Source organism: Micropterus salmoides, unplaced genomic scaffold, assembly GCF_014851395.1.
Source record: "Micropterus salmoides isolate LMB-PRFRI ecotype aquatic unplaced genomic scaffold, ASM1485139v1 Ms_hic_scaffold_10, whole genome shotgun sequence".
Taxonomy (NCBI): domain Eukaryota; kingdom Metazoa; phylum Chordata; class Actinopteri; order Centrarchiformes; family Centrarchidae; genus Micropterus; species Micropterus salmoides.
In genome coordinates this window covers 11,728,272-11,787,741 of record NW_024040041.1, presented here as the reverse complement: position 1 = coordinate 11,787,741, position 59,470 = coordinate 11,728,272, and the positions used below count along the sequence as shown (strand labels likewise).

General features: G+C 40.1%; 3 protein-coding genes across 9 annotated transcripts; all 3 read right to left on the bottom strand.

The window, feature by feature from the left end:
* Positions 1-19,415: 19,415 nt before the first annotated feature.
* On the bottom strand, positions 19,416-32,723 carry LOC119885989 (NLR family CARD domain-containing protein 3-like). 3 transcript variants are annotated; one of them, XM_038696411.1, is made up of 12 exons: positions 30,216-32,723; positions 29,334-29,544; positions 29,130-29,182; positions 28,710-28,946; positions 26,503-28,384; positions 26,138-26,308; positions 25,051-25,218; positions 24,472-24,645; positions 23,489-23,662; positions 21,062-21,235; positions 20,874-20,923; positions 19,416-20,425 (listed from the first exon to the last, which is right to left on the bottom strand). In XM_038696411.1, exons 2-12 carry the CDS (start codon positions 29,516-29,518, stop codon positions 19,908-19,910), a joined length of 3,786 nt encoding a protein of 1,261 aa, XP_038552339.1. In that variant the 5' UTR covers positions 29,519-29,544; positions 30,216-32,723; the 3' UTR covers positions 19,416-19,907. The 3 variants fall into 3 exon arrangements, with proteins under 3 accessions (XP_038552339.1, XP_038552355.1, XP_038552347.1); XM_038696427.1 differs by lacking the exon at positions 24,472-24,645; XM_038696419.1 differs by lacking the exon at positions 30,216-32,723 and having other exon boundaries at positions 29,334-30,193.
* Positions 32,724-35,464: 2,741 nt separating this feature from the next.
* atf7ip2 (activating transcription factor 7 interacting protein 2) lies at positions 35,465-44,071 on the bottom strand. 5 transcript variants are annotated; one of them, XM_038696361.1, is made up of 14 exons: positions 43,983-44,045; positions 42,247-42,332; positions 41,405-41,662; positions 40,251-40,323; positions 39,951-40,082; positions 39,155-39,223; positions 38,893-38,930; positions 38,731-38,771; positions 38,594-38,640; positions 38,227-38,272; positions 37,967-38,046; positions 37,256-37,399; positions 36,972-37,159; positions 35,465-36,224 (listed from the first exon to the last, which is right to left on the bottom strand). In XM_038696361.1, exons 3-14 carry the CDS (start codon positions 41,638-41,640, stop codon positions 36,014-36,016), a joined length of 1,305 nt encoding a protein of 434 aa, XP_038552289.1. In that variant the 5' UTR covers positions 41,641-41,662; positions 42,247-42,332; positions 43,983-44,045; the 3' UTR covers positions 35,465-36,013. The 5 variants fall into 5 exon arrangements, with proteins under 5 accessions (XP_038552289.1, XP_038552304.1, XP_038552315.1 ...); XM_038696376.1 differs by lacking the exons at positions 41,405-41,662; positions 43,983-44,045 and adding exons at positions 42,859-42,930; positions 43,410-43,774; XM_038696387.1 differs by lacking the exon at positions 41,405-41,662 and having other exon boundaries at positions 43,983-44,071.
* Positions 44,072-44,650: 579 nt separating this feature from the next.
* emp2 (epithelial membrane protein 2) lies at positions 44,651-58,769 on the bottom strand. The gene is made up of 5 exons (XM_038696349.1): positions 58,594-58,769; positions 49,371-49,668; positions 49,166-49,271; positions 48,930-49,070; positions 44,651-47,733 (listed from the first exon to the last, which is right to left on the bottom strand). The coding sequence occupies exons 2-5, from the start codon at positions 49,446-49,448 to the stop codon at positions 47,564-47,566; spliced, it is 495 nt and encodes a 164-aa protein (XP_038552277.1). The 5' UTR covers positions 49,449-49,668; positions 58,594-58,769; the 3' UTR covers positions 44,651-47,563.
* Between the last annotated feature and the right edge of the window lie 701 nt (positions 58,770-59,470).

The window sequence follows — 59,470 nt, the reverse complement described above, 5'->3', positions numbered from 1 at the left end:
CTCCTAATGACTATCTTGCACCCTTGCTTACCATCTTCCTTTCATCTTTTATGTCATTATCCAGCCTGTGCTCTCATACTTCTTTTACCTCACTTTTCCTCCATTTCCTGAGTGTGTGTGTTTACATGATGCTCATCTGGATCAAGATGCAATGTGTTCATGTTACATTTTTTTTCATGTTTCCGGATAAGCTTTCTTCCAACTATTATGCACATTTTCCTCCTCTCTCTCATGCTATGTAGGGTGAGTGAAAAGGGACACGTCCTTACATATATCACCATTGTCAGGATATAGCTGACTGGCTGCATGTTCGCACAGGAGCTGCTGCTGTTGCTGCTGTTGTACTTGTTGTTGAAGACGTTATTTTAGCTTTCATTTGGATAGAACCTTCTGGGGATGGTGAGCTGAATCAATTATTCATGATAGCAAAGAAAGGAAACATCAAACTCCACGAGCCTACTTCCAGCACACACACACACACACACACACTGTGTGGTAGGGAATAGAGAAAGAGAGAAATAAAATGAACATATACAGTATCATTGTATGTAACCCCTGTATGTGAGCTGATTAGTCTTAGACATTATAGTAATTCTGTGACTGTAGTTTCTGTCTGAAATGGGAGTATGCAGGATATTGTTTTGGTTCCTTCTTTTTTCTGTATACATAATAAACTGGTGTCACGGAATGTTTTCTTTGAGAAACTACAGACCTCAATCATCAGTTTCTCCTCTGTGTGTACTCTGTCAAGAAACCCAGCTTGACCTTTGGATTTCCATGTCTCTTTGCTCAGAGAAGCTGAAAAAATAAGGCTTTTAGATTTAACGTTTCACTTTTGAAAGCTCGCTCCCTGAAATATTCATGCTAAATCTTGTCAAACAAGGATGTTGCATTAACACTCTTAACAGAGTCATCTCCGTACCCTGCTGCTGCCCAGTACCTCTCTTTTTTCCCATGCTGTTTTATTTTTTTCGAAGCAGGTGGGCTATGGCAGGATGAAAATGGACCACTAAGTTATTCCCTGTGGCATCTGAAGAGCTCCATGTCAAAAACAAGATACAGAGATAACAACTCACTAACTAGTGATTCAAGGAGTCAGGGGGAAACAATCAATAAATTAGATTGGTTTTTAATGTGTGACATTTGAGCCATTTTTAGAGACAATTACTAAAAAAGTTAAATAAAATTGTATTAGATATCCAACTCCTTTGCATTCTAATAAATATGCAATAACACTGTAGGTTTGTCAGTTGGTAGTATTATTAGTGTCAGTATTGCATGCTTTAAACGCCATAGGCTGTGGTTTTGTATTATCACTTGACCCATGCTTGTGGAGAGATAAATAAATACCTAAGCTTTGATATTACATGAGACAAAATATTAACATCCATTTTACTTATTGTTACCAGTACTGAACCAGCTTGTAGCTATAGCTGTATTGATTTCATCCAAAAACTTGGTGGGGCTTTCTCTCTCTACACTTTTCTGGCCCGCAGCTCAGATTGGCTCAGTTGCAGCTGTCAGGAAGCCTTGAATAGCTGAAAGTGAAATGTGAGCAAAAATTCAGAGATCTGGAGCCAGGCTACGACTCTGAAGTTGCAGATAATGGTTGACATATAATACCATGTCAAACCTACAGTCATGCTTGTATGACATCAGAGTTTGGGGCAAAAGTATGAACTTTTATTTCTTTTCTTTTTGCAGTACAAATTGGTAGCAATGTCTGCAGTCCACGAAATCCTCCCAAATGACCCTGTGATCCACTCCTATTGCAGCTAATGAGACTCCTGACTTTCTCCTATCCCTCTCTGCATGTGTGAAGTATAAATATGTGTGAGTGACCTCTTCACATTCTCAACAATGAATTTGGTTTATATTGCAGCCTACTGCAAAAGCAGCAATGGTTTAACTGCAGAGAATCAATTGTGTAGTACCAGTGGCTCAAACGGCTCACTGGGTGTCTGTAAAAAATGTACTGGAGTCTGAAGCCTGCCTGAATGCATGCTTAGAAGAATTACCATTTCCTGCACCCCCCACACACAACCCTCTATACATTAAAATGATCACATGTGTACAACCTCTGTGCTCTCCGTTAATGTTTTACAAAACACATATATAATTCCCTCAAAATAATTACATCTGCCTGTGGTAAATTGTTCCAGTGGCTAAATAGATGGGTGCAAGAATAACAGAACTAAAATAAATTTAAAGGAGACCTATTAAACTGCTTTGCATGATTCAAGTTCAAAAAAATAATTTCTGTCTTATACTGGCACTTCATGTAGGCCTTCATTTCAGCATGTCTGAAACAAGCTGTAGATGCTCCTGTCTCTTTAAGGCCCCCCCTCTCAAAGCCCACTGTCTTCTGATTGGCCAAGACCTGAAGTATGTTACCAGGCTGTTGTTGCCGCTGAGTAGTACAGAAAGATTGAGCGTAGCTGTGTGGAGCAAATGATCATATATGGAACACCGGCTCCATCTAGCTCTGTATGTCCTAGCATGGAGCTTTTGGTAGAAAAAGCTGTTGAAAACAGAGCGTTCAGAACAGGAGGAAATCTAAGGTTTTTGCTCACAGGGATTTCTTTTAAATACTTTAACCTCATTATCTGAAGCTTTGGCCATGTTTAACATGAACATCCAACATTGTGACATTGTAGATAAGTCATAAAACATAGAAAAGCATAATAGGTCTCCTTTAAATGAAAATTAGTTGGACGTGACTTACTCAGCAGCTAAATGATGTATGGTGGCTTAAATGTGAAAGATGTGTTGGAAAAAGTTCAAAAAATCAAAAGGGTTTGTGAAAAATACCTCTCTGTGAGCAGAAGCAGGAGTGACCTTGCACCCACTTCATGTTCTCAATGCTGGTCTCATGGTCATTCCTTTGTTTCACAAAATATCAGCTGGCTATAGAGCTTTTGCATACTGTGCTGACTGAAAACCTACCAGTACTCACGTCACTACAGCCTTCCCTGGAATTTGTGTTGGGTCCAGCACCTTTTAACATCCTCTTAATTTGATGTTTTTGAAATGTAGCTATTTATCTTCTTTATCATTTATTTTCTTGCTGTTTATACCCTTGTGAATTTTATCTTGTGTCTTCTGTATTTTATCCTGTGTATTCTTTGGAAAGTATATAGGGACCATGCTGCATGGTGATTTTGCACTGTAAATAAAAATTGATTTTGATTTGATTTGATTTGTATGCATGTCAGCATACAGTATATGTGTGCATGTGCGAATAAAACAAAGATCAAATGTGTGCATGTGCAGGTCAAAAGTGAAATGAGACATGTAATTCAGAATTTCAGATATTTGGAGTTGTTTATCCAATTACTGTAAATACTGTGTTCTCGATGGGCAGCCTACCACTCCAAATCACTCGCTTTTTAACACATTTAAAAACACACACACACCTCCCTCACACATTTCCTCTACTGTCACTACAGTGTACACGAGATTTACAAGCCATATACACAAGAATAAGAAGCAATATATGCCCCAATTAAAAATTTTGAAATAGTTCCAGTTATAGCCGTGCACAAATATAGTGCACACACACACAGCCCCCTTTTTGAACCAGAGATTGAATGCAGTCTAGAGGCTGTTTAAAGTTAGTTACACATCCAAGCCAGAGCACTTGAATGTGAAAAGAGAAGAAGAGATAATGACAGAGGGAGGAAGAGGACTATGTATGTAAGTGTGCATGCGTGCCATGCCAGCTAATTTAAAACAACAACCATAAAAGATTGATATGGTGCTAATGCTCTGGCCTTCAAACCCCTCTGAAACCATGTTTGACTGCACACTAAACCCCAGATTAAAAAGAGAATAAAGATAATTTACCACCTAAAGTTCATTTGCTCTGGTCTCAATCAGTTGATGAGTTTGTAAACTTGGAGCATTTTCCCTTTGGCTCGGTTTCTTTTCAGTCCCTCCTAGCTGCCCCTCCAGTACCCAGATTTTGGAGGAGGTTGGTGGCGCGACTGAGTTCAGACATCACCATGACTGCACCCGTATGACTGTGCTCGATTTACTTGTACTTTTTTGTACTTTTGCTGGACATGTTACAATATGACCGAGATGCACTTTTTCGCATCAGAATGCTGCAAACAAGCAGTTTTACTGACCTTTTATCCGACTCTCCGCCGTGGCCTGTGGAAATACTGAGGGATGAAGACAACAACAACGGCAACCCAAAAATAATAGCGGCAAGACCCGATGGAGGCGTAAAAGGAAGCACAGAGGTCGTTGCAGAACAGGCTACGGTCTCAGGCCCATCGACCACCTTTGCCCATCTTTTGTCTATCGGAAACATGGCTGACTTCCCTCGTACCGTTACTCCAGCCGAGCACTTCTCTGTCTTTCGCATGGACAGAACAGAAGAGTCCAGTAAAACAAGAGGTGGAGGAGTCTGTTTGATGATAAACAAGAGCTGGTGTAGCCCCCAGGGGACCAAAATCCTCTCGAGTTCCTCTTCGCCCCACTCGGAACATCTGACGATTATGTGTTGCCCTTTTATCCTTCCTGGCGAGTTCACCTCAGTTATTTCCACGGCTGTATATATCCCACCACAAGGATATATATGTCATGTAACACCGACAAAGAACGACTTGAAGAGAACAAAAAATATCTACAAGGATATATTTGTCGTGTTACCGACAAGGCCTTGTCGGTGTTACACATGATAATTGGACTAGAGACCAGACACCCGGAAGCTGCCCTCATAGTGGCAGGGGACTTTCTTAAATCTTAAAAAAGTTCTGCCTAACTTTTTCCAACACATCAAGTTTTCCACCAGGAATGACAAGACACTAGATCACTGCTATACACCCTTTAAAAAAGGGTACAAATTCATTACTATTCCAAATTTCGGGAAATCTGATCATAACGTCATTTTCTTATTCATTCTGTGAATATAAACACAGAATGATGCGAGAGCCGGTAGTGACGAGAGAGGACAGACGCTAGACAGCCGAATCAGAGGAGACGCTACGCGACGCACTGAGTGACGTGGACTGGGAGATGTTTCAGGAGAGTGCAGACAACGACGTCAGTGTGTTTACGGATGCGGTTACGAGCTTTGTGGCCACACTGATAGACGATGTTGTACCCACGGCGATGGTGAAGTCTTTTCCGATCAAAAAAACGTGGGTCGAAAGATCCATCCGCGCTGCACTGAACCACTGCACCACTTACAACGCTGGACTGCTGTCGGGTGACATGATGGAATACAAGGCTGCATGCTACAAAATGAGGCGAGACATAGTCTCTGATCTGAGGTCTGATTCGGAGGAGCTGCTCCTTCCCAAGTGGGATGGATGCCGTCTCTCCGAATCTAACACACTTCTCTGCTCCTCCATTTCAGGAGTTACTTAGTGAAAATCCTATAGTGACGGTGTCTGCCCCCCGACCATCGAAATTATTTAAATCAAAGGTAAACAGAAGAGGAGCTGTACATAAAAACCTAAAAAAAAATTAAAACCACAAGAGCAATAGTGCAAACGAATAGGAGAGTTAAATGTGGACTCTTAAACATCAGATCTCTCTCCTCTAAAGGTGTACTAGTAAATGAACTAATATCACATTATGATATTGATTTATTTTGTCTTACTGAAACCTGGCTGGGTGATGAACAATATGTTAGCCTAAATGAATCCACCCCTCCCAGTCATATTAATACTCACATTCCTCGAGGCACAGGCCGAGGAGGTGGAGTTGCAGCTATCTTCGACTCTAGCCTACTAATCAGCTCTAAACCTAAACTAAACTATAGCTCATTTGACAGCCTTGTTCTTGGTCTTTCGCACCCAAGTTGGAAATCACTGCAACCAATTCTCTTCGTTATAGTGTACCGAGCACCTGGCCCGTACTCTGAATTCTTATCTGAATTTGCAGAGTTTTTGTCAACTTTAGTCCTTAAAACGGACAAAGTTATTATTGTAGGGGATTTTAATATTCATGTGGATGTTGAGAATGACAGCTTCAGTACTGCGTTTATCTCTCTGTTAGATTCCATTGGCTTCTCTCAGAGTGTTCATGAACCGACTCACTGTTATAACCACCCCGTCGACCTTGTTTTGGTGGATGGTATTGAAATTGAACATTTAGTGGTATTCCCACAGAATCCCTCTTTGTCCGACCACAGTTTGATAACTTTTGAGTTTGTATTGCTGAACTACATGCCATTGGGCAAAAATTTCTATACAAGATGTCTGTCTGATAGCGCTGTAGCTAAATTTAAGGATGCGATTCCATCAGCTCTAAATTCATTATCAAGTCACAAAGTTAAAAAGAGGACTCCTATGCTAATTTCAGTCCCTCCCAAATCGATCACTATCTTGTTGATAGTGCAGCAGGCTCGCTGCAAATGACACTCGACTCTGTAACCCCTCTAAAAAATAAAATAATAAAACGACGGTTAGCTCCATGGTATAACACTGAAACTCGCAAATTAAAGCAAATATCGCAGAAACTTGAGAGGAATTGGCGTTCCACCAAACTGGAAAAATCTCGTTTAATTTGGCAAGATAGTCTTAAAACTTATAGGAAGGCCCTCCGTAATGCCAGAGCAGCGTACTACTCATCATTAATAGAGGAAAATAGGAACAACCCAGGTTTCTTTTCAGCACTGTAGCCAGGCTGACAGAGAGTCACAGCTCTATTGAGCCAAGTATTCCCATAGCTCTCAGTAGTTACGACTTCATGAGCTTCTTTAATGATAAAATTCTAACTATTAGAAACAAAATTCACCAAGACCTGCCCTCAACTGGCACCAACTTATCTCTAAACTCAGGAACCTTAGAAGCAGCTGTAGAACCAGATATATGTTTAGACTGCTTTGCTTCCCTCAATCTTTACCAACTAACTTCAATAATTTCTTCATCGAAACCATCAACCCGCCTCTTAGACCCCATCCCGACTAGGCTGCTTAAAGAAGTTTTTTCCTTAGTCAGCACTTCTATACTAGATATGATCAATCTATCTTTATCAACAGGCTATGTACCACAGTACTTTAAAGAAGCGGTAATTAAACCTCTTCTGAAAAAGCCCAAACTTGATCCGGATGTTTTAGCCAACTATAGACCTATATCTAACCTTTCATTTCTCTCTAAGATCCTGGAGAAAGCAGTTGCTAAACAGTTGTGTGACTTTCTACAGAGCAATAGTTTATTTGAGGATTTTCAGTCAGGATTTAGAGCTCATCATAGCACAGAGACAGCACTGGTGAAAATTACTAACGACCTCCTCATTGTATCAGACAAAGGACTTGTCTCTGTACTGGTTTTATTAGATATTAGTGCTGCATTTGATACCATTGACCATCAGATCCTATTGCAGAGACTGGAATATTTCATTGGCATTAAAGGAACCGCTCTAAGCTGGTTTAAGTCCTATTTATCAGATCGATTTCAGTTTGTACATGTTAACGATGAGTCCTCCATGCACGCCAAAGTTAGTCATGTTCCACAAGGATCTGTCCTCGGACCAATCCTCTTCACTTTATATATGCTTCCTTTATCAGGAAATATTGCATAAGCTTTCATTGTTATGCAGATGATACTCAGTTATATCTATCGATCAAACCAGATGAAACTCATCAGTTAGCTAAACTTCAAATGTGCCTTCAGGATGTTAAAACCTGGATGACCTGTAATTTACTAATGTTAACCTCAGATAAAACTGAAGTTATTGTTCTGGGGCCTAAGCACCTCTGTGATGCATTATCTAAAGATATAGTTTCCCTTGATGGGATCGCCCTGGCCTCCATCACCACTGTGAGGAATCTTGGAGTTATCTTTGATCAGGACATGTCGTTTAAGCAAATTTCAAGGACCGCCTTTTTTCATCTACGTAATATTGTGAAAATCAGGAACATCCTGTCTAAAAATTATGCAGAAAAACTAGTCCATGCATTTTTTACTAGTAGGCTGGATTACTGCAATTCCTTATTATCAGGCTGCTCGAAAAAGTCCATTAAGACTCTTCAGCTGATTCAGAATGCTGCAGCTCGTGTTCTGACAGGAACCAGGAAAAGAGATCATATTTCTCCTGTTTTAGCTTCTTTGCATTGGCTTCCAGTAAAATTCAGAATAGAATTTAAAATCATTCTTCTTACCTACAAAGCTCTTAATGGTCAGGCACCATCTTATCTTAAAGAGCTCATAGTACCTTACTACCCCACCAGAGCACTGCGCTCCCAGAATGCAGGGTTACTTGTGGTTCCTAGAGTCTCCAAAAGTAGACTAGGAGCCAGAGCGTTCAGCTATCAAGCTCCTCTCCTGTGGAACCAGGTTCCAGTTTGGGTTCAGGAGGCAGACACCATCCCACATTTAAGAGTAGGCTTAAGACTTTCCTCTTTGATAAAGCTTATAGTTAGGGCTGGCTCAGGTGACTCCTGAACCATTCCTTAGTTATGCTGCTATAGGCCTAGACTGCCGGGAGATTTCCTATGATGCACTGGGCTCCTCTCTCCTCTACTTTCTCTCCCTCTGTATGCAACCTCATCCCATTATTGCATGTTACTAACTCAACTTCTCCCCTTTCCGGTAGTCTTGTGCTTTCTCGTTTCTCTCCTCCTATCACTTCCTGCAGGTTTTCTGGCTCTAGAGCTGTGGAGTCTGGATCTGTGGCTGCGGGTCACCTGCTGCCCCCGTGTTCCTGCTCGGCACCCTCTGCTGCAACGACTATTGTTGCTAGTCCTATTATTATTATTGTTATTATAATCATTAACATTACGATTGTTATCATTAACACTACTATAAATTCTGCCTCTTAAAAGGAAGTTTTTCCTTGCCTCTGTCGCCTAGTGCTTGCTCTTGGTGGGAACTGTTGGGCTTCTGTATATAGCATCATAGAGTACGGTCTAGACCTGCTCTCTTATGAAAAGCGCTGTGAGATAAGTGTTGTTGTGATTTGGCGCTATATAAACAAAATTGAATTGAATTGAATTGAATAGCGGATGCTAAGCGGCACTACAGGGACAAGATGGAAGCAAAATTTCAGATAAAGGACACATGAAGTATATGGCAGGGATTATATGACAGGAGGTGTCAGACCTGACAACGTGGAGCAAGGACAACAGCCTACTGCTTAATGGGGAGAAGACCAAGGAGACACCTCTCTCCTGATAGACGGGACACCAGTGGAGAGGGTGAGCAGTTTTAAATACCTCGGAGTGCATATTTCCGAGGATTTATCATGGTCTGTACACACAAACACCGTGGTGACAAAAGGCAAGACAGCGCCGAAGACAGCTCAGAAGATTTAAGGTCTCCCAACGGATCATGATTTCCTTCAACTATGCTGCTGTACAGAGCATACTGACTGGAGCCATATCTGTCTGTACGGTAACAGCTCCTGTGGGGACCAGCGAGCCCTGCAGAGGGTGGTGAGGACTGTGGAGCGGACCATAGGCACCACACTTCCCCCTCTGCATGACTTATACATCACACGCTGTGACAACAGGGCCAGAGGGATTATCAAGGATCCCCATCACCCTTGTAATAAACTGTTTGTAATGCTCAGGTCAGTCAGACTCCTGCACTGTCATAAAACACGCACAGAGAGGATGAGGAACTGTTTTTTCCCTGCGGCAATTAGAGGCCTGAACTCTGCACTCTGAATACTTTAACTTTTAATACACTTTTAACATTTTTATCCCAGCCATTGAACTTTAACATTTGTACATCTGGCTGTCGATCTAGGTTTAACTTATATATATAATAATAATATTCTTCATTCATAACAATTGCACATTTATTTAATTACTATTGCACATGTAAAGTAGCCATAACCATAACTTAATTATAACTTATAATAACTTAATTACAACTTTTGTTAAAATCTTTATTGTTTTGTATTTATTGTATTCTATTGTATTGTTTTTTTTATTCTTTATTTTTTATTTCAGTTGAACACAGAAGTACAGTACATGTCACAAAAACATTTCACTGCACATCTTGTATGAGTATGTGACAAATAAAAACGTTTGAATCCTTTGAATCCTCAACTGTGAAAAATCCCTGTCCCTAGAACCATGAGAACATTCCCTCCACCAGGGTGCGAATTATACCGTGTCAAGTGGGTGGGCCAACTTTTTTTCATAAGGATATATATATACAAATATATAAAAAGTGCAATGAGATGACTATTGTAATGAATTGGTGCTATAGAAATAAAACTGAATACATTTAAAATAACAAACCTGGATTTTAACATTTAGGCCTACCTAGTCAGGTACAACATCTGAAATCCAGAGTGAAAACAAATGCCATGCCCATAAAAAGGTTTCACAAAAGGACTCACAAAAGAATAAAAGTAAAATAACAACCTCTATATTGATGTTAAAATGTATCTCTACAATAACTAATCCTCAATTTAATCGCTCATGCCTAAGCACCAGTGTTAGCTCACAATTACATACAATATGAAATGATACAGTGGTAATGAAATGACAGGATGGGATATCAGCTAGCTAACATCAGATGGCTCATTTAAAGTAAAATAAATAATAATTCCGAAACTCTGAAGGTAGGAAAGTTAAGTGTATTAAAGCAGCTAGATAGTTAACTACTGACATTAGCCAGTGTCTCCATTAGGGTGTGATGCACTCGAGCGGAGCAGCATCAAAGTTGGGATATGGTATGGTCTATTTTAGGGGTGTCAGAAATCGTGAGTATGAGTATGGGAAATATAATGTAATTTTTACAATGACATGTAAGAAAGCCCCCCCTGAACTGTTCTTTCTGCTGCTTTAGGGGGGTCCAAGCCTTAATTAGGGGGGTCAGACCCCCCAATCTCCCCTATAATTCAAACCATGCCCTCCACTCAATGGTCAGATGAGTCAGTTGTCAGTGTTAGGAAACGTCTTGAAAATTATATATATATATATATATATATATTTATACTGCTTCACACTTTGCAAAGAAGACGTGCTGCTGTCAGACAAGTGAGCAAAATATTCAGCATGTACAACTACATGTTAACCATCAACATGCTAAACCGAAGACATGTTCGGCAGTGTTGGGCAAGTTACTCAGAAATAGTAATAAGTTACTAGTTACTTATTAGTCCTTAAAAAATATTATTTCACTTATTACTGGGTGATAAAGTAACTAGTTACGTTACTTGTTATGTAAAGCAGTCTCACCTGACTTTTTAAATAATATCAAATTCATAACAGCAGCAAGGAGTATGGTTTTTACAAAACATCGCGTCTCTTAACACCATATATAAAAAATATTTAAAAAAATAAAGCAAGTAAATCCCAACTTTCGAAGATTATTTCCTGTGGCGGGAATCCAATGGTCGAGATTGTAGGCATGGGGCAAATTACAGAGGAGCTTGGTTCTTCTTAACAAGACGGTAGACCCACCCATCCGCGGATATAACTCTGCACATCACTAGAACCCACCTATGCAGGCACATCTTACTATCAGAATGATGTGCCCATTAAATAGCAGTGAAAGTAACTCAAAAGTAGTGTAAACCATTACATTTCAGAGACAGCAATATTGTTATATAACTAATTACTCTCAAATGACAGTAACTAGTAATCTATAATATAAAACATTTTGGAAGTAACTTGCCCAACACTGCTGAAGAGGCAACACATATTTCACTTCCTACACTACCTGACATTGTACTCATTTGGAAGAAATGAACTTTAATGTATATACTGGGCAGTAAGCATTAGCTGTTACAGAGGGTTTCTCAAGGACCATGAATCAGGAAATCTAATTACCTAAATAGCATAACCTGACTAGAAATGACTGACTGTGCAGATGTTCAACCTCAGGCAGGCATGCATGACTGTGTGGCACTGAAAGTAACTATCGTCAACAGCCAAATACACAGAAGCTGATGAGTAAAACAGCTGCACCTCAACATTTGGCCACACTGGTGCTGTGGCTCTAGGGATGACAGTGTTCGTTTGTTGGACAGTTTTGTCCAGAGCGATATAGTTCAAGCCAAGCCCAACCGGAAATACTATCGAGGAGGTGCTTATTGTGAACGTTTTTGTTTTTTAAGTAGACTCGTATATTAATTTAATTTCAGTTAGGTATTGATGTGCTCTTTGACTTTGGAAGTAACACTTGGTTGCTACAGTAGGTAGTAAGTTAGTTAGTCTGGTGTGCTATTATGCAGTGACAGCATACAAGCACAGATTGTACGCTGAACAGATTCCTTGCACTTGCAGGCAAGTGGAAAAATCCAAAGCTTGATAGTGGTGCCCTGTCATATTTGATTATATATACATATATATACATATATGATTGGACAAACACATCCTCTAAGGACATACATGGTCCCAGATAATCTTAATGATTTTGGTGATCCCTTAACTTTTTTTAAACTTCTAAAACTGTTGACATGCCCTGACCTCTACAACATATGGGTACTTCAAGATGAGAATATGAATAAATAATATGCATAAATATTCTGAGCCAGAAGGTGACTCATGCGTGAAGGATTTGGTGATGTCTTTTATAAAAGGGTGTTTAGCTCCGTTGCTTCTGTGTTTCTACAGTGTTTGTGTGTGTGCGTGTGTGCGTGGGTGTGTGTGTGTGTGTCCGTGTGCATGTCCATTTCTTTTCACCTGTGCCAAGGTCCCTGTATCGTATTGTTATACTTATATAAAATGGGAAAATTTCCTCTGTAATTGACCGTGCTTTTTGATTCAAACCATTTCATTATATGAGAATTTTAAAAAGCTGAATTCTCTCAGAAAAATCTATAGAAAGCTGCAGAAACACTGTTTTCACCGAAGCAACCCTGAAATGTCATGGGAGAATGGAATTCGGGTTTGTTAGTCCACAGGTTTCTTATAATCAAGGTACAAATATGCAGAGGATAAGCCTTGAAATGTTGTTAATACAAATACACACACAAACAATAAACCGACATGCCTGAACCATCGGTTGGCCTGGTATGTTTTATCCTGTTAAGCATCCCCCTCTAGTGTTGCCCCATTAGAATGCAATGGCAGTTAAACAAAGTGTGAAGTGCAGCATGCCCATTTGAGATCAGACTGTATCCTTTCATTTGCCTGTCTGTCCATTTGTCTATCAGACAAGACATATCACATGTGACCAGTCTTTCTACAGTCTACAGTTGCCTGGTGAAAGTGAAAAAGTGCTTTGTGTCAGTGAGAGTGTGTAACTAAAAACCTCTAATATTTATTTAGGTAGGATTCTGGGTTATAAGGAGGTAATATGATCATATTGGATGATTATGCTAAACCACAGATCAATTTGTAATAAACTGTCTATTCCTTCTAATTGACTAAACTATGGTTCATTGCAGGAAACGTCCCAGGAAAACCTAAGACACGATAGGGACAACAGGCATTTCTAAGAGTTATTCGTTTGATTTTCTGTGTGATCTATTTGCAGTTCATCCATGCACTTGTAAAAATAATTATATTCTAACTATGTCATAATCAAATTCAACTCACTGCAAGTAAGTAACTCGAGAAGAACTTTTGCAACCTGAATTTGCAGAAAACCATGAAAGCAGTGCTTGTATCATTCCTGGGGACAAAGATCTCCATAATGGTTCCTGGACTCTTCTGGAAAGGGTGACAGGAATCAAGGTAGCAAGTCAGTGTAATATACTTACACTTAAAGGAATAGTTAAAAAATATTCTTATTTGCATTCTTGCAGAGAGCAAGATGAGACGATTGATGCCACTAAATATAAAGCTGGGGCCAGTAGCATAGCTTAACTTAGCGCCAGCAGCATCACATGATTATGATTGGCCCTGTTGCAAATACTTCTCTTGTGTCCCCCACCCCAAAAAGCAAGCTTGTGTACACACAGGCGTACAGACACACAACGACTCCACGCAGTTGCAAACCTGCTGCCTTTGATCAGCAACACGGACAGCAACTGAAGTGCCAAATCTATCAACGCAAATCTTACAGCATGCCCTGGACTCCAAGCACCAAAGCCTGCTGTCTTCGACTATCAAACAACCAAAATAGCTTTAGCCAGGCTGCAGTGACAAACAACACGAAGTAGCTTACACAGTATGTCAATAACCACAGAACAAATAGCGATCGATAAAAGCATAGCAAGTCCTTATGCCATCACAGTATGTACGAATTCACATCTGATCACAATCCACGCAAACATATCCATATCTCAAAATAAATCACCTCTAAAGCTAATTTATTAACACGTTATACCTAATTTCTTTAATCCATATAAAAACTGAATTGTTGCGAATTTACAATTGGTTATGTGTTGGACTATATCTTGGTGGGGGCAATAACTTTCTGGAGTTGGTTACCTGGCCTTGTTTCCAGTCTGTAAGCTAAGCTTAGCTGACTAGCTACTGGCAGTGGCGCCCACAGAAAATTTTCCTTGGGGTGACCAGATGGGGCCACTGAAATTCATGGGGTGGCACACTAAACCAACAGCCATAACTGAATTTCAGGAATTCTACTATGCAGTATATAGACTAGTTGAATACTACATAAAAATATGAGTTAAGGAATCTCAGACTGAATTACTTAATGGTTTCTGATTTTACAGTTAAAATTGTCTAATGTCCCTAGACTACAACCAGTTCAGTTAACATTCCATAAAAATCCTTATTAATGTTTTATCTGTATGTGTTAGGCAAATAATTGTTCTTTAAACAGGCTAGTTGACCTTTTCCTTAAAAAGACAAATACAGCCATCACGGGATGGGGCGCGGTCATGGACGGCCACTTCGCGAGAGGCTCCTGGGAGGAGCATCATTTCTCTTGGCACATAAATTGCCTGGAAATGTTGGCGGTTTTCAGAGCTCTGAGGAGTTTTCTGCCCGCCCTCCGCGGTCGCCACATACTTGTCAGAACCAACAATACAGCAGTGGTGGCCTATTTGAATCACCAGGGGGGTCTGCGCCCATTATACAAACTGGCACATCAGATCCTCCTGTGGTCCCAGTGGAGACTGCTGTCCCTCAGAGCGATGTACATCAGGGGGATGGGACCCAGAATCAAGGAGCAGACCTTCTGTCGAGGCAGGGGCTGAGGCCCGGGGAATGGAGACTCCACGACGGCGCACAGGCCCCTGTGGTTCTCCCTCTCTCCCTAGCGGGGCTGGGGACCAAGAGGGCCGAGGCTGCGTCTGTATGCGTTTCCCCCAGTCGCTCTGCTCCCGGGGGTTCTGGAGCGGGTCTGCCAGGAAGGCGTCAGTCTACTACTAGTAGCCCTGTTTTGGCTGGCACGAGGGTTTAATATCGCTCCTCGAGGGCCCGCCATGGCAGGTCCCTCTGAGGAGAGACCTGCTGTCCCAGGCGGAGGGCCGGAGCTTTCACCCTCACCCCGCCCTGTGGCAGCTATGGGTCTGGAGTCGGCTGAGGCCAAGCACCTGACCCTTAAGATGATCTTTCTCCTCGCTTTCACCTCTCTGAGGAGGGTGGGGGATCTCCAGGCACTTTCGGTTTCTCCCCGATGCCTGGAGTTTGCCCCGGGGAGGGTCAGGGCCATCCTGCACCCTTGTCCAGGTTATGTCCCTAAGGTTCCGGCCAGACTGGCAGGGTCCACGGTGCTGCAGGCATTTCATCCCCCACCTCATGTCTGCTCTGCCCTGTCAGAGCACTGAGTATTTACACTCTAAGGTCTTCCCGGTGGAGGAAAGCAGAGCAGTTGCTGGTGTGTTTCGGGTCCCCCAAGACTGGGCTCCCCGCTTCTAAACACACCATCAGCAACTGGACAACTGGTCCTGGGGACAGGCAGGGTTTCGGCGCGGCCTAAGTGGGTATCTCGTTCCCATAGTGTCGTCACCGACGCAGTTCGAGTTCCCTCGAAGGGGAACGTCTCGGGTTACGTACGTAACCCGAGACGTTCTGTACACCTAGGCCTACAGTAGGATTGCAGAACTTGCCCTACGCATGTATGCAAGCTGTGTGTGTGACGAGGCTACACATTTCAGCTTATGTAAGGTGTTTTGTGTTGTAATTGTTTGTTGCACATTTTAATGCCTTGATGATGATTTACTTGATTATTTTAATGTATTTTCAGTTATTTTGAGGTTTGGACTGACAAAATAAGCATTGTGCAGGTGTCACTTAGGGTTCTGGGTAACTAATACAAAATAGTTCAACCTCAACCAACTGCATTAAGGCATGATGAGTAATAATCTAATGATATAACACATAATAGTATACAGTCATATGGGACATTTTTCTTTCTGCTTTGAGTAGGCTACTTTATTTTATTTTATTTTGGCTACTTCTACGTTTTTCAGCTCATAGCCTACTTACATACTTTTACTTAACTTTTTCAATGCAGTAGGCTTACTTGCAGAGTATGTTTACAGTGAGGTATTGGTACTTTCATTTATTTTTTAAAGTATCTGTATAGGCCTAAGTTACTTTGGTCTCTACAGGCTACAAAAGCCAAAGCTTCTGGTTGCAAAGAGGTTGGAGAGTTTTTGACTGCATCAATAATAATTTAGCACTTATTTGGCTATACTCCCCAACATCAGCCGCTCTCTCTATCTTTGATCACAGGCAAGTGTCCAGGAATCATAAAATCAAAATGCTTAAAAAAAAAACTACAGTTACCGCATCCATCAGGTCTTCCAACTTCAACTCCATATGTCCACACCACGCGCATCCATGTCGCCTGGTACCGAACGTGCTTTCAGCGGGATCACAGAGTTTACCCGGAAACAACACATTTTAATTTCTGATCGGCTAAACGGCGCTGGCATTTAGTAGAATACAGAGAAAGCTTTGAACTCGGCACAAAATGATCGTCCACTACTTGAATATAGTGGGACAACTTCGAGGACGTTATCTATTAACTTCTCAGAGTGAGAAATACAAGGTGTGGCGTGTGAGCGTGTGAACTCGCTGAAATGCGTGTCTCACGGTGAATGCGTGACTACTAACTGTCTCTGTACATTAATTAAATTACACTGCTCTTTCTTCTGCAGCTTGTCCCTACCTCCACAGAAAACACACACATTCGACACAACACCGGTGTACTCCAGAGCCCTGTAAAGAGAGAGTAGCGTCAGCGGGGGTCCAGAATGCTTGACCGTCAAGTGGTTCATGGAGACCGCACTTTCCTGGAAGTCTTAGGTGGGCAATTGAAAATGGACAGGTGACTATCATTGATTGTCATGTATTAATTTAATAAATCTCCAATAAACTCAGAAAACAGCATGTTAAGTGGTTTGTGCCTGTGTACTGTCTTACATAAGTCTACAGCATGGTTTATTGTGCTGTGTGGAGATGCTGCTGCAGTCGGTCAGAAAAAGGAGTATGAATATGTGGTTTCCCAGCTGACATGGAGAGGAGGAAAAAATTATTGACTCAAGTCAACAGGAGCAACCTTACAATCACTAAAGAGACTAACAACAAAAAAAATATGTGAGGTACTTTTTCCACGAAGAAAGAACACATAACTGGCTTAATGTTTGGTTTATTAAAAACATTACTGCAGACAATCTTCAGGCTCCACTGAATCCCCTGTGATTCTTGTGCTGAGAGAGGGAGAACAAGATAGAGAGAAAGGGTTAGACAAACAGCTTTTGCTGCTGATGTTGACATCAGTTACTAGATAGTTTGTTAGTTAGTGAATTTTTTAACTTTTTCAAACAGTTCTCACACACAGAAACTTTGATGATGATGTGATATGAATTTGTACAAAGTATGTAGTGCATTCAGCCACCATGATGTATTAATGTGGGTAAATAAACCTGAATTGTTGTGTGGAAAATAAGTTCATAAGTCTACTGCTCTAATACAATTAATGTTTACTATGAAGATTGTTTTTATAATATGCTAGTATACTACTTTTAATGTTAGGGGTAAATCCTCACCAGCCCCCGCCCACCCAAAAAAAATTAATAAATAATGTTTTGAAATATTTTATTCATATATGCACCACTAATATATTTAAATAAAATTAAATACCACCCCCACAAAAAATACGTATTTTGAAATAAATTAATAGGCCCCTGTTTATATTGTGTGCTGCTAACTTTATGCATTGCCAGTCTCATAATTAGTTAACATGTTTTAATGCACATATTAACTTCATTCAGTTGTGCTAATAATATATAATCTCAATTTTTACAGGTCTTTCCTTTCAAACGTGCATCCCAGATAGCATTTTCTATTGCAGCTCCGCTGCTATTCAGGCGCTCCATGATCCACCATTGCTGTGAAAAACTGGGGCGAGTTCAATCTCAAAAAGTATTGCACCGGTTTGCAACATTTTCTGATTGAACGACTTGTTTCCTTGCAACGTTGCGCAACGTTCTGCAACGGTCTTCGAGGTGGTCCCCTGCCTACTGGTTACTTATCTTACTCTTGGCAAGTTAGATCAGAGAATTTCCCACAATTATTCCTTTTTGTCACTGCGTGCACATTCAGTGTGATTGGATGTATGTGTGATAAAGTGTGAATCTCTTTGTGGCAAAAATAAATACCCCCACAGATGAAGTTCAAACACTAGCAACATTAGTGATAAAATCACACTAACCACTAACCAAGACACATAGAATCGATCCGATTTATCTTCAAGTTATTTCCTGCAGTTACATCTGCTGTTTTGCAAATAGTTGCATCTGCTATCCAGCCTGCTCATTCAGCAGGAGTGATATATTTGAGCAATGTCAACAAGCTTTACCAACCGTATTATTATTATTATTTATTATTAACTCTCCAAAGATCAGCTTTTAATTGTTGTTTTTATTCCAGACTCCAGAGCACTTACAATGGTACTGTAGTACTATTATTATCATTTTAATAAGTTTGTTATTATCATTATGGACCAATTTTGCTGCAGGTCATTCTGTAGTAACACATAGGTATGAAGATAATTAGTCTTATTTACAGAAAATATTACTAGTAGGGTATCAAGAGCTGTCAGATGAAGAAGTCTGCTCTCTTCACTTTTACCTGAAAGATGTATCTGGCTACTGAGGCTATTCTAGGATTTTTAAAAATCACCCTGTATTTCTCTTTTACAGCGTTTTGTTCTTGTTTTTACAGAGTTTAGGTTCATTCACTCCATCAACCTTAGCCTGGAGACTTTTTCATCACATGCTTTCTTTTAAGATAGCACATTTAGTTATTCTCAGTGCTTCTCAAATGGTCAAATTCTTTCCCCTGTAACCATTAGTTTATTAGTTTTCATTGGATATCAAACAAAATCGCCTTTTTCTATGCCTGTCATAGTTTCTTATCTATGTTTTTGTCACTATTTGCTGCTATTAAAACTTATTAGACAGCTACTTTCAGTGTCAGTGTGCCCAAGTCTATTTATTTAGGGTGGAATTATTCTTTTTAAGATATTTTGTCTATGCTGGAATCTGTACACACACACACACACACACACACACACACACACACACACACACACACACACACACACAGAGAGAGAGAGAGAGAGAGAGAATAATAATGTTAAACTGTTTTTATTAGGCTTCAAATTAGACAAAATATTTCACTTTCATTTTTCAGAATAGAAAGTCATACATACATACTCACACAGAGATGCCTTTGTGAACATAGCAGCCTTCAGAACTAAGTGTAATGCTTACAAGGTATTTATTCTAAATCAATCCAAGAACATACACGCGCGCACACACACACACCCCACACACAAACACACGTGACTTCATTGTACATTCATCAGTGTGTGCTTTTTACCTTAAAACACACACACACTCACATACTGTACTTATAGGTTTGCCTGTGCATATATCCACAGGGATTCAACCAGATATCAAAGGTGCAATTAAAAATATTAGATTTTAGGAGATAAGAATTGATTTCATATTTGCCTAAATGTGCCACTGTACTATTTTTTCATAATTATTATTACTATTTGACATGCACAGTTTTTGCATGTAACCAGCAGGGATCAGCTCTTTTGGTTTTAGATTTTTGGTTACTTTATTTTACAAAGGTAAACTGATCCAAAATCCACAGCGAAACCAGGATGGAGGGGCTCAGTAAAAGTTGTACAGACGGTGTACAGGTGGCTCAGTGTATCAGGAAAGACCCGAAAAAAGGACAAAATACCTGCTGGCCAGTCCAGATACACTCCAAGCGTACTACTGGATGTAGCACAGTCAATTAACTCCAGACAAGAATTGTTATGATAAAAGTGCCCCTCATGAAACCAGCACCAAGACTTTTCATTTTTTCCCAGAGAAAATTCAGATGAACAGTCTCCCACCCTGTTGATACTTTTATATGCCACTCCAACATCAACTGATTCAATTTCAACCTCCCAGTAATGGCGACTGGTCAGACTTTCTTTACACAGTACTTGAAAGCAGTCAAATCTGTCTGGATTATAAGGATATGGTTGCTTCTCATGAACAAATGTTGCCCTTTTGTTGTCATCTGTCAAAATTAGTTCCACATCTGCTGTGTTGGGGTCCAGCGTCAGATCACAGGCATCTGCAATCCAGACAGAAGAAACAATGAATGAGTGGAGAATGGAGATAATATTGCTGTGTGAGTGTGGTTCTTGATCTCTGATCATTTTAGTACAATGTTGTATCATCAAATTAGAGATATGTTACATCTCGGAATAATATGAACATGTTCTGTCATCAACCTTAAAACAATGATGTTAGTATGCATGTGACCAAACTATTAATTTTGGCATGCTGTTCAAGTGGTTGCATTAGTTCTTTATTTGTGATACTTGTGTAAAGTTAAATGCTGCAACTCCAGTGCAGAAGGAATGTAGATGAGTTTGTAAGGGATGTTTAGTATCTGATTATCTCTGTACAGTCACATTTCTATGGAAGAAGAGTCACTGTGGTATGTGGCCGCTGCCTGAACTTGATAGTACATAGTCCTGAAACAGAAAATAGCTCTCAAAGCAGAGTGGCATTCTTACATTGTCTCAGAAGCTTCAAGTCAAACCAGCATTCATCATTTTGGTCCACACTGAGAGGGATAGCAGGTGAAAACATCAAGTATGTTGTCACATATGCACTTCAAATCAAAACAAATGAAGTGAATCTTGCAAATTAATCTTGTAATAATGATAGAATTGTGTTAGTTAGATAGCCTGTTTGAGCATACTTAAGTTTCTCCAGACTGTAGCGTGAATCCTTCTGTATTTCAGTCAGAAGCTTGACTCCTTGATCACCCAGGTGATTAAAGCTCAGGTCCAGCTCCCAGAGGCTGCAGTGGTCAGACCTCAGAGCCGAGGCCAGGGCAGCACATCCTTCTCCTGTCACTTTACAGAAGGACAGCCTACAGAAATGAAACATCTGACATTTCAGCCGTGTGTTACATACCTTATCAGTAATAATTTTCACTTGTTCTTAAGTTTACTTAGTCATCAGGCTTTCCTTTAGAATTGTTTGATATACATCACCAAACATCACACAAGTTTACACCTTCAGAGTAGAAGGCAGACCGAAAAAAGCAGAAGCAAAAGCAAAGAACTCTTACCCTTAAAGGACAATGCTAGCATCATTATAATGTATCAAATTATGTAATATTATTGTTTTTAAATAATCAAATCAAGTTTTATTGTCACATACACAATTATATACAGTATAATGTATAGAAATTATTATGCCTAGCTCCAGAACACAACCAACGAATAGACATACAGACAGACGGGTTCAATGAAAGTCAATGAATGAAACAATGAACTATATAATCAGAATGAATGAATGCATTTTTCAGAAAAATTAAGCAATATAACCTGGACATAACATTATATGCTATACATATGATTATGACAGTGACATATGGCGGGTGGATGAATTAAAAATTATATGCTTGTGTGAAGTCACTGGTTCAAGACCCAAGTTAGTTACAGCTTTTTGAAGGGAGCCTGATCTCATGGGTCCACTTCAAAAGAATAGCTCATCGTTGTTTTTGTTTCTTTTCTTTGTTAGCGGGCAAGTTTATCTGTGAAATAATCACTAGGATAATGATAGGGTAAGACTTGGATCAGACTGAAGTGTGTGAATTAGGTTTATCAGCGCTAAACTGCTGGTACTAGCAGACCTAATGTCAATAATCTGCATCATAAACATTACACAAGGTGACTTCATATGCCTCTGCTTTGTCAGTGAATTTACTACTTGAATTTACCCTCTGAATGAAATGTGTTATTCTGGATGGAGTTGAGTCCCAGGTCTTCAGTAGTGTTCAACACAGAGTTGCAGTCCACAAAGGGCATTTTTGAACACAATTCCCCCTCGTGATGTCCAGTGGGCCAAGGCATGCTGGATGAGATGGTCCAGGGTCAGAGGTAGTGAGGTGGCGGTGAAGTCTTTGACAAACCTCTCAAAGCAATTCATCACCACGAAGATCAGAGCTACCAGTCAATAGAAATTTGGGCATCTGGGATGAGCTTTCTTTGGAACCACTGTCAACAGTTTAAGCATGTGGGAATAATGGACTGGACCAGGGAGAAGTTGAAGATCTCCATGAACAGAGTCAGAGAACACACCCAGAGATTCTGTCCAGTCCTGACGTCTTCACGTCGTGCACTAAGACAGTGACAAGCTTCTCAACGGTGGGGTCTTCCACCCTAAATACAAACCTTGAGGGCTGCTGGTTGAAGCATGTATAGATTTGAGCTCTTTGGGCAGAGAGAAATCCACACTCACAGTCCTAGAAGAGGTTGTGCTCTGTAGTCCCTGCCACAAATGTGTGAAATCAGTCTGTTTGAATTGTGATTCTAGTTTTGTCCCACATAGCTTGGCCTCCTTCACTGCACTATGAATTTTATGTGATGCAATTTAATCATGTTCCCAGGAGCAACCACTGTGGTATTTGCATCTGTGAGGGCTTTCAAAGCGTCACGGATGATGTGATCCACCCTTAAACTCTGATTTGGAAAGGTCCTGATGATCCTCTTAATGAACAATTTCCAGTAAGTTCCCAATAAATCCCAAAACAGAGTACATAACACATTAATGTAATGTAATGTAATTGTCAAGCTGCATTATGACATGTCCCAATCTGTGTCATTCAGAGCATCCTGCAGAGCGACCTCTGATTGGTTAGTCCAGCACATGACTTTCCTCTGAATTGAAACTTCCTGTCATTTTGGTGTCCATTGTTTGTATTTTGGCAAGAGAAATTTGGCAGCATGGTCTGATGGAGCATGTGATGTGTTGCAGAACATTTGGAAACACAGAGCTGTTGAAATTCCCGACCACGACGATGGCAGCAGTAGCTATTGTTTCCCTCTGTGCCTTCTTCGCGTATGTAGACCAGCATATTATTTGTTGTTGTCCATTCTTAGACAACAAGATGGAACGCAACTAACGCAACTGTCCGTGCGCTTAGATCGTTAACATAGGCCCTATGTTAACCATCTAAGCGCACAGCATTATGTTGCGAATAAACAGGGTTGACAAAACATACAATTCAACAACATCTAAAATGCCCATGATGTTGAATCAACACACTTTGAATCCAACAGCAGTTTCAAAAAGTTGAACCTTGTAAAATCCACAAGTCTCTATAAAACTCACTGACCTTAATGTTTTTAAACCACAGTGTGGATTCATCAGTGCATCACAGAGCGCCCTCACTCCTGAGTCATGCAAGACATTGTAGCTCAGGTCCAGCACAGTCAGGGGTGAAGGTTTGGAGCCAAGTGCTGAGGACACCATCTTACAACTTTTGTCCGTGAGTCTGTTGTGACTGACACTGAAACACAAATTAATAGAATTTAATTGCTTAACGTTATAAAAAACATCTGAAAAATATTTATATATGAAAAAACATTACATTATCATTTAGTAGCATTTAGTTTTTTATTATCTATATACAGTATATATTGTATAATCAGTGTTGGGAAGGTTTCTTTGGAAATGTAATAGGTTACTGACATTACAGAAGTTACCCTATTTAAAATGTAATAGTAGTGTAATTATTTCACTTACTTTATCAAAGTAATGCAACTTACATTACATTTACTTATTTGCTAATTCTTCATTTATAATTAACTATTTTCAAAGACAGCTTGATTGACAATTTAACTGGCAGGTGGCGCTGCAAATTCAAACCAATTAAAAGCATCAGTATAACATCAAACCTTCGTAAAGGGCTGTGGCTGGAAATGGCAAAGGAAGACATTGTGCACATGAAAAACATGCAAAACAACAAAATGAATGTTTTCAACAAATAGCCTAGCTTTTTACAGAAAATATTCAGATGTAACCCCGAATGCAATCATGACCAACTGTTATTTAATTACACATTTTTCCAGTAACTGTAACTGATTACAGTTACATTTATTTGTAATTATATGTAATTAGTTACTCTCCAGCACTGACTGTTCCACTTACATTCTCTGAGTTGATTAAATTAACCTTGTCAAAAATGATCTTGCCTATTTGCATACTTCCAAACATGTATTTTGGTACGTTCTTCTATTTTAAATAAAGTTGCAGCTGTAATTAAGAATTGTAAGATTTTTGTTTTAAATTGCAGTGCAATGTAATGTGGTCTTTTACCTCAATATTTCCAGTGTACAGTTTGTGCTCATCAGCCCTGTACAGAGGATCTCCATTTCGGAGTCTTTCAAATTGGTGTAACTCAGTTGCAACTCTCGCAGGTAACTTGGTTTGGATGTGAGGGCTGTCACCAACTCCTTACATATTTCTGCAGTCCCAGGATTTCGGTTAAGTCTTTTGGTACAATGATGATAAAAAATTACATTAAATTAGAAATGTATTAATAGATCATACTGTTATACTGTCCAGACTTTACCAAACACACTTAAGATCCAAAACACTAAGCTGACAGCAGCTAGAGTCTACACTGAGGTGTGCAAACTATGTCACATTTGATTCGGTGTTAATAAGGTACATGTTGCTTACACTAAAAGAGATTTAACAAAAATAATACATCTATCAAGAAGTTTTCATCCAAAGACAACCGGACTGGCTGTTAGCAGGACAGCTATTTCTATAATGTAGGTGATAGTCTTTTTTGAACACATACATAATTTCTGCTGTATGACATAGCCAACTAATCAGGTGGAGAGCCTTTTATTCACATTTCATACTTCATTGATTTGGGGAATAACTTACCTGAGCTTCTCCAGTTTAGGGCTGCCAAGCCCAGCAGAAACCACAGAGCATATGGAGTCTTCCAGTATGTTGCCACTCAGCTCCAGTTCTCTTAGATTTGAGATGACTGATATGATAGCTGATGCCAATCTTTCACACTCTGGTTGTGAGGGTCCCTTACCTGAGAGACTACAAACACAGAAGACAAAAACAGGTTAAAATTGTTGCATGACTGCATGTATAAAACTGTTGATATATTTCAGTCTGGACAAAAGTGGGGAACTGACCAGCTGACAGATCGACAGACCAACCAACATTGCCATCCCTAATTATCCCTATTCACACCAAATCAGACGTGGCAGCAAAGAGCGAGTATATTTGTACTTTAGTATATAAACACTGTGAAACAATCAAAAAATAATGTTTTATTTCTCTGATTCACCAGCTTTCTCACTACCACCATCTCTTTATTCATTCTCTAGCTCTCTCAATCACTGTAGCTTGCTCTCTCTACACAAACCAAATTAATCTTCTTGGTATCACAATTTTTCAGCACAGACTGCAAGCCAAATGCAGACGTTGAAGTTGGGTGCACAAAATAAACCAAGCGAGGATACAAGTGGGGGAGTATCATCATTTGGTGCGTGAACTCTGCTCGAACAGCGCCCGGTTTCAGCAATATTTCAGGACTGTGCAGCAGTTTGACCAGTCTGATCACCAGCTTATGCGATTGTCGGCTACTGCTTTGTTTCCTGGCATTCCCTGCAGTAACAACCGCTGCAGCCTAAATGCACTGGTATTTTTGCACACCTTATTTGGTGTGAATACATCCTAAGGCCATGCTGCCAGCATGACAAAGAAGTTGGCGAAACTGACTGAAAGCGGATGCAGTGGTTAAAAGATGTCCCTGTTTGTTGGGGCTCATGTTGGCTGGCTGAGGGCAGATTATGCTATTTTTAGTGTATTAAACCTTTAAGATGAGCCCACTTGAAATACATAACTTGAAATATATTTCTCTTTTTATGGATTTCACTTCTTATACAAATGCATAAATAGAAGGTACTAAGAACAGAAAAGAAAAGAAATACAAAATAATAGGTTTACTAACCTCAGAGCTTCTAGTTTACACTGAGAGTTCAGTCCATCCGTCAAGATCTTTGTACCTTTGTCATAAAAAATATTATTTATCAGGTGCAGTTCAGTGAGCACTGAGTTTGGCATTCGAAGAGCTGAGGAGATTGTTTCACAAAGCCACACATCGAGAGACACCCCTGAGATTCTGCATAAATGAAAAAAGACAATCATGCAAGATCAGATTTAGATGCATACATTTCATTTGCCACTATGCTGGCAAATGTGAACTGTGTATTTGTGCAACATTCAAAACATGGCATATCATTTATGTGAAGTAACTGCCAATAAAATGATTGCTATGCAGATATACCGGGTATACAGTTTCAGTAACCAACTCACGTTGCTTTTCTGCTGTTCCTCACAGCTGGGACAAGCCTAAATACACCTTTTGCTGACGGTCTGTATTTCTTCAGGTTGAATTCATCTAGAGGCGTATTTGACATTAGAATGGAGTCGGCCAGAGCTGAGCACTGAACAGGGGTGAGCTGTTTTTCTGGGCTGTGATTTTGTTTCAGATACTGCTGCACAGTATCATGTAGGGAACTGTCTTTCAGCTCAATCAGGCAGTGAACAAGGTTCAGACATCTTTCAGGTGAACAGTCCCCTAAATCAATTTCTATTAGACTAATCCTAATTTCCTTAACAACTGCAGAGTGTTCCTCTGTCTGCTGAATCAGGCCTTGAAGCAGTTCTTGTGTTGATTGTAGAGACATGCCAGTAAGGAACCTGAGGAACATGTCCAGTTCTCCTGTCTTTCTCAGAGTTGAATTAGCTATTGAAATTTCAATCAGCTCATCCAAAGGTAAATCAACTGGATCTGCATCCAATTTAGACTTGAGTTCTTCCTCAGACCCCTTTAGCAGGAAGTCCTTGAGGCTCAGAGAATCTATTTTTTTACTTGCAAAACTGCGGTACACAAAGAGAGCAGCAAAATACTCCTGGACTGTCAAATGCACAAAGCAGTAGAGTTTCTTTGTGTACAACGCACTCTCTTCTTTGAATATCTCTGTGCACAACCCACAGTAAACTCCAGCTTGGCGCAAGTCAATACCATAGTTTTTTAGATCATTGGCAGTAAATATGATGTTGCTTTCTTTCAGTTGTTCAAATGCCATCCTGCCTAATTTAAAAATGAATTCTTCATTTGACTTGAAGATCTCCTCTGTATCTGATCCATTCAGTTTCTCATACTTTTCAGTCGCTACCTGCATTTGAATGCACAAGAAGTGTGTGTACATCTCAGTAAGAGTTGTGGGTATCATTATGTTTTCATCTTGAGTTTTGTCCTTTTTTTGCAGCAAATGTGCAAGAACCTTTGCCGCCATCCAACAGAAGATAGGTATGTGACACATAATGTATAAGCTCCGGGACATCTTAATGTTGTGAATAATTCTGTCAGCAACTGCCTCATTCTCAACTCTCTTCCTGAAGTACTGTATTTTTTGTTCATCATTAAATCCTCTGACCTCAGTCCACTGGTATATAAGGTTGCGAGGGATGCGGTGAACTGCTCCTGGTCTTGAGGTTATCCAGACAAAAGGGGAGCGAAGAAGATGTTTCCGGATGAGGTTGGTCACAATAATGTCCACTGATGATTTCTCAGTCGCATCTGTCAGCAATGTGCATTTGAAATCCAGTTGAAGTTGGCTTTCATCAAGACCATCAAAAATGAACAAAACTTTGCAGTTATCAAATATTCTTGCAACTGCTATGTTTTTAAGTTCCGGGTGGAATTTTTTTACAAGTGTCTCAAGGCTTAACTGATCACCTATAACCAGATTTAGCTCCCTGAATGGCAGCACAAAGATGAAGTCCAAGTCCTGATTGGCTCTATCATATGCCCAGTCAAGGATGAACTTCTTCACAGAGACAGTTTTTCCAATGCCAGCGATTCCCTTTGTCATCACAGTCCTTATAGCTCTCACTTCTCTTCTGTCTTGCCCAGATGACATGCTATTTTCTGGGGTACTTTTGAAGATGTCATTGCAGTTGATTTTGGCGCCCTCAGCTGTTTCACTCCTCGTCCTGTCTTCAATCTCCCAGATCTCATGCTCTTTATTGACACGTTCACTTTCCCCCTGGATAATGTGAAGCTCTGTGTAAATTTTGTCCAATGATTTCAAATCCTTATGATCTTTGTCAGTGCCTTCAAACTCATATTTAAACCTGTCCATCAGATGTTTTTTGTGCTTTGCGCGGACTTCTTTGACAACATCTTCTGCTGCAATGAAAGAGTTTATATGAAAACATAATTAAAAACCAATAAACATGTATTTCCAAAAAACATAATCAAATTATTTGAGGAGCAAAGCCATATTTTAAACTGTGTAGGGCATTTAATCTTGTTAATGTATTAAAATTGCAGCACTGATTTATCACCAATAAATCAATGTTGCAAATACCTGGGGTCAGTGTTTTAAGGCTGTACTACAGTATCTTAAATCTTAACACAAGTGAGTTTTTTACTACAATAGCCATAACAAATTGTATATATTTAGAATGCTTTAGACAAAGTAATCTCAGCTCATCAAAAATACCTCACATACTTTCACTTATCTCTGGCTGAATGTCCTGGAGGATTCTGTAGAAGGCACATTTGGCTTTGGTAGATGTGAGGGCTGTATAGAGCGCCCTCATCTTTTCCTGGCTGGTGCTGGCAGCCATAATGTTGGCGTACATCTCATTATGGATTATTTTCTGCTCAACCATCTCATCTGCTATTGGCATCACTGAAGTAACGCTCTGAATGAGCTTAGCCCTGTTGTTGTCCACCCAGTCAGCGTCTAAAACGATAAACACATATTGGCACGTCATCTTATTTGGGAGAGGGGTGCCCACTATAAGCATGCAGCAGAATGAATGGCCCCCAAAAAACAAGTACAGCTATTTTCTTGCGATTGCCATTTTATGGGCACCAATTGAAATCAAGATCATGTTTGCTCCTCAAACCATTCACTTTATCCCACCTTTCTTCTCTGTGATGGCTGAAGCAGAATCATGTTGTTCAGAGAGGCACACACTGACAAAAGACAAAAACAACTATGCTTTACAGATTAACAGTTGACAGTATTAGTAATCATTATTTATGCACAACCACAGTGTACTCATGTGGCAGAGTGCTGCAAATCTCACTGCAACCCAATTTTTCAGAGGAATTTTCTTATTCTTACCTCCTTAAAATCTCATCCACTGGTGTCTCCTCTACGTTTCCCCCCTCCTCCTGCAGAGATAGCTTTCTTTGGAGGAGAGGAGACTTTTCTCGACTTTTCCCTGTGGTGGACACCTCGTCTATCTTTTGGTCAGGTTCCTTTTCCTCTATTTTACCCCTCCAGAGTGCAGAGCATTGGCTCCCCATGATTATGTCATTGGTATCAGCTCAGTCTGCCATTTGGAAAGAATTTAAATGTCAACAACTTCCCTTTGGTACAAGTGCTACACTTACAAACATTGCTGTCCTCAGATGGATCATAAATGTGATGCAGTATAATTTCTGATTTCTGAACTAGAAATGAAGAGTTCTTAAGGTGTTCTCTATACAAACTACAAACTACAAAATACAAAATACAAAACTGTTCATTTGCAAATAAAAGCAATCCTTGTTTGGTCTCTATTTTTATTCTCTAGATGTCTAGGTTCTCGGTCATCCAGGTCATAGTTATCCAAGGTGGCTACAAAAAAGGGCACCAAGACCGGTTGAAAGTACCCGCTTCTCATCTGAGAAACCAATTTAGGTCTTATGTGAACTAAGAGGTCTCTCAGATGTGAAGTAGAAGTCTTTGAGTACCTTCAACCAGTCCGGTTTAGCTTATACCTGAAACTGGAAACACATCTACCCAGTACAATATTGGAAAAGGCCACTATTTTCATCAAAAAAGCACAGCTCAACACACCGAGAGCAAATCTGAAGAAGCCTCACGGATGAGAAACAAAATGCCTTCCCTGGATAACTATGCAAGATTGACAACTCATCTTCATTTGTTTTGGGTATATGTTTAAATATCCATGTTCACATACACAAACAGGAGCAGATACATTAAAATGTGTTGTTTTACCTTTGTGTCTGTGGTCCTGTGTTAAGCAGCTGCAAGAAATGAGAGTGTCTTTCATTTTCAATGCCTGTTAGTGTGTCAAATTATAGACTGATTTTATCATATACAGGAAGCATTTGGTGGGCGGACCCAGTTTTGTGTGTGGCGGTAGTAGGTGTGTTGCTGCTGCCAAGAAAAAAATGATTTCTATGCAGTTATACGAGGTGTACAGCTAAAATAACCAACTCACTTTGCTTTGCTACTGCATTTCCCGTTGCTGCACAGAAACAGTTTTTTTTCTGTTAAGCGGTACAAAAGCATGTTTGTCTTTATCAAAATCCAATTCCATACCCTCTTTTTTCTCATTTTAGTTTAGTAGCCTCCAAGTCCATTCAGGCTGTTTGTGTCTGTGTTCTTGTAAAACCTATTCAGGGTTCCATTGCCTTATATGGACAGAAACAATCATACTTTACTGCCAGAACGTTGGCAGTTCTCCTTTGTTAATAATTCACCAGAAGCTTGAACTCAGTTGCATTTTGGTAAAGGTTATTGTAGTTCAGATGGGTAAGTTTGGTGTATGCTCTAAGTAATTTCTGTATGTGGTATCTACACTAGCACATCCATGTAGTCATCTGACATAGAAACAGGGAAATAAAGGCACTGCTATACTAACAGAACAATAAGTAACAGCAATATGACATTGCCCTATAAACCCATACTGGCTTTGACATTTCACAAAAAAGTGACCCCTGAATTAAGTTTATATGATGCATGATGCAGAATAAGTAGTCTTGTACTCAAAAAAGTTGTTCCCATTATCCCAAAATACTAACTATTTGCTAAGTGATGATGCGCATAAAATGACTGAAGTACTTAACCAAATTAACCACGTACAAACAACATTTCATAGGTGTTGGTTGAAGGTGCAACAGTAGATCCATTACAATGTTCTTTTGCAAGTCATTCATGCAGTTGTCACTGTACTGGTTGTCATGTGATTTTGATAAGTTGTCAGACATCCAAAGGGCGGGTCTTATCTAAAAGGAGCCTGTGAAAGGGCAGATGCTGGGGGGAGGCAGAGAAAAATACAGAGTAGTGTGCTGCTGGTTGCACGGAACTTAGAGCTAACAAATAATTTTACCAGTACTACTGACACCATTTCGGTCACTGACAGTTAATCCTTGTAATCCTGGACAGTCCGCCAGCAAAGCAGGTGTGCCAACACAGAGTGCTCCAGGACCGTCCAAGAAACAAGTTGAACCTAAATCAACTTTTGATGCAACACAATGTAGCATCACCCAGCATGGCGATGCATTGACTAATCACATACATGCAAGCATACATTCATGGTGGATTAGGAGGCAACATGCATGCTGTATTTCTACTGTTCTACCATAGACTGTATAAAAGAAGTGGACGTAGCCACTGTTAGCCTAAAGGGATCTGTATTGCTAGACCTGACAGGTCGCTGTGGTGACAACTTGTCACTCACAGGGTAGCCACGTCCTAAGGCTACGCTGCTTAATCAATTTTACAGGAGGGAAGGGAATGAAGAAGCAGGTCCCCATTCTGCCAACACTTCACTTCAAAACTTTAAGAAAGCATTTGCTTTCTAATCACTCTCTCTGCTCCACCTCTGCTTTCTCTGGCGTCTTTGCACCATCCTTTTTTCCCCCTATTCCTCGCCCTCTTTTCATAAGCTCTCTCTACTCTGCTGTCAGCTCTAATTAGGCCGCTGTGTGTGCAAGTAAGTGTGTGTCAGTGTGAATGTGGGTGTTTGCTTTTAAGTGGTCTTAGGAGGCCCATCATTCTGCTGTGCTTCCCCACTGGGTTCTGCTTGTTGAAGGGACACACACACACACACACACACACACACACACACACACACACATACCCACAGACTATTGCTGATGGTGGAAGTAAAGCATTCAATGTGGGTCTAATGACTCCCTTTACAGTCGCACTCCCACTTCTTCATTTACAGCATAATACCAAACTGTGCCTGACCAACAGCACAAGCACAAGAACAGATATTATTTGAAATGTATAAGCATAACAGATTCCAAATGTGATGCTTTCATTATTTACATATTGTGGTCTGGGGGAGAGAAAATAACTCTGCAGTCATACATACTCCAAAGAAAAACACAGGTATGACAAATGTAACTCACTCCCAGGTATGTATACCTGAATACGTTTGGAAGAGTTATACGTACTGCGTGCAATAACTACAAACACAAAACAAGCAAAACACAAGCCACTAGCCTATAAACTTTACTGTTGTATTGTATTTGTATAACATTTACAAAAGAAAAAACTGTCCCAAGAGAAAGTTGTCCACAAATGTGATTGTTAGTTAGCTAACTATCTTGGGCTCAACTTGGGTTTTCGGGTATCATGAAACTGGCTCAGTTTTCAATTTCTCATTAATGCAATTATCTAATCAACCAATCACATGGCAGTTGCTTCAATGCATTTAGGGGTGTGGTCCTGGTCAAGACAATCTCCTGAACTCCAAACTGAATGTCAGAATGGGAAAGAAAGGTGATTGAAGCAATTTTGAGCGCGGCGTGGTTGTTGGTGCCAGACGGGCCGGTCTGAGTATTTCGCAATCTGCTCAGTTACTGGGATTTTCACGCACAACCATTTCTAGGGTTTACAAAGAATGGTGTGAAAAGGGAAAAACATCCAGTGTGCGGCAGTTCTGTGGGCGAAAATGCCTTGTTGATGCTAGAGGTCAGAGGAGAATGGGCCGACCGATTCAAGCTGATAGAAGAGCAACTTTGACTGAAATAACCACTCGTTACAACCGAGGTATGCAGCAAAGCATTTGTGAAGCCACAACACGCACAACCTTGAGGCGGATGGGCTACAACAGCAGAAGACCCCACCGGGTACCACTCATCTCTACTACAAATAGGAAAAAGAGGCTACAATTTGCAAGAGCTCAACAAAATTGGACAGTTGAAGACTCGATTTCTGTTGAGACATTCAGATGGTGGAGTCAGAATTTGGCGTAAACAGAATGAGAACATGGATCCATCATGCCTTGTTACCACTGTGCAGGCTGGTGGTGGTGGTGTAATGGTGTGGGGGATGTTTTCTTGGCACACTTTAGGCCCCTTAGTGCCAATTGGGCATCGTTTAAATGCCACGGCCTACCTGAGCATTGTTTCTGACCATGTCCATCCCTTTATGGCCACCATGTACCCATCCTCTGATGGCTACTTCCAGCAGGATAATGCACCATGTCACAAAGCTCGAATCATTTCAAATTGGTTTCTTGAACATGACAATGAGTTCACTGTACTAAAATGGCCCCCACAGCCACCAGAACTCAACCCAACAGAGCATCTTTGGGATGTGGTGGAACGGGAGCTTCGTGCCCTGGATGTGCATCCCACAAATCTCCATCAACTGCAAGATGCTATCCTATCAATAAGGGCCAACATTTCTAAAGCACTGGCTATAATTATAGGACACATCACTGTACCCTTTACTATAAAGCTAAATGGCCCTCTCTTTATGCAAGAAGGTACACTCATTGGCTCTGTTTTATCAATAAGGCACTTCTTGGACTAGCTCCTACCTATTTGAGTACCTTTTTAACAAGTACTCAAGGCCATTATGGATTACGTTCAAAGGACGTCCTACACTTGTTGGTCCCCCGTGTCTGAACAGAATTAGGTAAAAAAGCCTTCATGTTTGCAGCACCTTTCGCTTGGAACCTTCTTCGGAACTCGTTGAAACTGACTGCCTTTATTTCTTATAGAGACTAATTTTTTTTTTAAATACACACACACACACTGTTTTATTTTTTTATATTTTTTTAACACACACACACACACACTTACTGCTTAACATTGCCCTAGTTTAAGCCCAACGACAGTGTGTAAAAGACATCTTGTCACACTGTAAAAAGGGATATTTTTATTAGCAGGGCATTGCAGGTCAGCCCATGAGGTGATAATGCCTACTACACACCAAAAAACTAAATTGTCGATGCACTAAATATGAATTGCTATTCTTTAATCCTTATTAATCAACACTTATCATTGGTGATTCCATAAGAAGAAATGTGCGATTCTTTAATGCCGTCACACTCCGTTTTCCCGGTGCTAAGGTTATTATATATTGATATCTTAAAGCTCCGGGTTTTACTGCCATCGCTCCCATCCTCTATCAAAAGAGTAATAGTCAATGTGGGAGCAAATGAGGTAGCTCGTAAGCAGTCTGAGTTGACCAAATTAGATTTTAACCTTCTTTTTAACTTCATAAAGCAGTGCGGGAAGTCCGTGTTTGTCTCAGGTCCCATCCCCTCAGTTCACAGCGGCGCTGGTCGTTTTAGCAGACTTCTCAGCCTCCATGACTGATTACAAGTTGCCTGTAGGGCTAATGAAATGTGCTATATTGATAACTTTAATATCTTTTGGAAACGTCGTTCTGTTTTTAAAAAGGGATGGACTTCACCCGAACAGACTGGGATCACAAATGCTAGCTGCAAATATACAGCATGTGGTGCAGCCTTCAGCACTTAACTGACTATTTACATTCCACACTCACTGTCTTCCCCTCGCCCTTCCTGTTTTGCAACAGGCCACTGCCTGAGCACTACATTTTTTATCAACTATTATACAGTTGGACAAAGTGGTTATGATTAATGATTTTAATATTCACATTGATGATGCCTGTAGTTTTGCTGCTTGGTATATCACTGAATCATTTAATTTTGTTCACCATGTGTCCGGTCCCACACACATTAAGGGTCTCACATTGGACCTTGTTTTTACCCTTGGGTTGAATATTGATTGCATTTACTCAGAGGAACTGCATATCACTGACCATAACTGTCTTTTTCAACCTCTCCTTTAATTTGGACTCTGTGCACAGAAAACATATAAGTAGCTCCCGCATCATAAACAGCCTCTCAGCTGAAAAGGTTTCTGCAGCTTTTGACAAAGACGCAGTTCTATCTCACCATACTGATATTAATAATCTTGTCCACTCTTTTAATTCACATTGCACTGCAGTCCTGGATCAAGTGGCTCAGAGTAAAACGAGACCTGATGGCAGTTATTGCTAGCGGACTATGTCAAAAACGCACTTCAAATTGCATTTTCTGTAAAGACAACATTAGCATCATCCACAAGTTCTTTCAGGTTGGTTGTGTCCATGGCTTTTGTCAGACCAGCAGCTAAATAATCAAAAGTATTCAATTAATTCTATGAAACACAGAGAAGCAAGAAACTTTCAGATTTTGTGAAGCTGTACCATCCAGTGTTTTTAGAGATTTTTATTGTATAAATGATAAATCTGAAAAATCTTACAGAGCATACTTTAATAGCATATTTAAAAATTCAACATTGTTACACAAACAATTTTATGAATGCTACACTTTCCGAAGTATAATGACAACTCACGCTGTACTGTTTATTTACGGCCCGACCAATTTCTGCATGAGTGGCAGACAAACAGCAAAAGGACTGCCTTACACATGGCTACTAACTACACTGCTTACGTTGGAGCGGTAATCATTGCTGGAAGGCCCCGCAAAGGCAGCAAGGGTCCTATTTACATTTGGGTGCAATTTCACTGTGTTTCATTTGGTTGAAAAAGTTTTAAATCATATGTATGTAAAATTGTACCCAAAAACAATTTTTACGAAAATTGTACCTCCAGGACATCCTGATGTTATCAACCGTAAGGATGTTTGAATTACACCTTGATAAGTGAGAAAGTACAAACGTGACGGGTGGTTAAATCCCACTTGACCATTCGGTGCTCGTGTTGCCTCTCCCCTGAACCCATATCCTCCCTCCCAACTACTCAGGTATGGCTGCGGTTACAACTTTACTGTAGGGTCCGTACCGGCCAAACTTGTCTTTCCCCACCACAGCGACACACACCTTGTGCCCCGGCTTGTACCTGCTGATCAACACACACATGGGCAGAGTGATGGCCTTCACCTCACCAAGGCTATTCCATTTTGGGAAGACGCCACTACCCTTAACCTTTTCCATAGTCATATAGACGCTGCAACAGAGAGAGAAAGAGTGTGTTAAAAAAGTGAGCCACTAAAAAAGGCAAAGAGAGCTGTACTGAAGACCACTATCTGGCTGAACTCTGCTTCCATCTGGTGGTTGTAAGTTGACATAAGCAGTATGGCGTAAAATTCCTTTGACAGATGTGTGAAAAGATATCACTCCTTTAATCAACCTGTTTGAGAGTGGCTGCTTGTTTCAGAAGCAGAGCGATGACGGCAATTCATCTGATTCACATGTGCCAGATGGCGACAACATCTGGCACACTACTTGTCTCAGATGGCGACAGCTATTCTAGTTTTCATTCTAGCAGCATCTAAAATCATGTATCTACTAGAGCTTATTTAGTCCATCTAGTCAATCAATCAATTAGTTGATCCAGAGAAAAATAATTAGAGCACATTGGAACTCATTAATGGTGTGATTTTAAATGAAGAAATTGTGAAGAAAGAAAATGCTACACATTCTCAGGTTCAATCTTCTCAAATGGCAGGATTTGATGCTTTACTTTGTTATAGTAAACAGAATACATCCGGCTGTGTCCACCAAACTCGACCAAAAGAATGATCCATTTCTCAGCTGCATTTGTTGGAGCCATTGGACTGGGACAAATACAGCATGAAAGAGGCAGTCCCTTAAATGGTAAACTACTACATTGATGTGACTTTTTCCAGTGGGGAGCAGGGCTGAAACCTGCCTACTCAACACGCTATCTCTCGCACTCTGGTGCTTCTCTCACCTGTAACAATCCATGGGCGGCGCAGAAGGGTCTTTCTCCTCCACGTTCCAGAGCACAGAGAGGCCAGCGGGGTTCCTGATGAGAGCAAGCTGGACTTCTGGTTTCTGGGGGATGTTGTATGAGGCTGCTTCCATGCTCAGAATGGAGGGGAAGGTGGTGGAGGGAAGAGGAGGATACGAGAGCTCGTCCTTAGGTTTAGAAAAGGGAGAAGCAGTGGAAGTTATTGAGAGTAGCAAACAGTCAAGAGAATTACTAGTGTGGGTTAGTGTGAGTGTGTGTATTACCTGATTTGAGCCTGTGTGCGTGGGACTGTTACTGTCGCCAAAAGTGAGAGGTTCTACTTTCACCCTCTCAGCCTTTGGCTCTGTGACATTGTTTTCTTTTTCCTGTTGATCTTCTGGCTCTTTCTTTATGACCCTGATAAACTTCTGAATGACACAACATCAAGCGTGGAAAAGAAAGATGAGTAAATAAAGGCAAGGCACAAAATGAACATAATCAATGACATTAAACTCAATATTTTCTGCTCACTTGAGTAGCTTGTCATGAGTTACACATAACATTATGTGTGGCATGTTTTGAAAATGGAGTTGCACTGATTAGTCGGTTAGTTAAATGAATCGCGGACTATTATGACAATCGTTTTGAGTAATTGAGTAAAAAGTAAAGGGATAAGCATCTTGCTCAGGGAGACATAGGTGGATGTGTCACAGTGGGGAATTAAACCTGGGGCTCTCACACCAAAGGCATGTGTGTTATCCACTGCAGCATCACCACCCTTAGATAGCCTTGGTAGCCTTTTACGTTAGAAGTCTTCAGTTGTTTAATAGGCTACGTCATTAACAAAAGCCCGCATGTGGCTCACCTGCTGCCGTTATAATAGATCAGTGGAAAACTCAGGAAAAAGGTCACGATGACAGCTCAACATTGTGATGTCTGCCATCGCCAGATCTATCGGCCCAACCCCTAATATATAAAATAATGAGGCATCCTACCTTAGACTCAGGAGAGCCATAGGGAGTAAGAAGCGGAGGAGACAGTTCCTCATTGAAATCTGCTATGGCATCTGTTAAAGCTTAACACGGATTATGTACAATGACAACAGAGGAAGGGAGAGGAAAGAGTAGAAAAAGAGATTGCGTAATGTGGTTATTTATTCATGCACTGGTTCATTATTTAATCTGTGTCATTATAATAGTCATTTATTCCACACACGCTATTCAAACATCTGCTTGTAGAAATAAAACCATCTTACCTTCATTATCAGCATGCATCTTCTTTAGTGCCTTTTTTGTGGTTTCCTAGACAGAAAGGATGTAAGTCACGTAAACTTTAACCTCAGTGTTTACACTGTTTTTGGTTTACTCAAAACAGTGTAAGCCACTAACTTACAACTTCCTAAATTAAAAATGACCAACTTTGACATTAACCCTTTCCTCAGAGTACATGGTACACTTCTTCAACACAAAGGCCCAAACTCGGCTAAATAATTATTGTCCAAAAACTGACCTATGTGAAAAGAGTTTTTTTTTTTGCCGAGTGAAAACAGACAAAGATTTACACTTGTAGAAGCTGACTGAAAAACTGAGTTAAAAGCACAGAATGAATAACCACATATTTACCATCACTTGAAAGAGCGCTCCACTCTTGTCTTTGCTCATTCTGTCTACTGTAAAATACAAATGGATAGAATAATTATTCATAAAACCCAAAAACGCAAATATTCATTAGTGCACACACGGGCTCACTGGGCTCTTACTCTGTGACTCGGTTTCCATGGTATTATCATTGCATTGTGACCTGCAGAGTTGGACATCAAATCAAAACGGATTCAGTGCAAATAAATTCAAGGCACAAATTCGCATCAGGGTCTTCAAAACTTTCAGTGAGGACAAATACTACTGAACATGGTTCTACGTACCTGACTGTGTCCACATTAACACCAGATGGCAGTGAGCTCTGAAAGTCAAAGTGTTTGGTTATAGATTTCATCAGTAAGTGAATGAATGGCTATGTGTGTGTGTGTGTGTGTGTGTGTGTGTGTTGGTATTTTAAGTTACCATACAAACCAGACAAAATACTGTTGTTTTCTAAAATTTTAACCGCATGAGTAAGTTACAGCTTTGACATTGAACATGTCAGTCTATTTACAAGTCATGTGTATGTGTTTGTCTGCATCAAACCTTTTTTTGCTTCTTTGTCATGTAGGTGAGAGCTGCTTCTGCTCTCTTAGTTATTGTGTTAATTCGAGCCTGAGGGAGAGAGGTACATTCTGTAAGGATTAATTGGGCTGTTCTTTATACCTAATTCCTTTATACCTTTGAGGTGCAATACATTCATGTTTGATTCTGTTGGTTTAAGGAGATAAGAAATATCAGAATAACAAAATTATGGACAAAAAGGTGAATGTTAAGATAGTAGGAGGGTTTCATCTAATGGGGAAAAACTAACAATGTACAATGGATGAAGACAGACAGCGGAAGAATGGATGCTTAAAAGATTTGCAAGCAGCTGTCAAATTTACAAAAGGGCAGACGCAGAGAAAAAAAAAAACAAGAAAAGGGCAAGAGACTGATTGTAAAAGAGCTTGATGAAATAAAGGAACAAAGAAATTAAGTAAGAAGAGAAAAAAAGAAACAAAGAATATGTCAGATTTGCATTTACAAGAAGGAATGATTTTTGCAGGAAAACAAAGTAAATTGAAGTATCAGACAACATTAGTTGTGTGTCTGGTCACCCCCAACTACCCAACTCTGAAGAAGCCAAACAACTCCCGTGCAGGTGTTGAGTCCAAAACCCTCATTACCAAATGAAAGTAGGCTGCATTCATCAGGAGGCATAAGCTGCGCAAGCAAAGCAAAAGAAGCACCCGCACACAAGTAAAGTAAAGAATAAGTAGGAACAAGATAGCAGTGGGTACGTTTTGTAGGAGATCAACAGCATTTTTGCAGTCCAACGTGTACCATTACTTCCACATACCTCCAGTTTCTGGATGGAGCTTTCATAGTCAACTCCAGAATCCAGCTGTTGAATATTTTCTATTAAACCCTGCAGCTTGGTTTCATTCTTTTTCACTGCCGTGCGAACCTCCTGCTCGATCAGTGTCTGCACCTGTGGACACACCCACAAAATAAACACACACACATGCAGACATCTCGCAGAGCTGCATTCAGTAACTGCAGGTTATAATACAGTATTGTGCATTTGTAGGCGGAACCATGCACAGAACCATGCACAGAACAAGTATACATTTAACAATCGTACAATGTTGTCTCTTACTTCAGATGGGGAGAATTTGATCTTTTTATCACTGGGTCCAGAGGAATCTGACCTAGAGGGTAACCTCTTCATTCTTCATCCATACAGACAAATAAATAAAACACAGAGAATGTCAAGTTAGTATTCAACTGGTGTTTGTTACTCTACATCAGTGGTTCTCAAACTTTTTCTGTCATGCCCCCCAGTTTGAGAATCACTTCTCTACATTGAGGAGCTTACAAGCTTACAAGGTGCCTTGCTACCTGGGCAGTAATTCATGGAAATATGTCACATTGAGCAAAGCAAGAGTGACACCAATAGTCATTTCTGGCAACATAAAAAATAAACAAATTACTTCCGAAGCAGCCATTCGTTTCTTTGCTCTAAAACATGTCCTAAGGAACCCTGATTACCCCTCATGTTCCAGTGTTTTGAATTTGGAATAGAATAAGAGGTGAATGGGTTGTAACAATTTAACATTAATAAATACACTCAATGTGTAGAGGTAGATTATGTCATGATCACAGTCACATCAAAAGGTATTTAGCTACAAAGCTGAGATAAAATGTATAAATGACTCAGATATATGCCTAAGATACAGTCTGTTTCAAACAGAAATGGCACACTGAAGGTATCCCATTTCATTTTTACATTTGGAAATCTTAACTATACGCCCTAAGTTTAAAACTAAGCACTACGTTTAAATAAATTTCAATACATAAGAAAAATACTTCACATGAATATTTTTAAATACACCCTGAGCAACTTGCTGGAAAGAGAGGTGGCAAAATGTGGTGTGATAACTAGAGAAGCCATTGCAGCGTAGCGTGCAAGAGAAACAACAGCCTGTCGGAAAAAGCACAACGCCCTAAAAGCAGGAAATCCACTTGCAAAAGCATTCCATGAGTGCCAAAAAGGAAAATGCGCTGGAGGAGCAGAAATATTTCTATTTGCTGTCATTTATCATGTATCGTTAAGCAACCAGCTACCTCTGTCGACCTGGGAATGTCTACACGGACACAGTCCTCCACAACATGCAAGCTGAAGCTGGACGAAACAGCTCCAGATATGTACATTATATTATTGTTTCAACTGTAAGCCACTTTGAACAAATTAACCTGCAAACATTTACAGAGCTGTTCCGCTATAACGAAGCTGTTGGGAGGTTAACTCACACATCCAGAAGACACAGTGCCACTTCTGCGTCAGATTTCAATCCATTTGCTGCTTTCAGTTCACGCCACCTCTTAAATGCCAATCCAATGTTGACTCGAGCTCTCCCCACTGATCTGTCTGTTAGCTTCTGAGACAAGTGTTTGCATTTCTTTGGTTTGGTGGAATGGTTTGCTTTCTTTTGAGCTTGTCTTTCGAAGCCCATGCAGCCATGCGTTTCATCTTGACCATCTGCCATATTTTACTAAACCTGCAGTGTACTGTCAAGACAGAAGTGGGCAATAGTCAGAAACGTGAGGGAGGGCGGCGGACCTTGTCAATCAATCCATCAAAGATAGTAAGCCACTGTTGATTTTGTTTCACTTCTACCTTACTGGACGATGTGACACAATGCTATTAAAATATGTTGCCCACAATAACAATATCATGCTACAAATAATGTTGCTAAATACAAAGGCAGTTATTTACCGTCGAGATATTTGTGTAGCAAAAAGAGGTAAAAGTAACCCAAACATGTAAAATATTTATTTTTTTTACAGAAAACAATCGATTAAAAAGGGTATTCACTGCACTGGTGTTTTAGATTTGACAGTTGAATCAGTGTCTATCAAACTGAAAAATAAATTGCTTTGAGTTTTAGCTTCTTTGACATACAAGCACAACATGTTTAACATATAATATGGCCCTTATTCAATGACAATAGGTCATTAACTGACCAGAGAATGCAAATGTTCATAACTGTCTGAAGAAAAGGAACGATTCACCTTTATCCCTTCATCATATGAGAGGCTTATGTCATACAGTTGTGTCTAAGTAAAGTTTGTTGTAATATTGGTTGTCCTACCTGTTATGTCTACTATGTCCCTCTTTGCCAGGCTTCATCTGTGCTCGACTGAAGTCCTTAACTTCTTTGCCGTGTTGCAAACTGCTCTATCAACAGACACACAGAAAACAGACAATGAACACATTTAAAGAGCAACGTGTAATGCAAACGCCACATTTATGTATACTTCAAGTGGCAGTGGCGATGGTAAAGGCCATCAACAATACTTCAACACTGGTGTTGCAATTACGTATCCCTTGAAAGAGTTCACTTGTATCTCCTCAGCGTCTACCTAATTGATAACTGACATTACACAAATCGGTGAAATGTTTTCATTTCTGTCTTAGCACTGTGTAAAAGATGTATTTTCACTGTAATCACAATAATCCGCTTGTTAAGTCTGACGCCACACGCAACATAACCATTTCTGAGTAGGAATTTACTGTAAATTCAAAACAGAAAACGTCAATACGAGCTGGTCCGTGGACTTTTTAAAGGACTGGGGGTCTGCGCAGTTGCAATTTCAGCACTGTGTAGCTGATCTTGTCCTTCCCCCTCACCACCAGTAGGGACTTATTAGTTTGTTCTGTCTGTGGCTGAGGTGGTTGGGGAATCGCAAAGTCTTCCCCTCACTGGATTGAGATGGTCAAGCAGCTCTGCCATCTGCACACCCTGGAGTTGCAGTTTGGGGTGAAGTTTTCATGCCTGTAAAATAAGACAGTGATAAGACAGTGATCATCATTACTTACAAACACATCAACTTCAAATGGAAAAGATGAAACTTTTATGGCCAGGGGTGTCCAATCTTATGCCCAAATAGGGCCGGCCTGCTTTCAGGTTTTCTTTCCAATGAAACAAGTGACTCATTTAACAAACTTATTTCATTCTTCTGTGTACTGCGGTATAAATATATTCTCAGTAAAGAAGATACCCCTGATATCTCCTATCAATGCTTTAAGAGTGCCTTTGGTGTGAGAGACCGAGGTTCAACTTCCCACTTTGACAAGTCCACCAATGTGTCCTTGAGCAAGACATTTAATGTTAACCCAGAGGCGTTCGACCTCTAACATAAATAGCAATTGTAACTTGCTTTGGATAAAAGCTTCGCCTTAATGAGTAAATGTAAATGTAATGAGTGAGCAAAACCCACCCCAACCTTTTAAAAGTTGGGGGGGGTTACTTACCTAACCACCTGCAGCCATTTCTTCTTCGCTCTCATCGCAAGGAAGGCGGTTGAATGACAATTGAGGAGTTTTAACACTCAGATGTATTCGGACAACACGATGGCATATTGAAAATACGAGTGCCTCTGCAAACGAATCAGAAGCTTGGACCCGTAAAGTTTTATCGCATAGTGGATAACTTACGTCAGGACTTAACAAGCGAATAATAAAAACTGTCTTCTTTGCAAGCTTTCATTATTATATTCGCTAATGTGTTGATGTTCACACGTTGGTTTGTGAATTAGAAAACAGTTAGGTGTATCAGTGGACAATCAGTTAAAATGTTTCTAAAGAGCAACAGGTTATTCTGCAAAAAAAAGCTCACTACCAAGAGCTAAGTTAACCTTTAGCTGAAGCTTTTAGCAGGACAGTCCTTTTAGCAAAGCGCTAAGTTAGCAACGTTACGCTAGCTAACGTTAGCACCTAAGCCATGTAACGTTAACGTTAGCGATTATACAGCACCTACGTTCAAAATACTCGATTATAATGCAACTATAGTATAAAGAATGACTGGAGCGGCGTATACAATCCTACTTGTTTTCCAGGTAGTTATTCCTTGGATGACTGTTTGGCTAACCCATCAACTATTCCGGAAACTAACGTCATTATACTTCCGTTTCGATTCTTTCAGAATAAAAGCATCATCTAAAGAAATGTTATGAGATTAAACCGTAAATTCTGGTCTTAAAACCAATCTATACCAAAATGGTTCTCCTCATACGTAATGTATCTACCTCTGCACCTGTGTAAAATAACAATTGAAGGCCCTCAAAATTCATGCTGTACAATGATGACAGGGTTTTCCTTTTGTTTTTAATTTTATAGGCTTTCCCAAATATATGGGTACATCGTTGGTTTCTCTCGTAACACTAATACAGTAACGTTAACATAATAAAAATACAAAAACAAGCTCAGAGATCAAGGAAAACATCATGGGTGACCTAGATGGGGCAGCATAAATAGTAAAATTCATCATTACAGTTACAGCAAATTAGTCTCATTATGTAGAGTATATTGTATATCAGCCAGACAACTCTCTCCTTCAGATTAATTTACATTTTGAAAACTGAAATTAAGGAAAGTAGTATTACCACACTGCATTGGAAGAGGGTGAAACAATGATCCTTTCCACATGAAAATGGGGGTTAGTGGAAGAGGGTGAGATGCCAGAAGTATAGATGAGTAGTTGACTCAATGACAGATTTGGCACACACAAAGAACGTTTATTTAATTTAAAATACATTTATTGAGCTCTACATTTGATGGGTGGGGCAACAAGAAAACAATCAGCACCTATAAATTATTGCAGCGGAGATGAGACTTTGTTAGCTGCATCAGTTGAAAGTATTGTTCCGCCAAGCAGCAACAACTTTCTTCTTTTCAGGAGTGCTTGACAGGCATTTGTAGCGGTGTATTCTGTAGTCTGAAACTATAAATCTATCACATTGTGTAGTTTCTATCAGTCCACTGGGTGTCAATAGCAGACAAACATTTAATTTGATGACGTGATTAAACGAAAACACAGAAGCTGCCACTGATGTTGCAACAGAGGTCGAAATAAACACCATGTTGTGATTTTATTTGGCCGAAAATAATACAGCAAAAGAGCCCATAACAAGCAGAAACAATCCCATTCAACATGTAAGCCTGCACCAAAACAAACATTTGGATGAATGCTATGCAGGAAAAGAAACTGTTAAACTTCAGTTGTTAAAACATTTAACTTTTTAATATGTCTCCATTATAAAGCAACACAAGACTCTCAATCAATGTGGAATTAATACTTCATGAAGCATCAGAAAGATTTTAACTACCAAAAATGTAAAAATAAAAAAAATCCCCATAAATACAGTTTTACCTTCAATAATTCATACGATTTTTTTGTTACTATGGTCCGGTGGTTATTTGTGTAGATCTACATTGACTAACATAGGTACATCTACACTGACATAAAACACACCACGGACCTGTTTGGAAATTACCAAAGCTCAACCAAATAGATCCAAACTTTACATGATCTATAATAAAAAGTATTTCGCAAAAAAAAAACATTTCTAGCCTATTGTACTGCAACAAACTACTTTTCATCTCAATATACGTTGAAGGGATTTGCTGTAAGACAACAACTTGCATGCAAACAGGAGGCTTATTATTTAGCGAAACACTCTTAAGATGACAACTTCCAAAAAAAAAATAACATGAGCAACAAACATCACAATCTTGGCCTCCAATATGTTGTTTGATCATTTTCAAGTATCATCTTTAGATAGCAGAGCAAAATCTTCACTTCCGTTTCTTTTCCCTGAATCTTCATTATTGGTGAGATGGTAAGTTACCAGGCTCGGTGGTCCAAACGTTGCCTGACATGTACATATTCCTATAACAAAGAAATCCAGTGCACCTCTGAAGGAGCCAACGAGTCCAAGATGAACTGCACATTTTGCTTGTTTACATTAATTAATTATGTCCTAGAAATGTTTCAAGCCATTGCAGCTACAAAGTTAATATCCAGCTGGTCTCCGTTAACTGTTTAACGCCCAAATCAACACCAAGACAGAGGAAAAGAAAAACAGTTTACACAGCGCTGTTATGGCATAAAACATTATCTCTACAAAAGCTGTAGATACTAGTAATTCTTGGAATTGGTGGCATGTACAATACAGTAACAAATTAACTGTTGTGCCAGAGCACAAGTGCATGACCTGTGCATCGGGGTGTTAGTTATGTGTCAGTAATGGACCGAAAAAAAACAGTAGCCCAGCCAGAGGGAAAATATGGCAAGACATACATCCTTACTCACATGATGTTAAAATACACAACAGTGGTTTTAAACAATAAATAGCTTTTGTCTTTTTTTCTCAGTGAAGCTGTGAACAAAGAAGTATAATAATAACGAAGAAATGTTCATTCTTATTTCAAGTTTGCATGTCTCTATGTTGTCATTTTAAATCCCAAATATCACAGCACATCATTGGTTCCTTTTTCACCATTAAAAGTCAGTAACATAGGAATACAAACAACGGGTTAAAATCCTACATATTATACCTTAACTACTGCTTCAGTACACGTCCTGTATGCTATGGTTAAAATAAGATTACAATTTTTCTTCTTTTTTATATATAATATCAGTCTTAGAAATACGTTTGTGGCAATTGTCTTAACTATACATACACAGCAAATATGTACACAATAAAATCCGTTGACTATAGATACTACCCTACAATAAAAGTACGGACCCTTTGGAAAGTCCATGGGCTGTGTCTGACAAACAAATCTCTGCACTTGTCTTCAACTTTTATCCTTCACATTAAGATGTTTCAGACATGTTCCTATGAATGGAGATGATAGGAAGCAGGAGACAATAAAAAAAGAGGAGGAGACAAGTAATTATGTTGGAACACTCCTCATGTCATGTGTAATGGCTAGGGGGGGAAGTGGAAGGAGGGTAGTGAAGGTATGGTCACACTAAACGCATCAAGGAGCCACAGGGGACTTTTTATATTCAAAGAAGTGAGTGGGTGATGAACGCAGCAAGGCTAATGTGCGACGTCAACTTCATGTAAATGAATCTATCCAGCAGGCAAAGTCAGATTACATTTTTCAAACTACACATTGCAGATAAAATGTGAATTACGGTGTATTTCTCACCTTAAATGATTCCAGAAACAAATTTTAGTCACTGTTGTGCTTGAAAACAGAAAAACAAAGACTCACAGTGGGTCTATTTAATCAACTGTAAGCAGTGTTTCTAAAGGCGCTTGTCTGGAAAAAAGTATATAGTATGGCGTCCTTGTGCATCTTTGCCACATTCAGCGAGAACAATGTACCATCAGGAAGGAGAAGGGTGTGTGACTCTTTGGGGTTTTCAGTGTGTAATATGGACAAAAATGTGTTGTTGAATGTTTTATTGGTGAATGGTCTGGTTCTGAACCTGAGACTTGAAATTACTGTGGATTTGTGCTGTATTTACTTGCCTCCAATGGTATTTATAAAAGGGTCAGAAAGAGTGTGTGCATGTTTGTTGAGGAAAAGTTTGTGTCTTTATGCATTTGGGTCCAAGTGTTCCTATTTAAATATTTGAAAATCTGTGAGCCTGTGCGACAGGCACATCACATCTATTTGCGTTTTCTGAGCACCAGGTACATGAGGCCGCTGACAAGAGTCATGGGGAAGCTGATCCAAGCCAGGATATAGGACGAGCTGTAGGAGCCTTGCCGAAGACTGGCAACATGAAAGCTTGTATTCTGAGCCGTGTAGATGGAAGCTGCGATCATCACACATAGAGCTGAAAGGAGGAGAGAGAAGGAGAACTGAGATTACACTTGATAGTTTATATAGGAATCTCATCCAAATTCTGATATATTCAGCCAGTGTGTGCCACTTGAAGGAATAGTTTGAATACAATTATTTGTTCTCTGGCAGAAAGTTAGATAAGAAGATCAACACCACTCTCACATCTGTCCATTAAATATGAGGCTACAGCTGGTTAGCTGTAGATATGGGAGTGGTATCAATCTTCTCATCTAACTCTCTGCCAGAAAGTAAAGAAATGTGCAACAATTTCTTTAAGTTTGAATTTGCCTCATGTGACTGATGCCACAACTCAATACTACCCCAGTTTACAATGTTTTGCAGATGTAAACAGATATCACATGCTAAAGTGGGCTAACGCTGACTTAATCTCTGAGTTATTGAGACCTTTTCCCATAGCCAACTGTGCATTGCTAAGGTAGATCACATTGCCTTAAACCTTAAATCTGTCATTTAAAAATGAATAGCATCATGATATTGGAACAGCATTTGTTGGTGGTTGACTGTCAGCTGTTGAAAAGCTTTCTACATTCTGCCAACGTTTTCTGGCTGTCAGGTTGCGCCAATCCTGGTCGACGACGCCATTAGTGATGAGAGTAAAAGCTCTGCTGTCTTTCCATTACTGTGAGGAAAGATTTTACTACTGGGCTGGGACTCAAAAAAATGTGTATCAAGTGTTAAAACAACTTAGTAACACTGCACTTGAATCACATATTTTTCTCATACATTTGCTGACTGAATTGAATTGTTAAGTATCATACCAAACCATGGTATGCTCTCAGGTGGGAACTTGCATCAAGATCGGATCCTAAACTTATACATTTAGAGGTTTTAAGCTTGCATTTTTAAAAGTAAATCCCGCCATAACTAGAAAACTGCACAGGATTATCCTTCATTTATAATGACCTTGGCTGATGTGCACACACAGGAGAGTCGGTACATTACATTTATTCATTTAGCTGACACTTTTGTCCAAAACGACTTACAATTGCTACTTATATCAGAGGTCACACACCTTTGGAGAAACTAGGGGTTAAGTGTCTTGCTCAGGGACACATTGGTGGACATGTCACTGTGGGAATTGAACCCGAGGCTCTCACACCAAAGGCATGTGTCTTATCCACCACACCATTGCCGCCACAGCTTGTAAAAGTTAAATGTGTCACTCACAGGCCAATAGCTGGATAATAGCAGTGAAAATGAATCTCTCTCCCTGTTGGAGCCTGAAGAGCTGAAGGATGAAGACGAAGAAGCTGACGCAGCATAAAATGGTGGCCAGGATCATAGTGGCCTGGATGGCCTGCAGATAGGCTGAGGAGAGAGAGAAGAAAGGAGGTGTTACATTCCTAAAATGGAAAAGTTACAGTGCACACACACACAGGCTAAATAGTTCCACACAGTCTGACCTGCTTCAGCAGTATGGCTGTTCTCCACAGGATAGCAGGTGGTGTTACAGGAGTACCACAGGTCAGTGTAGATCACATTGTCTCCGGCTTTCACCACCCACCACGCCTACATCAAGGAGGGACAAAGACATGGTGAAAATGATGAAAATGTTCCGCACTGCCCTGCTCTGTGTCAAATGTAAGATCATTCTTGGTTCATACTCACATTGTAAATGGTTGCAACAAAGAGGAGGATGGCTGCAGCCAGATGGAAGAGGATGATGAAGGCTAAGATGATCAACATGGCTGCCCTTCTGTCTGGTTAACTTGTCTGCCGGTTGTTGCCCGTTGGTCAGGCCAGTTAAATATCTCACAGGCTGATCCAGTAGCTGTCTGCGTTATCTCCCTAGCTGACTGTCAATGTGCAGAATGTACGTTTAAGCTTTTGGTGGACGTTTGCTTCTGTAGGCCGGTTTGCAGGTGGGTAGTCAGGGGTGGATAAAAATCCTTCACATGAAAGGAATCTGTTGGGAGCAACATATGTGAAATACTTTAATAACATACACAAATACATGAAAGATGAATCCCCTGTGTGTCAGCAGCAGTGACCCAGTTTGTTGGCCTGATTTGCAAATCTCAATTAGGGGTCAAATATAAGGCCGAAATTCCTAGAGTGTGGTTTGACATGGGGGCAAGTGGGCCAGTATACTGGAAAATGCCTTTAGTAGCGTTTCCAAGGGCAATGATGTGAAGCTCAGTTTTTTAGCTGAAGGAAGTTTAGTGACATCCGGTCCATTATATAGCAGCTAAACAGTCGTGGAGAGTGTCTAGGTTGCTGAAGTCATCTGGTTTTGCTGAAACACATGTTGAGTGTTGTCCGCAAAACAATGATAGGATATACAACCAAAGCGACTGATTATCTGGCCCAAGGGAAGCATAAATAGAGAGAAAAGAAAAGGCCTGTAGATTTGCCTATGAGGCTCTTACCTATTACACTGGAGCGGAATATGAATTGTGTCAAATGTAAAAACAACTCACAGGATAACGAAATTGTGTAATGTCAATTCACATAGGGTTCATTTGCATTTACAGAAACTATTACATCTGCAACCAATTGCAAAAATTCATTTCCAAACAACTGTGAGAAATGCAGGGTTAATGAAACAGCCAGAGAAATATTTGTAGATTCAAAGATTTCCCTCAAATTAAAGAAAATGCTAAGTGAGATGTGAGATGAAGTGTCTTTGTGTGTGTTTGTTAATGCAAGATTACAGTATGTGGAAGTGTGGTGTTTAAACTGCAGTGATTGGAGGCCTTAATCCTGACTATAGCTTGTGGACAGAAATGAGGAGGCGGCTGTTTACACTTCAAAAGGGCAGCCTGTGCACTGTTCAGTGTGGGAAAACCAGAATATAACATGCTATATTAGCATAGCACCATTAGCACACGATTTCATCTAACGGTTCCAAGAATTCTAACGCACTGAGATGCTAAAACTGATGCATAACCCAGCCGCAGGAAAAATATGACCATAAAAACCAAATATGTCATTATACATTCCTGAGCGTTCTTAGGGATTCGTTTTGATGAGGTTTACATACTATGAATGAACCACAGTCAAATGCAAGCTTATTCCTTTGTTTTTCAGCATGACCTTGTCATTTGTAGCATTATAACACACATTAAATGTCCAGAAGCGTAGGACTTCTGACAACACTGTTGACAGTCGTAACAGGTTTGTGTGTGTGTGTGTGTGTGTGTGTGTGCGCGTGCGCGCTTAAGATATGATCATCTACTGAAGCCTTGATTTTGTTTGTGCACTTTTTTGTTTCTGAACTTTTTTGAGAGTCAAGGGCTATATTGACTACAATGGTATTGACTGGCCAATTAATCGGTTGGCCAATACCTGCAATCACAAATCTGATGTACAGTATCATCCTAAATTACAGCAGATCTAATCTAAAACCTGTCACTGGCTAGGTTTAAATATATATTTTTATACTGTAGAGAATAATGCAGTTGAAAGACGTCACTTTTGACAAACTGTACCCCACACTCCCTTAAACACCCCGTTCTGAAATCTACAGCATAACCCAATGTATTTTTCTATTTAATGAATTAATAAATGTTCTAAGGCTAAGACAAGCATGTATATTAGATTGTACTCTGCATGTAATAATGGACTGATACACTTATCTTTGTTTTCTGCATTTGCCGTTGAAAAACCCATATCAGTCGACCACTAAATAGTAATGTTACTCTATTTTTGGAATTTATAGTATTTCTTTTTGTTTCTGTGTTACTTTCTTTGTTTTTGTTCACATACAGTAGTAGAGATGGTCTGTGTACAGTGTACACAGTGAGTCTCAAACTCAGCCTATCTACCCTGTGGGGATAATGTACATAAAATTACATATGTGCAGACATATACACATGTGAGTTTGATTTCAGTAACTGCCTAACTCCCACCATGAAAGTTCAGAAGCTGAGCGAGCAGAGACACAAACATGTTAAAAGCACATGTGAGTGCAGGCACGCACGCACACACACACACACACACACACACACACAGCTAGACAGCAGAGGAATTAGCCCTCTCCGCCAAAATGGAGTCACAGTAAAAACAGCCTCTCCCCACCGACAGGAAGCAGGCCACAGTTTTTGTGTGTGAGCATGGGGCTGTGCTGTGTGCCAGAGGATAGGCCCTCCCTGTCTGCGTTGGGGGAAGGGGGAACAAGGGGGTAAATAGTAAAACCAAGGTGGGGAAACATCAAATGTAAGCTGTACACTTTGATTCATGAGACATGGGGTTTAGACAGGAATGCAAATAGTAACTCTTTTTCTTGCCAAATGCTCCTGATCATAATGCTCTGAAACCCAAGAAGACAATAACCTGGCAACAAACACCTTCATTTGCACCTGAACCTTGAGAGACAAAGTATGGCACAAGTGGAGCTGAAAGTAGTCACATTTATGCCCCAATTTGATATGGCAAAAATATGCCCTTAACATAATGTGCAGCAATGCCAGCCTTTAAAGATAACATTATGCTATATGGTTTGTATGGCAGTTTAGTACACAATGTTTTTTTATACATGACACTTAAAACACATTGTAGGGTTTCCTGTGAAATCTGCATGAAAGCGGCCACCATCATTAAAGACGCAACATTGTATGAATCACATGAAAAGGCCTGCGATGGACTGGCGACCTGTCCACGTGCCCGATGTCAGCTGGGATTGGCTCTAGCCCACCGCGACCCTGTGCACAGGATAAGCAGTTGATGATGGATGGATGGACATGAAAAGGCCATTTTACAACATATACTGTTATAGATTGTTGTAAAGTATGTGTGCAAATATAGAGTGGTGTGTGAGTGACAGGAAATGTGAGATACAAACTTATTTTTAGGACTGGTGTAAACATTTAAGAGGTCTGGCTTTTGTAGCTTCAGAGCTCTATAAATTTCCCTGAAAATTGGACATTTATAACATTTTATAATAGCTGTGTCTCTATGGTGGCCAGTCAGACTGCAGGTTTGACCTTGTGGAACGATGATAGTGGAGCAAAGGAAGCAGAGAGAGCTGGGAAGACAGGCAGGCCGCGGTGGCGAACAACAACTGAATTCATCGCCAGTAAAAAGCATGTCTTTGGTATTTCAGTCTAATCTGACCTGCAGGAACATTCTTTGGCGCAGCAAATAATCTCCCAGACATGTACACACACACACACACACACACACACACACACACGCACACACGCGCACACACACGTACACACACAGAGCTGGATCTAATTCCTTCTGCAGCTGCTTTCTCGTGAAGAGAAGTGAGGAGGAGCAAGGGAGGAGACAGAGAGAAAAAGAAGGGAACCCCATTGGAGAGAAATGGAGGGAAAAGAGAAAAACAAAAACATGAGCGTAAACACACACACACACACACACACACACTTTGATGAACTCACATGTAGGCTACACAAAACCGCAAATATCTAGCCTGCCAAGAAACTCACAAATAAATGAGAGACTCACTCACACAGTTTAGATGATTAAAGTTAATTTAATTGTATAGACTACAGACATAAAAGCCTGGTGATGACAGACAAAGCAGGCACAGTATGTACCGCTTGTTTAAATTAAATGTATACATGCCCCATTTGTGTGTGTTTGTATTTTAAAAGTTATTACTTTGATTGTCCCAACTATAGTGAGCTCATAAAAAACTAAAATTTTGCTGATTTATAATTGCCATTACTTATCATGGATAATGCATTCCTTTGTCCATTACTTTGATTTTATAGAGCAAACAATATAATAAAAAATAACTCTGGGGAGTAATAAACAAAATATCACTCTACTACTACTGAAAACCTTTCGCTGTCACTCCACAGACACACCCTTTCAACAAACCCGCACACACACACACACACACACATTATCCTAAATGTGGAGCCCTGTATTCCCCAGGGATCCTTGGGAACGGTGTTGCCTTGCAGAGGGTTTTACTCAGTGCTGATAGTAACGTGTGAAAGCACTGGTACTCACCTCTGACACCGGGCAACAGCTGCAGACACACACAGCACGTATACACATGCATGCTGTATACATTAGCAATACTAGTCTGGTATACATAACACTAATATTTCACAGCTCTTCATGCCTTATCTATCATAATAGATTTATGATCACACTGACGGGTGTATCCCTCAGCTGTGCTGTGTCAATCATGTCAAATTCTGCACATTCACATTGTCATTATACTTATTCTTTATAACTTTTATATATATTATATATTTTTTCTTATCTTATTGTCAATGTTATATTTATGATTTTGCAGTACTTGCTTTATGTTTCTTTATATTTTCTACTTGTGTGTAAACCTACTTTAGCAAAAAAGCTTATTCTGATTCTGGTTTATGTCTGGTTTCAGGGGCTTTAGGTTCATGAAACCGACTCACAACATGACACACAAATTACCAAGGAATGTTTTTTCTTTAGTAATATAAAGGAAAGAGACCAAACTTGAAGCAGTGTTTTTTTTTAATCCACAACTGCAGCGTTACAGCATCTGTAATGTCACTTAACTGTAAGCAAACTATGTTTTGTTTCGCACTTAATGCCACGGTTTTCCTTTATGTTTGACATTTCTTGAAAGGATACAAAAAATAAAGATACCCTAGATGCTGTCAGACTCCATCCACCTCGCCTGACACACACAAACACACACACACGCTGACACACAGGAACAAACGCTGCCATTCCTCTTCTCCACTCAGCCTTATAATAGGAGGCTGGGGTACTGTGCAAGTGTGTGTGTGTGTGTGTGTGTGTGTGTGTGTGTGTGTGTGTGTGTGTGTGTGTGTGTGTGTGTGTGTGTGTGTGTGTGTGTGTGTGTGTGTGTCGACAGATTCCCTTGCCTGGTGGAAAATGCTGACTTTTAATGTCCTTTTTTTACTCTTTTCATAAAACACAAAGCCACAGACTTAACTGGGCCTCTGAATCTCACTCCCCCGTCTCTCTCACTGTCCCACTCTCTCTTTCTCTGTATCTCTCTCTTTCTGTCTTTGGCAATGGAAAAACTGATTGAGGAAGAGAAAGGCAAGAAGTCTTCAAGTGGAGTCCTCTGGCCCCTTATGAGGTCGCACATGTTGATTCCCAGTATGCAACATTTCCTCCTCCAAACCCTCACTCTGGAATACTAGTTGGGTTTCACTACCAGGGGACACTTCGTCTCGAAAGTCTCATTTTGTTTTGCATGAACCTTATAATAAATTCATAGCACCACTTTAAACTAATGCAACACTTTTAATGGACAACTCGTTTTATATTTGCTGTCAAAACAACAAACAAAATGTCTATTCCATTTTTGAGTAATGAGTACATAATTCTTTTTTAGTTTGAGTTCAAGCACTCAGCACTCTTCTGACTTTGCAAATGTGATTCAAGCTGAAAGCTCTAGAAATAGGCTAGCAAGTGCACTCTGATTTAAGACTGAATAAAGTCCAAGGCCAAGCATGAACCTTCATGCTCATTTTTGCTTTTTGTTCACCCTATGCATGACCTTATAGTATCTACCTTGTAGTGTGTGTGTGTGTGTGTGTGTGTGTGTGTGTGTGTGTGTGTGTGTGTGTGTGTGTGTGTGTGTGTGTGTGTGTCTGTCTACACAACAATAATATCCAAGCTAAGGCTTATTTTTAGAGACAACACAAAAGGCACATCTTACCTGGAGCAACGCCAGTGACCAAACAAACAAAAGCTTTGTTTAGGAAGAGCACACCAAAAACTGTAGACGCACACAGGCAGAAATGTACACACAGGTTGGTTTTAGGATGTTTGAGAAGTCATCTATGTGGCCGTGGGGCAAGTATAGAATTATAATCATAACCAGATTGCCCTGTACAACAGCTATAATCCTTAACATCTCAGATTTACATACTGTAACGAGTCCTTTTTACTGACAAGAACTAGTTGTTTATACTCTGAAAGAAGCTAGCTGCATTGGAAGCAAAAAGCAAAACTGGATGAAAGATGCGGAGGGACATTTGCTGGTCAGAAAGCCAGAAAAGTGTTTGACCTGAGGGTGTCCCCAGAGGATAAGCCATGTTTGCTGTGTCCCAATTCAGGGGCTGGATCCACTACAGTCCACAATCCTAGACCAAATATTTTACAAACATGGTTGGTCCCTTTTCATTTGTCTCCTTCAAATGCAGATAAGAAATGCAGCCTTTTTTTGACGAAATTTCTAAACAAAACCAGTGTATCCCACACACATGATAGTTTTGTTGTCTGTGAAGTTAAATCATCTCATGCTGGGAGGGAGGCTCAGGCTAACTCTGGCTTTGTCTTGATGAGGTTCCAGCTGTTGTTATCAAGGATTTATCTTCAGTTCAGTGTTCAATTGAGGTGAAAATCAAAAATTAGGTTTGTACTATCTTGAAATATCATCCAAAAAGGTTGGAGCAGATTTTAAATTGAAATTGAACGTGGAAGTTGGATTATGTATATTAAAGTGTATACAAATGATGCATTCACAGCCCAAATTGACACTGTCGTTAAACAGAATTGTCCGTAACGGTCATGAGACAGGTTTATTACAGGCAACACAGGCCTAATAGCTTGACATTTCCTAGATCATTAAAATAAAATATTTGAGATATGCGGAGTTTTGTTAAATAGCTACCACGAGAGAATGGAGAACACAGGCGACATATTCTTCACAATGAAGCCTACATTGTTGCAAAGGTGTGCGGTGTGTGTGTGTGTGTGTGTGTGTGTGTGTGTGCACTACTTGCCTCCTTCAGAAACCAGGAACCTAAAAAATTGACAGACACACACACAGACACTACCATGCACAGTTTTCCTGCTGGGTTTAAAGACTTCCCTCTGACACAGGAATTCTTTCATGTTGCACATTAACATGGCTTTAAGTTGTGTGTGTATGTGGATACATTTTCACACACATTCCTAAGGGACAGTGCTGAGTAATGACTCCCACATGGCACAAGTTGGGGAACACCTGAAGGAGAGATAAAAAAGAAGACCTCCACTCATCCCCCCATTCTCTTCCTTTTTTCTTTTCTACGGTCAGTCACTCCACACTTCCCTGATAGTTGTCATCTGTCACCGCCTTTTAAAACGTCACCTTGCCCCCCCCCCACTAATCCTCCTCCTATACAATTTCACACACCTCTCTCCTCCTACTGCATCAGCCAGGGTGTAAGTGACTGATATTACTTTCAAATTAACGCTGCCACTCTGCCTTTAAAACCTTCAGTCCATGTGTCACATCCCTTTATATACAGGCTATGGTCACATCACGTCCAAAACAGTGAGAGCAAGGAGGTAAAGCACAAAAGGTGCAGCACTGTCCAAACACTTGGACTCGGAAGTATGCTACTTAAGATATAAAAATTACTTCTGCTTGAGGACAAGTTGGCCACTTCAGCCACAAGACTTCTTTGAAGTTTAAACCATTCATTCATTTGGTTGTTCAATCGTCCGTCCATCTATTCATTCAGTTGTCTTTGCGGTTGCCATTATCACATTATTTCACACATTTGTATGTTTGATGATTGAGGGACTTAAAAGTTGGGAGAGCAGAGATGATGGTATGCAGTATTATTAAGACTGGCTTTCTATTCATTCTATAAAAAGGATATGGTTTTTTTTATTTCAGATCTAGACCACCAGCGTAACAAGAACATGTGTGAAATCAGTGTTGGGAGTGGATTACACTTTCATGGTAAGCACAGGTTAGCCTAGAGAAACTTGAACTTAAATTTCTCCCTTCCTTTCTTTTTTCATCTATATCTGCCCATTGTCACGCATTGTGTGCAACAGTTTAACTGTATCCTTCCCATTTCATATGACATTTAAATCTTCAGACCATTATCAAAATGGCAAGCCTTTCCACAGACTGCATTCTCTGTCGGACACCATGCATAACATTGCATGATGAGGATGAGTCCCCATTTCTGCAACCCAGTCTGAAAAATGTCGTCTAACCTCGGAGAAAAAAACCTGGACAATTTTATTGTTGTTTTCAACCACAAGAGGGCGTCCACACATGAAGGGAGAATGCAACACTAATTAACTGCCTCGTAAAAAATCAAATGCAACTCAACAATGCAAGACAGGGGCAACGGTATGCAGCGTTATAGTGCAAATATACTTGCAGGGGACCACAACAGATTTTAAATCATGATCCCATTTTCTTCAGTTCAATAACATAGTCACATATAGTAAAAGCACTCCAAAACTAACAGAAATACAAACACCAGGTAACTTCAGGAAAAGAAAGAACTGCAGCATGCAATGCATAGGCGAGAGGTGTTCCCATGTCGGCAGGCTTACAGATTGTACGTTAAGTTCAGTGAAAGGTCCCTATGAGACACAAGCGCACATTTCCTGTGTCTATTGAACAGTTTGTCTTCCCTCGCAACGCACTAAACATTCATTTGCTACACAGACAGATACTTTTATCACACTCACGCGCACATTAGTGGCTGACAACGCCCCTTTCATTTCATTTCCAGCTCTGAAACTTCGGAATCACTGAGCAGTTCAGTTGAGTTACGATCTGTCTAAAATGCCCACAGGGGAAAACAAGACAGCAAGGGCTCCTTAAGTCCTTCTCTGTGACAATTACTATAGGCCTATACACTATTATCGAACAAAATCAACACAGCCTAATATTTAAAGAGGTTCTACACGAATCCAGACAGAGTCCGAATTATTTTAGGAATATTTTAAGATAGCCATAGCAGTAGGCTAAATAAGGATTAAGGACTAAAAAGTCACCACATAGACGCTTAATCAATATAATAGTGTTATTGGTATATAAAAGAGACATGTCGCAGCCGCGGTGGATTTGAATGGGACATGAATACCATACAGAAAGTTCCGAGCAGCATTCAAACAATATGCAAACTAAAATACTACATTTACTCACCGAGTTTGGACCGAGTGAAACCAGGCTGAGTGGAGTTCCAGATGTGACTGTGGTGCGCACGTGAAAGTGGGAAATTAGGGGCTAATTAATTCAAAAAGTATTGTAAAAGAGCCTCCAGACGTGTCAAAACGGCAGCTGGAGATGTTACTGGTAGTCCCAAAAAAAGATGAAAGCGCACGTTCTCTGCGTGAGCGCGCGTGGGAGGGCCTCGAGAGCTGGGGTTGGGTGTGGTTTTAGATTTAATATGCGCGCGCGTGTGTGGAGCAGTGACACACGAGAGGACTGCTGGTGACAAGAGTTTAGGGCTGGCGGGGAAAAAACATATGAGTGAGAGGGGAAGTTTAAAAGTTGGTGTTTCCTCACATGGCAGACAGACTGAAAAGGAGAAAAGAAAACAGAGGAAAGCAGGGGTCAGACAAAAGGAAATTAAAAAGATAAAAGGGGATGAAAAGTCAAGAAGAGGAAGCCATGAAGAATGGAAATAATACTGAAAAGAGGAGGGGAAGGAGGGGGGTGGATATTACAGGTCCAACTGTTGGAGTAGGCAAGTCATGTTCCTGTGTTTGAATAACCCTTGACTCCTCTGTTTGCATTTTTATGGCATTCTTATTCATCTGGGAATACTCCTGGGAATACTCCTTTTTTTATTGTTGTGGTGTTTCTGCACCACACCTCCCAGAACAGGGTGGGCAGTAGTGACTGGTCGATTTTCTGAAGATGCAGTTTGGATTTCTGTAGATAGCACTTTTTTCTTGGCTGGCTATCATATTGTAATTAAAAAACATAAAAAACATCACTTCTTTGATTACACACGGTTTGCTTTTATACCTACAACAAAAAAAATCCATCAATTTACTAGGGAAAAATAGGATTTTCT

Coding starts and splice junctions, on each gene's coding strand:
- emp2 (XM_038696349.1), bottom strand. CDS start 49,448: ATGTTGATCATCTTAGCCTTCATCATCCTCTTCCATCTGGCTGCAGCC. Junction 49,272..49,370: donor TTGTTGCAACCATTTACAAT/GTGAGTATGAAC, acceptor TCCTTGATGTAG/GCGTGGTGGGTGGTGAAAGC. Junction 49,071..49,165: donor CAGCCATACTGCTGAAGCAG/GTCAGACTGTGT, acceptor CTCTCTCCTCAG/CCTATCTGCAGGCCATCCAG.
- LOC119885989 (XM_038696411.1), bottom strand. CDS start 29,518: ATGGGGAGCCAATGCTCTGCACTCTGGAGGGGTAAAATAGAGGAAAAG. Junction 21,236..23,488: donor TGTGGTTTAAAAACATTAAG/GTCAGTGAGTTT, acceptor TCATTTCTGTAG/GCTGTCCTTCTGTAAAGTGA. Junction 20,426..20,873: donor CTTGAAGCTTCTGAGACAAT/GTAAGAATGCCA, acceptor TCTGGATTGCAG/ATGCCTGTGATCTGACGCTG.
- atf7ip2 (XM_038696361.1), bottom strand. CDS start 41,640: ATGGCAGATGGTCAAGATGAAACGCATGGCTGCATGGGCTTCGAAAGA. Junction 40,083..40,250: donor TCAAATTCTCCCCATCTGAA/GTAAGAGACAAC, acceptor GTGTGTCCACAG/GTGCAGACACTGATCGAGCA. Junction 38,641..38,730: donor CATGGAAACCGAGTCACAGA/GTAAGAGCCCAG, acceptor TGTATTTTACAG/TAGACAGAATGAGCAAAGAC.